The 70652-nt window shown below is 42.8% G+C and overlaps 5 protein-coding genes and 1 long non-coding RNA gene across 11 annotated transcripts; 3 read left to right on the top strand and 3 right to left on the bottom strand.

The window, feature by feature from the left end:
• Positions 1–15012: 15012 nt before the first annotated feature.
• Positions 15013–16125, top strand: LOC308398906 (uncharacterized protein; the record flags this gene model as incomplete). Its single annotated transcript, XM_080885773.1, has 3 exons — positions 15013–15154; positions 15234–15360; positions 16020–16125. The coding sequence occupies exons 1-3, from the start codon at positions 15091–15093 to the stop codon at positions 16123–16125; spliced, it is 297 nt and encodes a 98-aa protein (XP_080741899.1). The 5' UTR covers positions 15013–15090.
• A 3669-nt stretch (positions 16126–19794) lies between these two features.
• Positions 19795–26380, bottom strand: LOC308397939 (interleukin-17C-like). 2 transcript variants are annotated; one of them, XM_080884224.1, is made up of 3 exons: positions 24254–26380; positions 23943–24175; positions 19795–22258 (listed from the first exon to the last, which is right to left on the bottom strand). In XM_080884224.1, the coding sequence occupies exons 1-3, from the start codon at positions 24275–24277 to the stop codon at positions 22024–22026; spliced, it is 492 nt and encodes a 163-aa protein (XP_080740350.1). In that variant the 5' UTR covers positions 24278–26380; the 3' UTR covers positions 19795–22023. The 2 variants fall into 2 exon arrangements, with proteins under 2 accessions (XP_080740350.1, XP_080740349.1); XM_080884223.1 differs by having other exon boundaries at positions 23943–26368.
• Positions 26381–35746: 9366 nt separating this feature from the next.
• Positions 35747–37501, top strand: LOC308398744 (uncharacterized protein). Its single transcript, XM_080885525.1, has 3 exons — positions 35747–36324; positions 36404–36533; positions 37030–37501. Exons 1-3 carry the CDS (start codon positions 36261–36263, stop codon positions 37196–37198), a joined length of 363 nt encoding a protein of 120 aa, XP_080741651.1. The 5' UTR covers positions 35747–36260; the 3' UTR covers positions 37199–37501.
• A 4952-nt stretch (positions 37502–42453) lies between these two features.
• Positions 42454–47546, bottom strand: LOC308398529 (gamma-aminobutyric acid receptor-associated protein-like 2). The gene is made up of 4 exons (XM_080885205.1): positions 47328–47546; positions 44711–44766; positions 44452–44624; positions 42454–42938 (listed from the first exon to the last, which is right to left on the bottom strand). Exons 1-4 carry the CDS (start codon positions 47359–47361, stop codon positions 42848–42850), a joined length of 354 nt encoding a protein of 117 aa, XP_080741331.1. The 5' UTR covers positions 47362–47546; the 3' UTR covers positions 42454–42847.
• Positions 47547–48651: 1105 nt separating this feature from the next.
• nqo1 (NAD(P)H dehydrogenase, quinone 1) lies at positions 48652–57766 on the bottom strand. The gene is made up of 6 exons (XM_080885704.1): positions 57630–57766; positions 55806–55973; positions 54556–54686; positions 52670–52783; positions 52288–52389; positions 48652–49316 (listed from the first exon to the last, which is right to left on the bottom strand). Exons 1-6 carry the CDS (start codon positions 57631–57633, stop codon positions 48957–48959), a joined length of 879 nt encoding a protein of 292 aa, XP_080741830.1. The 5' UTR covers positions 57634–57766; the 3' UTR covers positions 48652–48956.
• LOC308398854 lies at positions 56657–63501 on the top strand. 5 transcript variants are annotated; one of them, XR_013972025.1, is made up of 5 exons: positions 56657–56948; positions 57151–58212; positions 58378–58588; positions 58766–60590; positions 60818–63501. It is a non-coding gene; the product is annotated as an uncharacterized lncRNA (long non-coding RNA). The 5 variants fall into 5 exon arrangements; XR_013972026.1 differs by having other exon boundaries at positions 56693–56948; positions 58766–59906; positions 60446–63501; XR_013972027.1 differs by having other exon boundaries at positions 56694–56948; positions 58766–59906.
• Positions 63502–70652: the final 7151 nt, after the last annotated feature.

Below are 70652 nucleotides of genomic sequence, written 5' to 3'. Positions count from 1 at the left end.
CACATGCAGAAAGGCGAGAGTGATGTAATATCGATGAGAAGAGAAAAAATTTGTAGTAAAACGTAATTAAAGGGGACTTATTTTCATTTTCTGCTCCATATTTTAGTCACGGGACTCTACGGTAGTTTTGCACGATGCAAAGATGAAAATAATCCTCCTTTGTATGATACAAAGAAGGATTATTCAGAGACTACACCCTCCCATTGCCTGAGCCTCCCAAACTGGGAGCGTTTCACACCTATGTTTAGTCTGCACAAGGTCTTTTATTTTGAAAAATGACAGGCTGCTGTGTGCCATCCCCGAGTCTGACTTCCTGCCCTGCTCATCAGCTCTCTGCAGCTCCACATGCCGTCCTTAAGAAATTAACCTGGAGCTAAATTTAGATCCGGGAGCAGAGGGACACCTCACAGGCGCTTCTGAAAACACATACCATAATTATGAGCTATTAAGCTGCAGGCTCACATAGAATCGTTTGTTAAGAAGGTGTAATTAAAGGAAATACTTCATTAAAGTCTGTTATGTTAATAAGGTTTGTGATCAGAGTTTTGGGGTCAGACCTCATCGATGCTTTGAAAGGACCGATCTGTACAACAGGCACAGAGGACGTCGTCACTGGTTGGCTGCAGTTCTTGCGCCATCAGCGAGGTGTGATTTTGGAACCACTGAACGAGTTTTATGAATGATGTTTCAGTCGGTTCACCCTGAACTATCCCTGAGACTCACAGCACGTAGAGGACGAGTGCAGTCACATAACAATAAATCAAAGTGAAGTGATTGGAACAGCGATGCTAACACTGCGTACAGCACTTTGTCTTTTAATCAAAACAGCATCAGCAAAAATGAATTTCAGACTTAGTGTTGGCAGATGAATGAAGGTGAATTAAAGACAGAACAGAAATACTTTCTGTTTTACTTCCACTTCCTCTTTCTGCTCCCATGAATTATTAATTCTTCTAAACATGTCAAATACGTCACAGTGAAGAAGTTGTGGTTTTACGATAAACTTCTGCTGATTAAGATTTATTTTCTTCTATTTACTGAATTCACTAAAGTTATTTTATGTGTGAGGCAGACCACAGAAAAGCCAGAACGCTGGAAGTGAGCATGCCTCTGTGAGACATGAGAAAACCTTTCGAGTACTTCGATGTTTTGGTCAGAAGTCTTGCTGCAGCGTTTTGAACAGTCTGTAGACGCTTCAAGGGTTTTTGTTTAAACATGTAAACAGTGAACAGTAGGCCAGTCTTCATTAAATGAATCCATGAATGACATTTTCCAGTTCAGTACGAGATACAATAGGACTTAGTTTGGAAATGTTTCTTAAGTGATAAAAGCAGGACCGAACCAGAGATTTGACAGCCGGGTCAAAGGTTACCCCGAGGTTCCTGATAGATGATTTCACAAATGTTGAAAGAGGACCGAGAGCATTCATCATCTTAGGTACATTCTGTCAGCAGCACATACAAGGACTTCAGGCTTTCCTTCGTTAAGTTGGGGGAAGTTGTCAGCCATCCAAACTTTAACGGATTCTAAGCACTCATTCAAAATCTGCAGCTTAGAAACATCTTGGGGCTTGAAAGAAATGTATAACTGGATATCGTCTGTGTAGCAGTGCTAGCAGATGTCCTCAAAGGAGCTCCAAACATGCTGGAGGGGAAGTAGATATGTTAGGAGTGATAAAGGCCCCAGCACAGAGCCATGTGGCACACCACAGCACAGGGACGTGGAAGACGACCTGTGCTTAGGCTGCGTTCACTCTGCAGGTCTTGATGCTCAATTCTGATTTTTTTGATCAAATCCGATTTTTTTCTCTGCTTGTTTGCACAACAAATAAAATGCGACAGCAAACGCGCTCTAGTGTGAACGCTCAAAGCGCCGCATGCGCAAAAGAAGACGTCACACACAACGCGCTCAGTTTACACCCAGAGCAACAGTATGTGTGACTGATGGCCTTAATATAAAGACCTCGGACTTTACGTTTCCCAACTTTGCTTTAAGTTATAAAGTTATTGTGTTTTCTACAGTTGGCCTAATAATGATCCTTACTGCTGTTTTAGAGGAGCGCTGCTTCAGAGGATAGCTGCAGATTTCTGTCAGAATCTACAGATTATGCAGTACAAAGAAAATGTTCACGTTTCTCCAACGTTGTCTTCCCAACAGTTTCACTGGATGGACAGGAAGCGTTCATGATGTCTTCTCCAGAGCTCATAATTGGCGTCTGTCTTGTGTCAGTGACGTAAAAGACGGCTGGTAAGAGAAGGGCTAACTTAGGTGGTTTTTAAAGGAGCAAACAGTCAAGTGAGCAGGACGATGCTTTGCGTGAGCTAACTATTGTTACCAGCTCCTGTAATGAACAGGGTAGAAAACGTTCTAAAATAACTTTTTTCTGTTATTTTATTTCACTTCTGAAGTCTGAAGCAGAAACACGTCTGAGTCTAGACACTCGCAGCCTGGGCCGCACTTCCACCAGAAAAAGGACGCTTCTGAGAATCTGTCTTTACACATTTAGGACCTTCAGAAAGAGTTTCACAATAAATGTTTGTCCTTTGGTATTTTTGGCACATCGAGAAAAGGGAAGAAGAGAAAGAAAGCCAGTTTCCTTTTCCTTCCTTTCACCTCTGCTCCTGTTCCTGCAATCCTCGCTGCACACATGCATGTGTTAGCACATGTACTGTATGCACATCAACCCTGATCGAAATTATAACAGCAAACATCCAAAAGAATATAAAGGTATACATTCAACCTTTGACTCAACTGTGACTGAAGTTTGATCTGATCACAGCATCAATTACAGCAGGAAGAAAATTGTGTTATTTACTTTATTTCATTTAAAAAGGCAGAAGTTGCCTGTAAGTTTTAGGTTTCATTTTAAAACATTTTAGTTTGAACCTTTGGGGCCCTACATGGTCAGGCTCCCCAGTACATATGTGACCTGCTGAGACTGCAATCCTCTTCCCGAGCTCTGAGGTCATCAGGTCAGAGAGTGTTGGTGGCCCCACGCGCTCGATTTAAAACTCGTGGTGATCGGGCCTTTCGGGCACCACGGCTGTGCAATTCTCTCCCACTGATTTTACGCTGTACAGACTCCTTTCATTCTTGTAAAAAGCAGCTGAAGACATTTTTATAAAGGCAAGCTTTTAATTAATTTGTTGTTTTTATTTTGTATTTTACTGTTTTACATTGTTATTTGTTGTATTTCCATTATTTTTCATTTTCTTTGTTGTAAAGCACTTTGTGATCTGCAAAAAGCGCTACATAAATAAATTTGACTTACTTACTGAGCTGAGCTTTCAGAAGCCTCAGTGTTTCCTAAACCTGCATCCAGCACAAGGTGTAGTGTCAGGAGGAACATGACGAGTGAAAAGCACACACACACACACACACACACACACACACACACACACACACACACACACACACACACCATTTGATAATACAGAACACCTGTTTGTACTTTTGGACTTTGAGTCAAAGGTAGACAAAGCCGGCATTTAAATTTTTGAATTAGTTGTTGGCAACATATGGACGCCATGTTCAGTTCATACCACTAGGTGGCACCAAATGACCGGTCATTAGCATGATTTTAGTAAGACGACAGCTTTAGGTGAACAGTTACCTCTTTGTGTGCAAGCTTATCCCTGCTGTGTGACGGATATTGTTATTTTCCTCCTGATAACCAGCCTATTAATGTCCTCTTTATTATGGACATTTGTTTGTATCTTTGACTTATTTGAGCTACCTTACTAAGTCCTGATGTACAGAGGACATCCTTTGTTGATTTAGAATAGAATAGAATAGAATAGAATAGAATAATCCTTTAATTGTCCCACAAGGGGAAATTTGGTAACAGCAGCCAGAAAGACACATATACAAACAAACAGGACACAGAACAGAAACATACACAATTTTTATATATTTACATTAAGGACAATGGTTACTATATACAGAGTACTGTACAGTCATTAAATTAAATAAAATTAACTACAGATAAGAGGCAAACCAGGCTGTAGTGCGAATCGGTTGATTAAATTATTGCAGTTACAGCACAGATGTAAACACATACAGGGAGTGCAGAATTATTAGGCAAGTTGTATTTTTGAGGAATAATTTTATTATTGAACAACAACCATGTTCTCAATGAACCCAAAAAACTCATTAATATCAAAGCTGAATGTTTGTGGAAGTAGTTTTTAGTTTGTTTTTAGTTTTAGCTATTTTAGGGGGATATCTGTGTGTGCAGGTGACTATTACTGTGCAGAATTATTAGGCAACTTAACAAAAAACAAATATATACCCATTTCAATTATTTATTTTTACCAGTGAAACCAATATAACATCTCCACATTCACAAATATACATTTCTGACATTCAAAAACAAATCAGCGACCAATATAGCCACCTTTCTTTGCAAGGACACTCAAAAGCCTGCCATCCATGGATTCTGTCAGTGTTTTGATCTGTTCACCATCAACATTGCGTGCAGCAGCAACCACAGCCTCCCAGACACTGTTCAGAGAGGTGTACTGTTTTCCCTCCTTGTAAATCTCACATTTGATGATGGACCACAGGTTCTCAATGGGGTTCAGATCAGGTGAACAAGGAGGCCATGTCATTAGTTTTTCTTCTTTTATACCCTTTCTTGCCAGCCACGCTGTGGAGTACTTGGACGCGTGTGATGGAGCATTGTCCTGCATGAAAATCATGTTTTTCTTGAAGGATGCAGACTTCTTCCTGTACCACTGCTTGAAGAAGGTGTCTTCCAGAAACTGGCAGTAGGACTGGGAGTTGAGCTTGACTCCATCCTCAACCCGAAAAGGCCCCACAAGCTCATCTTTGATGATACCAGCCCAAACCAGTACTCCACCTCCACCTTGCTGGCGTCTGAGTCGGACTGGAGCTCTCTGCCCTTTACCAATCCAGCCACGGGCCCATCCATCTGGCCCATCAAGACTCACTCTCATTTCATCAGTCCATAAAACCTTAGAAAAACCAGTCTTGAGATATTTCTTGGCCCAGTCTTGACGTTTCAGCTTGTGTGTCTTGTTCAGTGGTGGTCGTCTTTCAGCCTTTCTTACCTTGGCCATGTCTCTGAGTATTGCACACCTTGTGCTTTTGGGCACTCCAGTGATGTTGCAGCTCTGAAATATGGCCAAACTGGTGGCAAGTGGCATCTTGGCAGCTGCACGCTTGACTTTTCTCAGTTCATGGGCAGTTATTTGGCGCCTTGGTTTTTCCACACGCTTCTTGCGACCCTGTTGACTATTTTGAATGAAACGCTTGATTGTTCGACGATCACGCTTCAGAAGCTTTGCAATTTTGAGACTGCTGCATCCCTCTGCAAGATATCTCACTATTTTTGACTTTTCTGAGCCTGTCAAGTCCTTCTTTTGACCCATTTTGCCAAAGGAAAGGACGTTGCCTAATAATTATGCACACCTGATATAGGGTGTTGATGTCATCAGACCACACCCCTTCTCATTACAGAGATGCACATCACCTAATATGCTTAATTGGTAGTAGGCTTTTGAGCCTATACAGCTTGGAGTAAGACAACATGCATGAAGAGGATGATGTGGACAAAATACTCATTTGCCTAATAATTCTGCACTCCTTGTATGTTTGTTAGGAGCAGTTCTGATCGTGCAGTCTGACAGCTGCAGGGAGGAAGGACCTGCAGAAACGCTCCTTCATGCATCGAGGATGCAGCGGTCTGTCACTGAAGCAGCTCTGCAGTTCAGCAACATTTACATGCATGGGGTGGGAGACTGTCCATCACAGATGTTATTTTGGCCAGAGTCCTTCTGTCTCCCACCACCTGCACTGGGTTTATCTAACCTCTTCCTCTCAGCTGCTGATAAACTGCTGCTCCAACATACAACACAGTAAAAATGACAGATGCCACCAGAGTCATAGAAGGTCTTTAAAAGCGCTCCCTGGACTCCAAATTGTTAGGGGAACTTACACGGATGGATTTAGTGGCAGAAACACACACGGGCACAAGATAGTAGTGATGCAGATTTATATACAATGATGGGGAAATATTTACAAGGGAAGGGGCTATATACAGTGACAGGTAAAAATGTGCAAGGAGAGCAGAGCTGAAGAGATGAGACAGAGCCGTGGTATGCGGGTGGGCAGATGATGCACCGGAGCTACCTGAAAACGAGGGACAAACAAAGTTTACGGAGTAACGTCGATAGCCGAGAGTTAAACTAAAGTGGACGGAGAGAGTTGGAGAGCTTACTTGAAACACAGAACTACAGCTGTAGCGGTGGTCACAGACTGGTATGAAGTAACTCTCCGTCACGGATCCAAAGAAGCCAACACAAAGAAAACTAGGCAGGCAAGCAGGCAGCGGGACAGGCTAGAACAAAGGAGAAGCAGGCAGGAGATGGATCCTAAAAACATGCAGCTCAATAGCGTGGGATCAACAGATTCAGCTGGCACCAACACGTTACCACTTGTGACAGCGACAATACTCCGACACCAGACGTCCGTGACTCAGCTCCATAAAAGCGCTCACTGATGACGTCCGATGCGCCGCAGGTGTGCCGGAAGGCCATCAAGCCCCGACCCGCCTACCTGTGCCAAAAAGGGAAACAAAACCCAAAAACAACAATACACCTACCCACCACCTCCTAAAACAAATGACCTCAGCCGCCTCAGCAGGTAGCGTCTGCTCTGACCCTTCCTGTAAAGAGCATCAGTGTTGTGGCTCCAGTCCAGTTTATTATTCAGGTGAACACCCAGGTACCTATAAGACCCCACTAACTCAGTGTCCACTCCCTGGATGTTCACCGGTGTCAGTGTGGTGGGTCTGCGTCTCCAGAAGTCCACCACCAACTCCTTGGTTTTCCCGGCGTTGATCAGCAGGTGGTTCTGCTGACACCAGTCCACAAAGTCCAGAGTCCACTGTCTGTCCTCTGAGTCGTCCTCACCTGTGATGAGGCGACTATGGCAGAGTCGTCAGAGAACTTCTGTAGGTGGCAGCGTGGGGAGCTGATGGAGAAGTCTGCAGTGTAGAGGGTGAAGAGGAACGGTGCCAGCACAGTGTGGGGCCCCCGTACTGCAGACCAGTGTGTCAGAGACACAGCCCTGTGTCCTCACATACTGTGGGCGTCCTGTGAGGTAGTCCAGTATCCACTGGGACATGTGGTGGTCCCCTCCTGATAGCTCCAGCTTGTCTCTCAGATGAAAACCATTCATGTTTATGTGTGAGTCCGGAGTTAGCACAGTTAGCCACGACTGAATGTGTGTGAATGTTAGTCAGAAAGCACTTAGAAAAAAATGCTTGTGCGAATGGGTGAATGCACAAGTTGTATAAAGTGTTCAGAAGAGTAGAACCAGTCCACTCTTTGATCACTCGTTCTGCAAATGTCTTGAAAAAGCTCGGTTAATTTTTAAATGGTTTGAGAGAGGTGGGACATTCACATCAGTTTTGGAGAACGCATGTTCCCTCACCAAGAAGTTGGAAAGCATTTAAAACACCTTTTGCCCTCTTATTAGCATATTAACATATTTTTAAATGTTTTTTCAGTGTTTCCCACAAAAGTTTACTGTAATACAGTAAACTTTATACTACGTTCTTTTTACAGTTTTACATACTTTTACTTATAACATGTACATAACATTCCTCTATTGTTTGACATGCCTTTCTCTCCCCTCACGCCAATATACAGCACAATGTGCACCACCCAACACACACACACACACACACACACACACACACACACACACACACACACACACACACACACACACGTCACTGCAATCACTAGTTAGCCCATTCCCCACATGCACAAAGCACACTGCCAACCCCCCTCCACCCGACTGCATCATCAGTAAACCTCCTCCCCACAAATACAGCACAGTGTTGATCATCGAAGTTTGCAGTGATTTATGGTGGTAGACGTCAACAAATAGGGCAAATAGTAAGTAAGTAAGTAAAATTTTATTTATATAGCACATTTCTAGATTTAAAAAAATCACAAAGTGCTTCACAAGGTATAAAACAAAAACAGACAAAAGTTAACAAAATGCAATTCTAAAAAGATTTCAGTAGTAGTTCCCTTTTTCCTTACACTGCAATTATTTTACATTCAGTATTTCAGATTTTTTGCAGACAAGCTAAAGAACAGCTAACCAGAAGTTTCTGTTAATCCTCAACTGAGCGTTTCAGTCATAGACTACATCTTTTTGTATCTAACATGCCTACAAACATCCACTGTCATTCACAACATGTCATGGGTTGCCAGGGCAAGCCGTGTGTGAATTGTTAAAGGACCCAGATGCAGACTGCTTCGGAAGTGAGCGAGCTTCATTACCATGAAGGTGAAACAAACAGGAACGTGGTGGACAAAACCAAAACCTAAGAGTAACCTAAACTGGGAAAAGCTAAGCAAAAACAAACCTGAAACCTTGAGACATGAAACAGAGATGCAGGGAGAACAACGCGGGGAAGACGGAGGGGAACAAAACAGACGAACCAGCAACGAGGACGAGAGAACACACAACATGTCTGTGTGTGCAGACGTGTTGTGAATTACAATTACTCCCTATGCTCTGAACTAACCATCAGCAGGTAGCTGTCACTGACAGAGTTAAGCAGGAGGGATGGCAGATAGCTAAACGATGCTAACACGTGTGACTGTATTGTAGCAAACAGCTACTTAAGTTACAATTCAGTGAAACTGACATTGATCCTAGACAGTCGGCTACATCACTGGCAGCCTCTGGCTTTTCCTCACAGGAGACATACTCCAGGCAACAAATCATCACCTAACTTAACAACACGGGTATTTACCTCCTTTTGGTCACGACTTTTTTACTTTTTGAAAGCAGTTTCTCTGGACCAACAATAACAAAGTGTTGTCTGTTTTAAGAGGTCAGGGTCTGCAGGATAAAAAACACAGTTGCATCTGAGCAGAGCTGGAATCCTTCCTGTCTAACTTTCACTGCCTCTTTCTGCAAGATGTCAAAACGTGAAGAAGTGAAAAAGAAGTTGAGGTTTTAAATAACTTGCGTTTTTTCATCTTCCAGATACAACAATAAAAAAACATAATAACAGCTTTAAGTCTTTAAATCAAAGAAATGTTTAGTTTGTTCAATTTGATTTTTGGGGGGTGATTCCATTCACTGAAGTTGATCTACATTTGAATTCTGGGCAGAAACTTTAGTCCAAGGACATGTCATCAAAATGCGAGAAACCAAAGTTTGGTTAAAGAAAAGGTGAACGTGGTCCGGACGGGATCCCCGGCTGCGTCCTCAAGTCATGCACGGCTCAGCTGGCTGGAGTGTTTACACACATCTTCAGCATTTCCCTCTCTCTGTCTGCAGCTCAGCATTCAATACCATCGATCCCTCGAACCTGGACAGGAAACTGCAGGATCTAGGACCGAGCAGCTCTCTCTGCAGCGGGATCCTTCACTTCCTGTCTGACAGACGCCAAGTGGTCAGACTGTGCAGCATCACCTCATCCCCCCTCATAATGAACACACATGGGTGTGTACTGAGCCCTCTCCTGTACTCACTCTACACCTACGACTGGACAGCCATGAGCAACTCCAACATCATTGTGAAGTTTGCAGACGACACTACAGTGATGAGACGGCTTACAGGAAGGAGGTCAGCGCCCTGACCCACTGGTGCCGAGGAACCATCTCACCCTCAACGTCACAAAGACAAAGGAGCTGATAGTAGACTTCAAGAGGAGCAGAGAAGCACACACCCCCATCACCATCAACAGAGTGAGCAGCTTCCGTTTCCTCACTGGATGCATCACCACCTGGTACGGCCACAGCACCGCCTACAACCGCAAAGCTCTCCAGGGAGTGGTGCGGTGTGCGGGAAGGACAATTGGAGGTGAGCTTCCCTCCCTCCAGGACATCTACAGAAAGCGCTGCCTGAGGAAACCGGAGAGGATCATCAAAGACTCCGGTCACCCCAGCCACAAACTGGTCAGACTACTTCCATCAGGAAGGAAGTCTGCAGTATCAGGAGGTACTGAAGTATCCGGTCCCGAACCAGCAGACTGATGAACACTTCACAGACACCTCACCTTCACTTACCAGAACTGTACATAAATGCCACTTGTTTTGCACAATATCCAACCGCTGACCTCTGTATATTTTATTTTATTTTATATATAAGTACACACACACGTATGTATATATATACATATTCAGTAATGCGCATACATTCTGTATTTGTACATATATTTATTCTTATAATTCTCAGATTCCCATTCTTATATTTCTTATTCTAATGTTATTGTATTGTGCACACCTCTGTTGCTTGTGAAGCTTGCACACAGGAATTTCCCTCCCATGTGCTGTACCAGTGTACCTGCACATGTGTGACAATAAAAGTGATTTGATTTGAAAACCAAAGTGAAGTCTTTAATGGGAAACACACAAAAACAAAGATGCTCAAAATCAAACAAAGTCCAACAGGAAGCACACAAAGCGCTCCGACTCCTCCCCTCAGTGTCATCTTCTTAAAGCTGCTAAAGTTCACATCAGAGCGCGTTCATGACGTGATCTCAGATACTTCAGCCTATTATTTGATGGAAATCATCTCGCCACCGATTTCAGGCCCTCTGGGACCGGAGTCAGAGTTAATCCATCGCTGCCGTGCAGCGACAGACAGAACTGATGCAAACTCAGTGATGGAAACCGCTGCACTCACTTTGATCACATTAATAAAGACACCTGATTTAAAATGAGAAGAAAATATTATATTATTGTATATTATTATCAGGGTTACTTTACACATTTAAAAAAACGTGAACACAAACTGAAAAGATTTCCGTGCATCACATCATCTCTGCATTTATAATGATACAACAAACGTGCCCAAATGTATTAAAATGCACGTTTTCAAACAACTAAACATGCGAGCCAGCAGTGAGCTACAAATTATACAGGGTGGGCCATTTATATGGATACACCGTAACAACATGGGAATGGTTGGTGATATTAAAGTCCTGTTTGTGGCACATTAGTATATGTGAGGGGGCAAACTCCTCAAGATGGGTGGTGACCATGGTGGCCATTTAGAAGTCGGCCATCTTGGATACAACTTTTGTTTTTTCAATAGGAAGAGGGCCATGTGACACATCAGACTTATTGGTAATGTCACAAGAAAAACAATGGTGTGCTTGGTTTCAACGTAACTTTACTCTAAACCAAAACCTGTGTATGAATGTGTTGTAATTGTATGTATGCGTATGTGCTATTATTTTATCCATCTTATGCTTTGTATCAATGATTTATGATGCTGCTATCCCTCTTGGTCAGATCACTTTTGTAGGACAGATTTTCAATTCAGTTCAATTCAATTTTATTTACACAGCACCAAATCACAGTCGCCTCAAAGTGCTTTATACTGTAAGGTCAACCCTACAATAACACATACAGAGAAAAACCCAACAATCATATGACCCCCTATGAGCAGCACTTTGGTGACAGTGGGAAGGAAAAACTCCCTCCCGGCAGAACCAGGCTCAGGGAGGGGCGGGGCCATCTGCTGTGATTGGTTATAAATATTACAAATATTAAAAATATTACACCACATCATAATTTTTGATTAAGATGACAAATATCAGTTATTTACTTGTTTTCATGAACAGAAACATGTTTTAGTGTTTGATGGACTGTGGGATCGACTCATTTCTGACTTGTCGGATGAAATTCGGGTCTAAATGTGTGAATTCAGTTTACTTGCTGAATAAACAACATCATAATTGGTAGTTTTTGACAGATTTCTAAATTAAAACTTTTTTCTGTGGCACATGTCCAGATACGTTTGGCAGTGCAGAGCTGCGACGCTGCGAGATGGTCAGCGTCGCGCAGTTTTCACTTCCTCCAACTGAAAAAAGGTTTCTGAGAATAGCTGGGGACCACGCACACAGCCCGAAGACAGACCATAAATGTTTTTGTTCTTCATTGTTCTGCTTAGAAAAGGATTTAAAGAAGGTGAAATGACATCACTTTCTTTCTCCTTATTTAGGTCCTGTTCTTGTTCCTGTAAAAAACCAGCTTTAACACAGATGCAGGCTCCTTTTCTCCTCTGGTGAAATCAGTAAAGATGAATAAAAACACGATGCAGACCCACAGGTTTGAAATTTGGTGTCGTTTCAGCAGCTGTTATTAATGTTACCGTGAGGTTTACATCTGATTGCGTCATTTATGCCACAAACACAAAATAACATCTGTAGTCGTTCAACAACACACAGCTTTCAGCCAAAGTTGTGCGTGAGTGCTGAGGGGTTTACTTTTGTGCCCCTCACAGGGTTTTGGTTGTGAAGGTGAGCGCGGGGAGGACTCTGATCTCTGACTTCTCTGCTTATCCTGCTGCAGCAGTTTTCATACCACAGATAAATGTTGTCGGTCATTCTCTGTCACTGACCGGTGACATGTCCGTGTTTTCAGGTACAGTCATATGTTGTCTCCTCCCCAGACACTGAGAGCAAACACACACTGCACAGACTCAGCCTTAGAAATGACGTCTGAGACCTCACAGTGAGCAGTAAAGCTTTTTCTTCTGCTGGAGGCTGTTTCAAAGAAGAGGAATCTTTAGACCGAAAGAGAACAGCTGATCAAAACGAGCTGTGAGATCCGGTGTGGCTGGAAGGACGAGTGGGGCTGACTATGAGCGTCTTTTCCTCTTTGACTAAATTTAAAAATTTGGAAATTTTTGAGAGTTTTCCAAGTATTTTTCTGTGAGCTGTGCAGAAATGATGCAGAGGACAGACGAGGAAGCGAAAGCATGAAAAGAAGAGTAGACACACACTTTTACACCAGCTTTGTTTAAGGTTGTGTCACTCGTTGCTTTTTTTTTTTTTTTTGTAAAAAAAAAAAAAAAAAAAAAAAAAAAAAAAGCAACAACTACTGAATGACTGCGGGTAAATTATTTTTAAGAAATCCAGCCCGGTGCCAAGTTGAAAGAGTGTCGGTTAAAACAATAAAACAGCCCTGGTTTAGACAGTTGACATTGCAGATGTCTGTTTTATGGGTGGATCTGAAGCAGAGATCATACAGTGCCGTGCTGCTTAAACTCAGACGTTATAATTAGTGACAGCAGGCTGCAGACTTCGGCTTCTTTCAATGGTTTTATGTCATCCATAACTTGTTCCAATTCCGTTTTCCACTCCATAGTCTTGCAGTCTTTCATGTGTATCTATTTAGTATTATTTATTGTTTACACAGAGTATGCAAAACATTTAAATGCTTACTGGCCTGTAAATCTGCTTGGCTATGTGTAAATATGTGGATGGATGCTAAACAGAATTTCTTAAATAACTTGTTTAATATCAACTTTGATTTGGTTGCTTTTAATCCCCACATGCGTGCAGCCATATGTTTTCCTTCATTATCTGAGATCCACCTAATTAAGCAGACAACTACGTATGTTTTCCTCTGTGCAGTTTGTTCTTCTAGCAATGGTCTCGCCTTTATGTCAAGTTTATGTCACTCCAGCTCCTTTTAAGATTCCGTGCTTTGACAGGAAAAACTCATAAAGTGCATTTATTAACCTGGCGTCTGGGTCAGTTCATTTAGTGGGGTTGGCTTTTAACACAGGAAGCTAAACCACTTCTCTCTTTAACTAATTATCAATCATAAACTGTGTCTGTAGACCTGCATTTAAAGTAGACGTCTCTATTGATATGAACTGGGCTGCAATGAACTGGGTGCTGCCAGGCCAGATTTTTCACTATAAAAACAAGAGAAGAAAAAAAAAAAAAAAAAAAGGTTGTGTCACTCGTGGATTTCAGGGGCTTGTTCTGTTTCCAGGGTGGATAATGGCTTCAAAAAACAAGAATTAGGTGGACAAGATTTAATTTATGTTGGACTCTCTCTAATCCTCACAGTGCCAAAAGGCTCAAATGTATATACAAATACAAAATATATCCAAAGTCCACACCTTCGGGCTATAATGAAATTCGTGGCTTCCCACAGGGGCGAGCCAGTCGCCTTCTGGAGAAAAGTTTTATGGTCAGCTGAGACAAAGACCGAGCTGTTTGGCAACAATAACCAGTTTACGTTAGCAGGAGTAAAGGTGAGACTTTCAAACCTGAGGCGGTGGCGGTAGCATCGTGCTCTGGGCCTTTTTATTTTACTGCCAGTGGTGATGGTATGCTGCACAAAGTGGGAATAATGAAGGAGGACTTCATCACCAGTTTAAATGAACTCTAACCATTCTGCTAACAAGAGCGGTCAAATATTCAGCCAGAATTACGCCAGAAGCTTGTTGATGGTTTCCCAAAGCATCTGGTCGAGGTGCAACTTGCTACAGGACATTTAAGCTCATGTTAGTTTGGCTGTTTGTACATATTTGAGTCTGAAAAAAGTTCAATGAAATCATTACAAGCATAAAATTACAACAATGTTCATGCCCATGATGACTGGATGTGATCCTCTGACCACAGCGGCACATATGTTTTTATTGTGTTAGAAAATAAAAGCATGACATGATTTCTGAAGACCATGAAACCATGAACTGAAGCTCTATCAAGAGCTCACTATCCTGCAGCACCGGCTTCTAGAACCGTCCTTATAAAACAAAAACAGCATCGACTTTTAGGGATTTGCTTACCTGAAACCAAACATCTACATCTATCTGCATTTTGTTATATTTCTGCACCAAGATGCCTTTTCTTCTCTTAGAGAATGTAAAATAGCACCTGAAGAAGCTTTGGTGGACACATGGATCTACAATGCCAGAGGATTGTATAAAGAGGCTGGTAGATAACGTACCCAGAAGTCACTGCTGCACGTTTGTCTCATGAGGCCAACACACTCGTAAAAATAAAGCAATCTATACTTTTATTTCCAAAGCGTTGGCCAATCAGAACTGTTGGGCTTTATGACAGAAAACACTTTATGACTGAAAATGCAGCTCTATCATGCAGCCAGATGTTTTTCTCTGAATCCTGTCAGAAAGGAGAAGAAGTGGAACCAAAGGGGAACCGTGACTTCTTAGAACACACTGAGCCATGAACGTGGCCGTCGGATATAAAGGGAGCAGCGAGCAGGTCGGAGCACATCAGCCCTGCACATTCCAACAGAAGAACATCTGTCTGTGTCGGGAACCATGAAGACTCTGCTGGCTCTCACAGTCCTGACGCTCATCTGCTTCCTGAAGCACAGCTCTGCCAGTGAGTACCGCTGACCTCTGACCTCTGAGCGCCGTGAGTCTGAGCTGCACTCATATTAACTCTGTGTGTGTGTCCACAGTGCCAGTCGCTATAGAAATGGTGATAAACGGTGTCGAATGCTGCCAGGCCGTCACTAATAAAATCCACATACCAGTGACAAAGGTGAAGCATGTGATGAAGAGCAGCTGCAACCTTGAAGCGATCATGTGAGTATCCTCAGGAGGTCAGGAGTGTTATTATCCCGACTGTTTTTGTTCAGTTTTGTAGCAGCTTAAATTCTCACTGTGACCACCTGACTTTGAAATTCTGTTAAATATTTCTCATCCAGCAAACTGTGAGCTGTGACAAAATAATTAATGTTCTTGCTGTAAAACGGTTTTATGAAATAGGGGTGAACCAATCTATGTCATGTAGATTTCTAATTATAAGTGTTAATACGTTTTCCTGTTGCCACGTGTTAAATGCAGCCATTACAACAACAGCATGGTCCGTGAGCTCAGGACTGTAAACTGTAAAACAATAATAATAATGTTGAGGAGAAAATTAGGTGAAGCTAAGTAAATGCAGTGAAATCTGCCTCCAAAAAGATGTTTTTAGTTCTCAGGTCCTGTTCGGATCAGCTTCACTGATCTGTCAGGATCAACTGCCATAAATGAAAACTCAAGTCTTTGCTCTCGTTCGGAGTCACGATTGATCTGAATCAGTTCGACAATAAAGAAGTGCGATTTCTATCAGTGGCTTCTGGTAATGACTAAATGAAATGTTTATTACTTCTAATCAAGTCTTTGCGACGTATATTCCAGTTTCTTCCCGACAGTGAAACTGCACGTGTGTGTTTAAAGTGTGTATCATGTGTTTCTTGCAGAGTCACCACTGTGGCTCGGAGGAAGTTCTGCCTTGATGCTAAATGGAAACATGCACAGATGCATCTGGAAGAATTCAAGAAAAAATCCTCAGCCCGGAAACCCTGAGAGTGATGAAGGAGATCTAAAAACAACAGAAAGTAGTTCCTCTGTGCTTCTGTGCACAAACTGGGCGATAGAACGATAACGATATGTATTGCGAAATAACTTTTTCTCGTTAGGAAAATCAAACTGTTGCGATAGACCTCGCCGCTCTTGTCCTCTTAACAAAAAAAAGAAGAAAAAAAAAGAACAGTCAATCCAAATTAAGTAGCGCAGAGCCGAACCAATCACAGCCGCAGCGTCACGTCACGTGACTTGTGACGTACAGCACAAGTGCCAAGCCGCACATGTGTATTTGTTTGGGAAGCAGCCAGCCGCCGTGCCACCGGGTAATGGAGGAAATGAGTGTGCCGACTAGAGAAACATCAACCGAGCGTGACCGAAGAGAACACAGATGATGGTTCCAACGCCGGAGAGATTGTCGAACGGAAGAGCCATAGAAGTTCCGTAGTGTGAAGGTATTTCTGCTATTTCAAGTCTGACAAAAACAGAGCAGCGCGCACTGTAAATGTGCCGAAAGCAAGTCTGGAAATACAATAAAGCGGTGCAGCTCAGTCTCTGACTGGAAGCGCTAATTCGTCATTCGGCTTTTGTCAGACTAAAGTAACTGTTAAAACTGTTTGAAAAGCTCAGCTATACAACAAGGAGAGATTGAGAATTTCCTTTTAGTTCTCAGTTTATTTGATATTGACAAAAGTTAGTCAGTTTTGTCTGTTCTTCTGTAAAACAAACTAAGATTTATTTTTAGAATTAATATTTTGTTTCTAAGTGGAATTGACAGTTTAGTCTGTTTTGTTTGTTCTATTTTGAAACTTAAACGCTTTAGCGGCTGCCTTTTGTGTAGTTTGCAATATTTGCCTTTATTTATCTGAAAAAGTCTCATGTTCCTTAAGTACATCTACCCTGTTGAACTTATTATGGGAAATAAATATTTAAATAAAAACAAGCTGCTGATTATTTCACATTTTACTTGTGAGCAACGGCACATTTAAATCTTACAAATATAGTTATTTGGCTTATATCGTGATAGATATCATTATCGCCTGAAATGAAAAAAACATATCGTGATATGAAAAAATCTCATATCGCCCAGCTCTAGTTTGACTGTTTGATTGTGTTTGATTGTGTCTGACTGTGTTTTTGTGAGAACACGGTGTACGTGTATGTTTTGATCTGCTGCAGAACTTTATGTGTGGTCGACTGTGATCACACAGAAACGTTTTCAGTTTAAACCTTTGAAAGTTTATTTTTCTCTGATGTCTTGAGCTAAACCAAGTAGTGCGACTGAACTCGTGTCATTGTATTTAAAAGGCTTGATAATTAATGCTTCACCTTAACTTAAAGTATTTTTAAAAGTGCTTTTTTTAAAATAAAACTTTAAAATACTTTTAAAGTACTAAAGAAGGGAATTAGATTTGACATCACTCCATAGTCTCGACTCTTCGCTGCTTTCAGCTTATTTAAGCCATTGTGCAGAAGTCTGGGGCAGTAACTATAAACTACAGTGTCCATCATTTTCAGTGTTATTCATACTAACTCATTGTTCTTAAAATGCTGAGGTTTGCAGATCTAATTGAAATAAAAGTATAACAGAAAGAGTCAGAGCATGTGTTTTTGTTGTGGAGCACTGCACAGACATGAAGCACTTCAAAAAAGAGGCATAAAGATCATAATGAGATCATAAAAATGGTGAATATTAGCGAACGTCTCGGTTTAGTTAGCGACCACTTTGTCCGTATTCACATTGTACAGCAAACGTTCCAACACTGGAGTATTTATTCAGCTTCGATGTGTGCAGGCTGCAAAAACAGGATGATAATAATTTGTATTTTACGTAGAGGCTTATTAGAAAAATGTTCTTATTGAGGTTCATATCAGTAAGGAAGCTGGATAAATGTCAACTGATAATTTTTGGAGAAGAGGTGGAATCAGATCAGCGTGCACGTCCTCCCACTCCTTCTCGAGGGCAAGCCAATCAGAACAGCTGGAGTGAATTTGATTTATTTTTCTCAATGAGCTTTCTTTGTATTGTTTACATGGTCAAAATAAATTAAAGAGAACAAACCAAAAAACTAAAAAATAAAAGTCATCATGCTCAGTGAAATGATCATAGAGGGACCAATGAAATATGATTTTACTGTTACAGTGAAGCTTGGAGAAAATCCACTTGGAAAATCATTGATTGTCCTTCTATATAATAACAACGTTGTTATTGCCCAAAATCCAAACAATGAAGAACTGAAGCAGCAGATGAATGAGCTGGAAATGTAAGTGTCCTGTGTGGGTGCAATAATAAGTCAAATTAAACATATTCTGCCTCGCTGAGATCATTTGTCCTCACTTGTCCACATAATTTTGTCCAGTTGGTGGCGATGTCTGCTTATCTTAGTCTGCCGGGCAGTAACACAAGTTCCCAACAATCCCTGAATGAGGCGCAGCTCTGCAGTAAAAATACTCCAATCCCAAAATACTCCTTGTACTGGAGTATTTTGGGATTTGGACTGGAGACGTATTTTCCCAGTCATCCTGTGCCTCCTCTCTGAACTCTGAGCAACATTTGTCCTTCTGTAACTTCCACCACTTAATCCTTGCCTCTGCCTTCGCTTGCTTCTTCCTTAAAGCCATCCTACAGACTACCATCTGACACCGCCTTGCACCTTCTACACCCATTTCCATGTTTCACAGAAGATGCTGCACATCAGGATTTCTCTCCTTAATGCCATAACCACCCAACACCTCTGCACCACCTTTGTTCCCTACATGTCCACTGCAGTCGTTACATTTAGTCTGTGCTCTTCCACATTCCTTACATTTATCCCTGTCATGACGGAAGGACGGGAAGCATGAAGATGACAGATCATACCATCTTGGATTTCCGAACCAGTTCAGAAGATAGATTCCCCCGGCGTCTTAACGCAAAGAATCCAAAACTGGTCATGCTGAAACTATGCAAAACAGCGCCCCCATGTGACAGATTAAGGAAACTGCTGTATGTAGACACTTGTGAGGACTTACAGAAAAGACACAAAAGGACAAATCATAGAAACAAATTCATTTATTGGCAGTAAAATAGTTACACAATGTTCTTTTAAGGAGATGTTGAACCGTTTTGAGGTGAAACGATCAGCCGCACAGGAGTCAGGGAGGATTTCACAAGTGTAAATGAAATAAACGCGGCTTCATGTCAGCGCACACCCGGTTCGCTTCTAAACTCTCCTGAAATTATAACGTAAAGATTACAGAAATAAAAACAAAGCTTTGACGGTACATTTATAACACAAATTACAGCAAAAAGTCAGTCCTTGTGCTTCTTTGCCAGGGCACTCTCGTAAAAGAAATTTTAATCTCAAGAGTTTTATTTTTCCTGGTTAAATAAATAAAAATACAATTTTAAAGTTCACAGGTGTCTTTATATCAGGGGTGTCAAACAGGAGGCTCGGGGGGCCAAAAGTAGCCCAGCAAAGACTAATTCGGCCGGTGGAACAAGTGAAGGAAGGCATAAATTTTGCCCTTTTAACTGTATTTCCGTAAGTTTGCAGCTTTTCTTACTGATAAAGACGTCCACCATCCACATTCATACTATAACACAGAAATAAAATAACAGAAAATCAGTTTGAGGGCAGAAAATTTCTTTTTTCAATAATGAGACTACAGTAAAAGTTTTCTGTGGAAAAACTGAGCTGTACTGTGCAGACTGCCCTTCTTGGTCTCATATGAACACATGTCAGGGATTAAATATGTACTTAAGCTTCTTTACGCTGACAGAAAGGCCACTTTCACTGGTCCGGGCCTTTTAACACAGGGTGGGCTGTATGTGGCCACAATGCAAACTGAGTCTGACACCCCTGCTTTACACCTTTATCCAGCAGAAACTGACAGTTTGACAAAAACAGCTTTAAAAATCTCTTCAAAGGGATCAAATCTGCATCATTACCTCACATGAAAATACAAATAAATAAAAACATGAACAATATCTCAAAGAAATATAGTGAAACTAAAACATTTCTTCACATTCATTCTCCTCTCTTCATTACTTTTTAGTCTCTTTAAAGCTAATTCATGTGCAGCTTCTTCATATTGTGCATGTGCCCAATACTGTCCTGTTTTGCATAGTTTAACATTTGATTCCTTCACAGCTTGAGGGGGTCGGACCGCTCTCACATCGCTCTGCTAAATGTGGAGCCATGAAGCTGTTTGCTAAGCTGAGCAGAAAAAGGTGCGTCTCTGTAAAGGCTCACAGCGTTTCTGCCAGGATCCAAACCAAGTCAGCTTTAGAGGATTTTCAGCCACTTGTTCCGAGCTCGAGCATCCTGACTTTTACTCTGCTGCAGGTCAGAGACCTCACCAGCTTTTTACTGCTCTGCATCCATCTGACAACAACATTAGTCACATTAAAAACATATTTATTTGAAGTCCCGACAGTAATTATGGACTCTTCCTTAGTAAACTCAGTGCATTTACATGATGCTGTTACTGACCGTGAAACAGTCGATCAGCTGACTGTCTCTCTGCTTCTTCTTTGGTAAATGAAACATACTAAAATCTTTCCTTGGACTCATCGTTGCATTAAAACTCGAGGCTTCGTGCTCAGCTAAGCTAACGTCTCCTGGCCTCAAATTTGCCCAAATGTTGAACTATTCATCTTCTGTTCACGCTTCCAGCCGCTCTGGCATAAAGTGAAGCTACAGCGGCACTCTGCTTTAGTGGCATTTCACATTAATCTGCATGTGCAAACTACTCAAAAAATACAATAAAATACAACAAAATAAATACTAAAGTGTGAAAGCACATCCTCGTGTCTTTGGTGAAGTCTCTGTGCTTCAGAGGTTAAACCTGCAGGTCTCACAGTTTTAACCGTGTGAGGAAAAAGAGACTTTTTAATTTTAAAAAAACATGGGAAGAAATCTCACTTTCTTTGGAGTTTCTGGTCTGTTGGTTGGACGTTTACTGAAAGGTGGAAACAAGCTGCTTTCAGACGAGTTATTCCAAGAAATAATCAAAAAACCTGACTGACTGCAGTCCTGCCTGATTTAAGTCACTCATTAAACTCTACAGAGCAGACTGACGCTCGGACGGATGATGGATCCGTCTTCATCACAACTCAGTTTTACCCTCCTAAGACCCAAACTCTGTCATGGTATGCATTTTTAATTTCTCTTTGCTATTTGGGCTGATTGGGACCTGATGGATGTAAAAACAAAGAATTACCTGTTTTGTTTTTTTTACCTGATTTTTGTCTCTGAGAAAAATTAGATCCACATATGAGGACATTCATTTTAAATTTCGATAGAACAGTGGCAGTATAATGTCCTTGTTAGTGGATATCAGGCCCTTGTAGAGCAAAATTGAGTATTTTGGTCAAGACGACCCAAAATGCGATGTCCACATATGTGGACGCCAGGTCCTAGGAGGTTAAACAAAAAGAAATCACCACCAGTTTTCACTTGCAAGTAACGTCTGAATGACGAAGGAAAGTTACAGGTAGTTGGAGATAAAGTGCTATATTAAATAAGCTTGATATGTATTTGCACAAAGCAGCGCAGCAGCTGTAATAGTTTTCTGTCACACAGCAAAGGTCTGAGGCTCTTTGAGGACGTGAAGCCTCTGAGTCTGTCTGCGCTTTAGTGTTGGTGCTGTTTATGATTAAGACTCCAGAATGACCGATCACGGTTAGTTTCTCTCAACTATCCAGACCAAAACTGGCCTGGATAGTTGCTGACATATTGTGGTGTGGACTGGCAGCTTCAGGACAGAAAATCTTCCCTCTGGCTGACAGAAGGTCCTACTTACAGAAAACATTTTCACGTGCAGGCAGAAAGCTGTGATAAATATTCTTATAGTGTAAGTGAAGGTGCTGCACAGCTATAAATGGCCTTCAGTGTGAGTAAAGCTTAGTTTCTCAGATCACTTAGTAATTTTGGGCCTTACACAAGTGCAGCCCACCGGGACTTCGATAGGCGTCTTCTGGACTCGATATGTGTCTGCGTCCTTACACTTGGTCTTCATCAGGACCACCATCGGAGCCCGAACCTCCACAGAGTTGTAGTCGTTCACCTCGCGCCCGTCGATGATGCATCCCTTACAAAGGCACTCGGCAAAGATGATGTCACGTGGATACCTGCTGTCGTTTCGGTCTATGCTGGAGACACAGACAGACAGAAAAGACCTCAACACGTGCAGGAGACAGTGAACACACAGCAGATTCAGTCAGGACAATACGCGGCTTCTCAAATCAAAGCTCGTTTAATATTAAAGCTGGTAGCTTTCATCTGCTCGCTGGTTCCAGGTTGAACTTCCTGAACCAGCTCAGCAGCCGTCCATCCATTTCTACTCCGCAATAATCCAGCCTGCTCTCTGCACATCCAAACTTTGGATCAGCCACCACCAGAGATGGGCAGTAATGCGTTACTGTAATCTGATTACTTTTTTCAAGTAACTTGACCAACACTGGCCACCACACAGGACGAGAACAGAATACACCGGAAAGTCAGGACTGCACAGAAAGTCACTGCTGCTGCTGACGTGTCCTCCATTCAGGGCTTGTACAAATCTAGAATCAGGAAACAGGCAGGCAACACCACTGCAGACCATCACAGCATGGACCCAACCTGTTCCCACTCCTGCCCTCTAGTAGGCGCTACAGAGCACTGTACGCCAACAGACATCTGTGCAGCTTCCTCCACAGGCCGTCACTCTGATGAAATCTTACTTACTGTCAAAAACATCCACCATACCTGCTGCTGAACCAAAGCATGATGTATATACTCTCAAATGCATCTACATCTCAGCTACAGTCACATTTTCTGGTAACACTGCACCCAGCAATGACATCTGTAGTTAACCTTAAACACTGATTAGAATTAGTTTTTTTAGTCTGCAGCTGACACCTGCAACACACCTGTGTGCTACATGAACACAGACCTGTTTTGTCACATTCTAGTTCACTGAACTCTTACTTCACTAAGCTGCCATCTCATTTTGTTATTTATTTTTTTACCGTTTCTTGATAACATATACATTTTCCAAATCCTCCATATATAAATATATGCAGTAAATTATTTTTTTTATGCTAGTAAAACAGGGCTGTGAGGAGCCTACTTCATGTACATTTGGCTGCAAGTATTTGTTTACAGCACTTGAGTTAATGATAGTGGTGTATGAATCAGGAATTAGTATTAATCTAAAATAACACTTTTAACTCACTGGTGTGCTACATGCAGGTTTATTGCGGACAAAAGTTAAATACTTTTTACTGTACTTTGAATGAATGACTTAATGTGAGCAACAAAACGGTAAAAATTCTGCTTTTAACATAATTATTTACTTTAACTATGTAATTCATTAACCACAGAGCAGCACATGCCATCTAATGAGATAACGTTCATTTATCCACAAAGCTGAGTGACTCCTTTGGTTTTGTTAAATACAGGGGAAAAAAGATGTGAGCTACATATACATATAACCTTACATATGCACACAGAGAGGCAGATATACAGGCATCTGCCAGCTTATTACTAGTATTATTAACACAACATCGTTTCAAATGTACTCAAATAATTTTACAAATATGATCTACACAAATGATTTCTCATTTCCACCATCATCTAAACTGGCTTCAATAAGTAGAATGGTAAAAAAAAAAATCATTAAAATAACATTTTAAACAACTTTTAATAATTTTAAATAAATTACATTTAAAATCAAGTAAAAGTGTGTCGAACCTGCTCCCCAAAGCGCACTTTAAATGCTGACGATGAGGCAAAGAACAGGTTTGTTTGTTTGTTGTCTGAGCATTTTTGTCCCTCTGCGGGTTCCATACTTACTAGTAACGCCACGGAGACAGCGCGCGGCCGTTGAGCTCGTGCATTTGCTGGGCAGCCTGTTCGCAGGTGTGTTCGCAGGTAGTCAGATTCTGGTCCTCGCGGGCGTCGCGCTGAAGGCCGAGCTTCTTCAGGTTCACGTCAAACTTTCGCTCGCGGGCCTCCACCTTCTCGGCGCTGAGACACGTGGAGTTGGAGGCGGCGGCGCAGAGCTCGTGGAGGATCAGCAGAGAGATCTGCAAAGTGGCAGAAACACGCGTGAGAGTCAGAGAGAGCTGTCCGCGAGCCCGGGGCGCTAATGTGATGTGATTTACCAACTGCAGGAAGCTCGCGACCATCTTGACTTCGGACGGCTGAGACTGGCGGACGCTCCATTGAAGCTGCTTTAAATACACAAGCGGAGCTCCTACGGTTGCCTGGTTGCCATGGGGATCTCCTCAAAATCAACATTTCCGCATGAGAAACAGTTCGCTGCGGCCCCGCCCCTCTGCTGGCTGTGCGCTGTGTTTGTGACCGGTCAAAAAACGTCCTAACCAATGTTTCTGCGCTGACGCGGCGCATGCGCATAACACCGAACCCAAATTAACTTTTTCTCTCTGGAATACTTCTTAAGGTTATGGGTAGGGTTAGTCACAAGTCACCGTCAAATTATAATACGAGTAGGACGATTTGTCAGAGTAGGATGGTTTCTCAGAACACCGCGAGCAGACAGCCTCGTACCTCTAATAAACTCCGCCGTGAGCTCTTTTTAAACATTTCACACGTTTCATTGTTGGTTTGTTTTTTTAAAGGTAGAGACAGATGTTTATGTTTTACAGAAAAAGGTTTATCGTCTGAAACGTGAATATTGTCAGGTTTTCTGCAACTGCTGCTGTTCTGATCCTCAACAGTACATCTCAGGGTTTACACATCAGAGTCACAAAAGCTTCTGTCGGCTTCTTTTTCTGAGAGAAGAAGAACTCAAATGAAAAGTTTTCAAAATGTCAACACAGCGCCATGAAACACTGTATTGTATGTATTTAAAAATAAAACGAGGTCATTCCTGACTCTTCACATGGAAAAAAATCCTCTTGGGGTCACCCTGCTCCTGTGAAGTCACTCATCGCTCATATTTTTCTGTAGAAAAATGTGGGAACTTTGTCACGTGGACTGTCAGCATCAGGAACAGCAGGCTACAGAAAAGTGGGAGCGATGAGTTACTTTACAGCAGCGGGGTGACTCATGATGTGTGTTCTCACAATGTGAGTATTTGCATGAATCAGATTGTGATCTTATCTTAATTCACAGTTTTTAGCCGGTGAGCTCTCTATGGTCTCAGCTCTATTTTTTGTGCATGATGACATGATATGACATCAGTTCTCAGGCACTGAGTTTCATCCCTGTAAATCTTCCCACCCCGGCCCATCCTCCTGCTGGACCACCAGCAGGAATATGGAGCCCTCGCAGCTCCCTCATACTTTAATAACAGCACTTGTGTGTGGCGCACCCTGTGGTTACCCTATCACTCCACAGATGTGTCCTGGTGATGCAATGACACACTCGAGCTGACTCAAGCGTCAGACTACATTCACTTCCTGCTGCTGGAGTGAGGTTCTGAGGTCAGCAGAAGTCGAAGGAGGAAATAAACACAAAACATTTAGTGTTTGTTTTTAAATACATTTTAAATATTTATTTTGGAGGGTTGATGAATTTGAAGTCATGTGGAGCAGGATGAGGAAAACTGAAGCAACAAAGGCGAGCCTTTATTTCATCTGATGAAACCTCCATAAAGGTCAGCAGAGTGAACGCCATCCAAAGCTGGTTAGGAGCATGCAGAGACGATTAAAAATGCAGAGACATTAAGCTGACAAGTTAAAACAGGAAGTGAGAGGCAGTAACTAAGCAGGAAAATACAGACACATGAATTACTTTCACTCGGGGAGTTTGTGAGGAAAGGCATAAACTCTTAATACAAAGGAACTAACCTAAAAATGAAGGACTCAGCCGCTGTAGTAATTTTGATATGACAAATGTAGGAAGTATGATCACGCACAGGAAGCAGGGCTACGTACCGGTTCCTCCTGCTGCCCCTCCCCTTGGCCGAGTGAGGAAAACCCTAAGATCGTGACAGCTCAGAATAACTCACGAGAATGTGCTGCGTTCAGGCTGAGAGAAGCCGGGCTGATAACCTGCAGGGCCCCTGCCTCATCACGTAGGTCATATAGCCTTCATATACTTCCTGCAAGTGCTTAGCCAAGTGAAACATGTGCTGCTAAAATACAGAGCTGTTTTTAACTTCTTACCTTTTAAAAATGCATCTCAAACGCAAACTGTAGGCACGTATCATAGGCCACATTCTTCGGAGGCCGCATTTGTAGACCGATTACATCACAGCCAGGTGAGGAAGGCTGTCCTGATTCGAAGGCTGCTCCAAATGCAGCCGACAAATGCGCCCTTCTTTTCCCCGGATTTGAAGGATGGCTCGGGTGTATCCTTCATGGCCCAACCTATCCCAGAATTCATAGCGCTGCCCAGCCGATTCCTGTTTCCAACAATGGCGGCAGCTACTTAGTTATAATTTTACTTAAACTATAATTTTGCTCTTATTACTCTTTCTGTGTTACACAAGAATGTAGCTGTAGAAACTTCAAATATCTGCTCGGTTTATCAAGACATCGCATATTTGCAAAAGTGCTCCAACGTTTTCGGAGACGTCTGTTACCCACCAGCTCGATAGCTGACCGGGGCGAACAGCTGACCGGGGCGAGAACAGCGAACTCCCCCCACATCATTTTCAAACCCCCCGCAGTCTTTCACTACTCAGGTTAAACATGATATATAAGTCACTTAGATAACTTAGATAACTTCGAAGGACCCGGCCCACATAGACCGCGAAGGCCAGGTCCTCAGGAGGATGCGGCCTATGAATTGGGACATAGCTTGTGCCTCTGCGGCGCAGCTAGCATGGGGATAACTTTCATAACTACTGTGAGGCTCCACGATCCACCGCTGCAGTACAACGTAGTCCATTAGAGTGAACTGAGATGATGCGACGCTTCCATTCAGCAGCTCTGAACTCCCGCTGTTACTCGGTAACCATGGATACCACAGAGCGGCCTAAACGTGTGCAGCTCGAGTGTGCTGTTTGTCCAGGACTCTCTGAAAATCTCTAATTAAGACTTTGTTCACTCACATGCAGAACATTACACACACCAAGTCGTTGTGCAATGCATGAATTTTGAGTGTCGCCTCAGATCACACACAGCAAACAAAGACTGCAGGGTTTGGCTGTGCTGGGTGCGCTCACTGCCCCTCACCCCTGAAACTGTAAGTACATGGTAGACTGTAGACAACCTGATGGACACGTGTGACTGACAGTTTGTTGGCTATCCTGGTTTACTGGCCTTTTAAATTAATGCAGCTTGTGGAGTGAGCTAACTGGAGTTAGCTGGTAACTTAGCACGCCAGCCTGTCATCCAAATGTGGTCACTTCTGGCTTTGAAAGTCTAAGGTGGCAGCAGCCACACTGCTAATGTTCATGTGTCTGACTGCAGAGTCCAAAATCAGTTGTTGACTAAAGATGGTGCCTAATTCCATCCTTTACATACATGCTGTGTCCAAATTCAGCATGAGGACCCGGCCTTCGCGGTCTACGTAGGCCGGGTCCTTCGAAGATAGAGAAAGCCGTAAGTGTGAGGCTGTGAAATGGGACGGTCTGGCCTTCAGCGTCACCGCTGTCTCTGTAGAGTTTAATAAACTCGACCATCTCACACTTCTGTTTAATCAGTTTTTTGTTTGACGTTTATGAAAACTAGAACTTTAATCTCAGCCAAACCGATTTACTCAGGAACAAATAAAGCACTGAAAAAAGCCAAACAATAACATGTTTAAGTTATCTAAGTGACTTATGTATCATGTTTAACCTGAGTAGCAAAAGACCGCGAGGGTCTGAAAACAATGTGCCGGGAGTTCGCTGTTCTCGTCGGCTCTAGTGAGCCTTGACCTCATGGTCCGCTCCAAGCTGGTGGGTAACAGACGTCTCAAATATGCGATGTCTTGATAAACCGAGCTGATATTTGAAGTTTACACAGCTACATTCTCGCCTGAAATTATCTTAAAACTTTATTTTGTGACCCAGAAAGAGAAATAAGAGTAATATTAAAATTAAATAGCTGCCGCCAATGTTGGAAGCTGGAATTGGCTGGGCCGCGCTATGAATTATGGGATATGGTGGGCTACGAAGGATACACCCGAGCCATCCTTCAAATCTGGGGAAAAGGAGGACACATTTGTTGGAGTCTTCGAATTTGGACAGCCTTCGTCCCATCGCTGTGACGTAGTCGGTCTACAAATGCAGCCTCTGAAGGATGCAGCCTATGAATTGGGACACGGCTACAGTCTGTGGCAATTGTCCACAGGCTCAGCACCAACGTTTCAGTCAGTTTTTTCTCTAATGTTTAGGTCTGTGTGACGTCAGCTCTGTCACACCAGGATAAGAGCGAGTTATTCACTTCCCACCTGTGTTTTTAACGGTGCATTTGCTTCTGGAAGCTTTTCTGAAGCCCTCAGTGCAGAGAGAGGGAAGCTTGTTTGGTACCTGTGGGGTAAAATTCAGGGCAAACAAAGCTCGCAATCTTTCAGCTTAAAATGTCTTTAAGATCCTTCTGGGATTCTTTATTAAGGTAAACGTTCAGGGTACGGGCCTTCAGCTGAATGATTCAAAGTGAAACTGTAACAGTGCTTTTACAAGTTACTGATTAAATCCAGCCTCTGTTATCACAATAAGTCTTATGCTAGAGTTTCCTTGTTTACTCTGTGTGGAGTTTATGCTCTTTGTGTCTTTGACGGTGCTTTTTGGCACAGAAACCAGTGAGGTGATGCAATGCCGCTGCAGTCTCCTCCCTCTCGCTATAAAGCCTTGCTGCCTGTATTTAGAAGCAGAGCTCGCCTGCCAGATCAGCCTGTGAGACGTCCTAACTTTACGTTTAAAATGAACTTGAAACGAGTTTGTTTGTGCCGTCGTGTTAAGATTCTAAAAGTCTTAAATCTTAAAAAACACAGGCAGTAGCTAATAGTTCACCTCAGCCTGCTGCTAAAGCTTGATGCCTTCACACAAAACCAGTCTAACAATTAACAATTACGCTGAATTAAAAAACAAACAATTTCAGCAGCTTCCTCCACTGATTCTATAAATAACTTGTGTGTCAAACCTGTTCATTGCATCACTGTCCCACAGAGGAAAGAGGATATGTGTCTGATTAGAATTAAAAGGCCGATTCTTCCTGCTTCTTTGAACCCTTTCACTCCCATTGACCGACTTCCTCTCTGCGAGTGACAAGGAAACCAGGGCATGCAATACGGGTTTTCCACACTCACATCATCGTTCGGGCACCTGCAATGATTCAGGATGACGGATTCTCACTGTCATTGTTTTGGGTTTTGAATCTAATCCTCAGATTTTTTTAAATATTCCTTTCAGTTGTTTTCGCAGCTAACATGTCAGAAATGTTGTAATCTCACACTCAGCAGTCCTGCACGTGTACGGCGTTTACACACAGAGACCAACATGAAGCCTTCTGTCTGTCGGTGGGACGTCAGTGCCTCGGAAACCTGACGAGTTTTTATTATAGTGTCATTTTAGTCGGTGTATTTGGCAGCAAGTCTGCAGCTCCTTTGGACTTTTTCATATGTTATCTGTGGCGACCTCGTAAATCCTGATCTGTCTCATGAAAATCATCCTTTGTACATGAAACTCATAGAAAATGCACAAAAAATGAAGAATGCATTTTTTTGTTACCGTGCACACATATATGGAACATAAGTATAACCTTTAAACATTTACAGTGGGGCAAAAAAGTATTTAGTCAGCCACCGATTGTGCACGTTCCCCCACCTAAAATGATGACAGAGGTCAGTAATTTGCACCAGAGGTACACTTCAACTGTGAGAGACAGAATGTGAAAAAAAAAATCCATGAATCCACATGGTAGGATTTGTAAAGAATTTATTGGTAAATCAGGGTGGAAAATAAGTATTTGGTCAATAACAAAAATACAACTCAATACTTTGTAACATAACCTTTGTTGGCAATAACAGAGGTCAAACGTTTACTATAGGTCTTTACCAGGTTTGCACACACAGTAGCTGGTATTTTGGCCCATTCCTCCATGCAGATCTTCTCGAGAGCAGTGATGTTTTGGGGCTGTCGCCGAGCAACACGGACTTTCAACTCCCGCCACAGATTTTCTATGGGGTTGAGGTCTGGAGACTGGCTAGGCCACTCCAGGACTTTCAAATGCTTCTTACGGAGCCACTCCTTTGTTGCCCGGGCGGTGTGTTTTGGATCATTGTCATGTTGGAAGACCCAGCCTCGTTTCATCTTCAAAGTTCTCACTGATGGAAGGAGGTTTTGGCTCAAAATCTCACGATACATGGCCCCATTCATTCTGTCCTTAACACGGATCAGTCGTCCTGTCCCCTTGGCAGAAAAACAGCCCCATAGCATGATGTTTCCACCCCCATGCTTCACAGTAGGTATGGTGTTCTTGGGATGCAACTCAGTATTCTTCTTCCTCCAAACACGACGAGTTGAGTTTATACCAAAAAGTTCTACTTTGGTTTCATCTGACCACATGACATTCTCCCAATCCTCTGCTGTATCATCCATGTGCTCTCTGGCAAACTTCAGACGGGCCTGGACATGCACTGGCTTCAGCAGCGGAACACGTCTGGCACTGCGGGATTTGATTCCCTGCCGTTGTAGTGTGTTACTGATGGTGACCTTTGTTACTGTGGTCCCAGCTCTCTGCAGGTCATTCACCAGGTCCCCCCGTGTGGTTCTGGGATCTTTGCTCACCGTTCTCATGATCATTTTGACCCCACGAGATGAGATCTTGCGTGGAGCCCCCGATCGAGGGAGATTATCAGTGGTCTTGTATGTCTTCCATTTTCTGATGATTGCTCCCACAGTTGATTTTTTCACACCAAGCTGCTTGCCTATTGTAGATTCACTCTTCCCAGTCTGGTGCAGGTCTACAATACTTTTCCTGGTGTCCTTCGAAAGCTCTTTGGTCTTGGCCATGGCGGAGTTTGGAGTCTGACAGTTTGCGGCTGTGGACAGGTGTCTTTTATACAGATGATGAGTTCAAACAGGTGCCATTCATACAGGTAACGAGTGGGGGACAGAAAAGCTTCTTACAGAAGACGTTACAGGTCTGTGAGAGCCAGAGATTTTCCTTGTTTGAGGTGACCAAATACTTATTTTCCACCCTGATTTACCAATAAATTCTTTACAAATCCTACCATGTGGATTCATGGATTTTTTTTTTCACATTCTGTCTCTCACAGTTGAAGTGTACCTCTGGTGCAAATTACTGACCTCTGTCATCATTTTAAGTGGGGGAACTTGCACAATCGGTGGCTGACTAAATACTTTTTTGCCCCACTGTACGTATGCCCCAATGGATACTCGTGAATATCTGAGGCAGGAATTTACTCTTATAAAGCACCTAACCTCCCAGGTGTACTGCTTACCTGGTGTCAGTGGAAAAGGAAGAGGAACAGGCAAAATTTACCGAAATAATGTAACAGTGATGGAAGCTTTAGATGTGTGTAAAAGGCTATTTAGTGTTAGGAATTTTAGGTTTGTCTATAATTCAGCATTTCAGACAAACAGAGTCTAACTGCTATGATTCATGAAAAGCACAAACTGTGGATGAAACCAAGAAGAGCTGTTTGGGATTCTTTGCATATTTACATACTTTAAATATATAATGATATTGAGGCATTTCTGCAGATTTTCCCTCATGTGCATGCAGCATACTGCATGCACACTATGACGCAGTGATGCAAACATGAACAGCCTTCTGTTGTTTCGGTCGGGCTGATGTACGTACAGGAATGTGACGTGGGACTTTCTGCAAAATATCCAGCCAAGGCGGCAGAGTTTCAGGGGCATTCCAGTCGACACCTGCGACACCATCTTCCTGTACTACAGCATCAAAGGGTGAAGTTTGTGAAGAGCGCTGGGAGGTGACATTAAAGTGTCCAAGAAATTAAGAATGACGGGTGAATAATCGAGTAATGCAGACATTTTGTTCATTTTCAGTAATTTACAGAATTAGTGAAATGTAACTGTGCACTGACATAAATCCACTGGAAAATAACCGAATCTGAGGTCACAGATAAAGGAAGCAGCAGGCTCAGTTTCTTATTGACATCCAAATAACACAGGTCTGCAAACAGAACATTGTATATGATTTTTTTTGACTGTTTCTTATAGATTTTTACTCACTGGGAAAAATCCTCTAAAAGTTCCACCTCATCAGGTTTTCTTGCAACACTCATGTTTTTACTGTAATTAACCTTTTTCAACTGAAATCTGGTATCCTATAATTGAATCAAAAAACCATATCCAATAAGGATTCCTTACATTAATTTAATGTTTCTAAGAGCGAGACATACAACTAGAAAATGTGAGGAATTGAGGGGGGTCAGTAGGAGGGGGGAGGGTACGGTGGGTTTGGCGGTGTGAGGAGCTCAGATGGTCGTGTCCCAAAAGGTTTATTTTGTTCATAGCCAAAGCTAAAGAAAAAGTGTGCACAGTTAAATTATTGATACTTTTCATCGCTGTTGTGCTTTTTTTTAATGTAAACTACTCGTGTTTTGCAAAAAACTGAACGTGATGGAGGGAAATGAAATCATTTTTGGGTTCAGCACCCTAAAAAACATACAATTTACCCGAAATATCCCATGCAGCTGAAAATATTTTGTTTTGTTTTGTTTTTTGGAGACCTGTGTAATCTGAGTCTTTGCAGCAGGGGACTCGCCCCCTGCTGGGCATTAGAGAGAATACAGGTTTGAAGACAAGAAGGAAGTTTTTGCATTAGGCCGTCAGGAGTCTGCCTAACCAGGTTATTATAGTTAATTCAAACTACACTAAAAGAACAAATTTAAATAAAATCAAAATAACTGACAATCTAAACTTGTCAATTTAAATAAAATGGAAATATGAATAAAACTCCCCACTCACCCCTGCGGGCGGTCTATCCTTCAAGCTCGGGTCCTGCACAGTATCTGAGCTGCTCCTGTTCCTAGGACTGCGCTCTTCTGCACAGAGGTCTCCGATGTTGTTTCTGGGATCTGCTGGAGCCACTTGCCCAGTTTGGGGGTCCCTACCACTGGGAGCACCGTTACCTTCACCCTCCACATCTTCTCGAGCTCTTCTCTGAGCCCTTGGTCCTTCTCAAGCTTCTCGTGTTCCTTCTTCCTGATGTTGCTGTCATTCAGTATCACTGCATCGATCACTACAGCCGTCTTCCTCTGCTTGTCTTACGCCACTATGTCCGGTTGGTTAGCCATTTGTCCGCCTGTATCTGTCCCACAGGATCTTTGCTTGGTCATTCTCAACCACCCTAGGGGGCGTGTCCCATTTTGACATGAAGTTTGTTATCCTTAAAGTTCTTTCAAAAGACTCCAGCCAATCCAAAATGCAGTGATAGACCTCACAGTACCATATCACCCTATTAGAGCACTTCGCTCTTGCACTGCAGGCCTACTTGTTCTTCCTACAGTATTTAAAAATAGAATGGGAGGGAGAGCCTTCAGCTTCGTCCCCTCTTTAGGAGACAGACACTGTCTCTATTTTGAAGGCTGCAGTACTGCATGTCCTTAAGTTTTGTCTTCTCTCTGTCATAGGGTGTAAGCAGACAGCTTCCCTTCCCTAAGTCTGGTCCTGATGAAGCCTGTTGGAGAAAAGGTGGTGCAGTGTGCCTGCTGTTATGGAAGGGGGAATTATCTTTAGAGACTGAAACAGTTTTTATAGCTGTGTTACGTCCACACATGACATGTTTATTTCTGCTGTAAGTTTGGACATTTGAACACGAGAGTCTGGGGGACTGATTGGCTTCTGGGAAAGTGTTCGGTTTGTTTTTTCCACTTAGACGTTCTTTCAGTTTCACAGCTTCACATTTCTCTGAGTCAGTGAAGCTGAAATAGGCTGATAGCAGCAGGTTAATTTGGGATGTCATGCAGCCTGGTCTGCAGGAATTACACAGAGATGAAAAGTTTCTGTTTCCCGTTAAGGAAAAACGGGACTTGCCAGTTTTCCTAGCAAAGCTGCTGCTTATCTCTTTACAAAGATAAGAATGAAAATTGAATAAATGCAGGAAAATGAACCTGACTGCTTAAACACGCAGATCTGGGTAGTTTTCCTCATGGATCTGACGCACTGACGAGGCGTCTCACTCTATTCTGCTCTGAATTATTTACGTCCTACTTTCCTCGCAGATGCACATCCCTTTAGTCACCACTGGAAGGAAGGAGTTTCCTCTTGTTATGACTTATCATCACAAATGCAAACAGTGAATTCTGGGTGACTCAACACCTTGACGCAACCGGGACACAACTTTTAGGGCTTTGGCTTCAGCGAGCCTGGCTGCGGTCCAATCAAAGCAAGCAACAGTCCCGTGTTTTCAGAAAAAGCTTTCTGACGCACAATGTGAGATGGGCACATTGGAACATTCTTGGTAAATGCTTTCGTCCGTCTTGCGCCGGTCCAAGAATTTCACCTCTAGCAGCACAATACGAATGCCCCCGGCCGTCCCTCTTAATTTAGCGGGACCGGTCCTTTTGTTCTCTTCTGTTGAGTTAGTTGATTGCAGCACTGATAGGCTCAGACTAAAAGAAAGGAATCTGCTTGTTGCACCAAATGCTGGCCTGCAGGTCATGTGTTTGTTTCCCTCACTATGGAGAGACTGTATATCATATTTCAGCAGGTATATTCCAAACATTTCACATAATGTACTGTCCCTGATTTATTAAAAAGCACATTTGAACACAGGTGCAATATTAGCATGTGCATTTTTAAATATATAGAGTCGTGACCCAAAAAGGCACCAGAAACACAAAGACTATCAGACTGGTGTCAAACACCACTGAGGACAAAGTACGTTTTCTAGTTTTAAATAAGTTGATGTGTCACAGCAAACAGAGGTTTATTTAAGTAAATCAATTAATGTATGACACAATAAAAATACCAAAATAAAATGAGATCAAATAAAACATGAAGCACATTATTTTGAAAAGCCAAACACATATAAAATAATGAATAAGACAAATAAAATTCCCTCTGAAGTTAAATGAACACATTTAAGCTCATGATGAAAGTCAACAAGAGGAAATACGCTTGTTTTTCTTCCACTTCTCTCCTTTTGCCTCCTAAACGAGCTCACCACAATGAGGAAGTAGAAACACAAAATTGCACACAGTCACAATAAATGTGCGGGTTTTCTCAAAGTGTGAAAACAGATTCACAGAAACTTTTTTCTGGTGGAAGTGGACGAGGAAGTGAAAACCGCCACACAACTCACAACGTCACCCCACAGCGCTGCAGTCCGGCCTGCGAGTACCTGGACAGGTGTTTGTGTTTCAGACTCAACACGCTGAAAATGAAAGAGAATAACAGAGATCTGTAATCTGTGCTCCGACCTCACAGGTCAGAGGTCGTGCTGACTGGAGCACTGTGACTTTGTCCTGCTAATACTACCAGTATTACTGTTCATTACAACAGTATTACTACCATTACTACTGCACTACAACTTGTACCATATGTGCTTTATAAAGTTAAATTCATATCAAACATATTAAACATAGCTGCTATGATCTTTTCTACTCATTCCTCTGCATCTACCAGCAGTGTCGAGGCTCTGCGGTCAGAGGGTCCCAGAGGAAACCAAGTGACTGTTTTTAATGTTTCTAATGAAGCCGTGGAAGGACTTTATTTTTATTTATTTAAAATGAGAAATCCCAGCCGCTTGTGGCCCCGTCCCTCTCTGAGCCTGGTTCTGCCGGTATTTCTTCCTTTTAAAAGGGAGTTTTTCCTTCCTACTGTCACCAGAGTACTTACTCAAACAGGGTCGTGTCATTGTTGTTGTTTTCAAATCGGATGAGTTCTGCCAATACAGACCGATCAGTTTGTAATTTTCACATAAAGCTCTGCCGAGTTTATTTCTCTGATTTATTGACAACAAATCAGAGAAATAAAAAAAGAGAGAAATAGATCAAATGTGATATTCAAAGACAGATTTTAGTTAAAAGTAAAATGAGATTTCGTTGCATTTTTCTTTGGTGGTTTTAACATCATTTAAAAAAAGAAATCCTCTGTAAGGGGTTTCTCTGAATCCTGTCAGAAAGGAGAAGAAGTGGAACCAAAGGGGAACCGTGACTTCTTAGAACACACTGAGCCATGAACGTGGACGTCGGATATAAAGGGAGCAGCGAGCAGCTCAGAGCACATCAGCCCTGCACATTCCAACAGAAGAACATCTGTCTGTGTCGGGAACCATGAAGACTCTGCTGGCTCTCACAGTCCTGACGCTCATCTGCTTCCTGAAGCACAGCTCTGCCAGTGAGTACCGCTGACCTCTGACCTCTGAGCGCCGTGAGTCTGAGCTGCACTCGTATTAACTCTGTGTGTGTGTCCACAGTGCCAGTCGCTATGGAAATGGTGATAAACGGTGTCGAATGCTGCCAGGCCGTCACTAATAAAATCCACATACCAGTGGACAAGGTGAAGCATGTGATGAAGACCAGCGGCTGCAGTCGTGATGCAATCATGTGAGTACATGAAAGTCAGGTTACAGGTGTTGCAGGTCTCTGTGCAGATGCAGAACTGTAGAGTGCGGCTAACCTGCATTAATATCTTTGATGTTTTAGTTCAATTAGGAGGCATCGAATTTGGAGGAGTTGCAATTAAAGAGGATTTTAGAACATTTTGACTTTGAGATTTTTATTTTGCCTCTAGTCTTCTGATTGAGACAGTTGTAGTATGTTATTGTGAAGTAGGCTTACACAAGTGCAGTTAGAACTGGGAGGCTCTTATTATGAAAAACCAGCGTGCACTCTCTTTTGGCTCCATGTTTGGGCTCCACCAGTCTGAAACTCAGTAAATTTGATCGTCTTCTGTGTGTTCATCATCGACTGGTAAAACTAAGTACTGAGAAAAATGAAACTGGCTGCTGTGTGACTTATTTTTCAGCTTCTTTCCATCAGTGGCCCTGTTTGCGATGTTGTGACGTGTGCATTGACACTACGTGTCGTGTGTTTCTTACAGCGTCACTACTCGGAAGAAGAAGTTCTGCCTTGATCCTGAATGGAAACATGCGCAGATGCATCTGGAAGAATTCAAGAAAAGATCAGCGCCCACCACTCTGGAACCTGAAACCACTAAAGAAATGAAGACAAACGTCTCGTCCACCACTCTGAAGCCCACAACCATCTGAGTCTGGAATCCCAGAAATGATCAAAGAAGCTATTGCTCTCATGTGTTTTGAACTGTTGCAGAACTTTGATCATTAATGATGATCACACAGAAATGTTTCTAGTTTAAAACCTTTAAAGTTTTTCTTTTTGGATGTTTTTTATGAGAGAAACCAAGTACTGTGACTGAAAGTTTCAAATGTCTGTTCGTCATTGCTCCACCTTTCACAATAAAAGCTTTATTTTTGTACGCTTTAAAGCCCACTGAGTCCTTGTCTGAGCTTGTTGGTGTTACCGCGACTGCTTTATTTAGAGCAGCTGTGAGTCATGAAGACATGCACCCATGTTATAATAATGTTATGTTATGACAAACATCACCTTCATAAAGACCCAAAGCTGGAATAAACCAGTGTTTGCTGTATACTTTTGGGACCTTTGCGTCTTCGCCGTCAGCAGCCGCATCTTCTAACATTTATTTTTAATTATAAAAGATGGATTTTATTATTATTTCACCGTTTTTACACATTATTTGTCAAAGTAAAAGATTTGATTTGTCGTTCTAGAGTTTTAACTCAAAGCTGTCGACGCGAGTGATGAAAACAAAGACGAGCAGCGGCGCTTCAGCGGCTCAGAGATCAGATGTTATTTAGAGAAAGAGGAACTGTGGTTTGTTTACACCCGAGTATCCTTAAAATTCAGAGAAAGAACGCAGACATTACAGGAGGAAGTGAAACCAGAAGAATACACACAGAAACACAGTTTTACACAGATTGATCATGAATTAGTTTTAGGTAGTTAAATAAAAGTGTTTTATATCTTTCTGTTGTAGATTTTGTGTGTATTTCACATTTTTTGGAAACGATTACAAAATGTCTTAAATCAGACCTTCCCAAAGGGGGGGGCCGCCCCCTAGGAGGGGCGCAGAGCCATGGCAGGGGGGCGCAGAGCCATGGCAGGGGGGGGCGCGGTATGAAAAGGAAAAAAACTAAACGCTTGGACACTGCGAGCACAGGCGCCCACAGACACGCAAAGCAGGAGATGAAGCATCGCTGAATATGTTTCCAAACCAGCTCCATTCTAAGCCAAAGACGAGAAAATATGGTGCCGCAAATCTTCCCTTTGGCTTCACCTGCACAAGTGCCGAGGTAGCAGTGGCGTGTCTAGAAAATTTTTGTTGGGGGGGCCAGGTAGGGGCACAGATTTGGAGAAGGGTGGCAGATGTAATTGGCAGATAATGTTTAAAAAAAAATTCTACCAACCGTTAACCATAATTCAATAATCCTATAAACCTAATAACCGAATGCGCTTTTAACTCTTATTAGAATGAGATTTTAACCACTACGGTGCAAAGTTTTTAGATACTGCGTTGATAAAGTACAAGAGATACAATCAGTGCTTTGTCAGTGTTTACTCAGCATTCAAGGACAGCAGTATTTGCATAGCATTTTTACTGACATGTAGTGCACATATGTTTTGGGCAAAAACATTTTTGAATATTAAAATACGAACATTTGTAACAAACAATTGACAAATTAGCCAATGCAAAACTTTATCTGCTTATTAAAAAAAGAAGATAATCTTCTCACAAACTGGTGTTTGATTTTGAAACAGGAAAAAAGTGGAGAAACAAATGAAAAGACTAACATTTGAATAAAACCTGAAAGCAAGTAAATACTTTCTCTGCTGCCTTATGGTAAACTTTGGTAATATTGATAAAGAACAGCACTGGCTGATGATGAAATACAGTCAGCTGGCATGGTGACACTGCCAGTATTAACCTGCAGGGCTGGACTGGGACAGAAAATCGGGCATTTTGACTACAGACCGGCCCACCAGGTAGTAAAGCCATAAAGACTTTGAATGAAAACAAACGCTGTTGTGACAGTGATGTACAGTCTTGTTGGTATATGTATGATTTCTATACATTTTACGTCAGATAAAAACTTTGGTTGTAAGATTTAGATAATTATTTAATAAAAGCTAGATATTTTAAATGAGAATAAGAAAGAAAAGTATTTCTTTGTGCTCCACCTTTCCCTGTTAATGCCCTACATGCCCCCCTGGCAAAACTTTGCTAGACCCGCCCCTGCACAGTTACCAGCTGTCAGCTACATAAAAAAGGATCCTGGTGTTATTTGTCTCTCAGAAACAGTTCATAACTTCAACTCATTCATGTCACCTAAAAGGTAAACCTGTTTCTCCATCACCTGTTCAGCTCTGATGATCCAGTAAGGACATCTCCTGGTTTCATCCTCATGTTTCCCTCTCACCACATATCCAAACTGACATCATGACCAGCAGCTTTACAGCTGTGGCTCCAGCAAACATCAGCTGATACTAGAAATTAATATTAAATACATTCTAACAACAGCTGATCAAGCTTAAACGTGCTGCTGTTGTTTAGCGCGACATCTGCTGGTTTCCTCTTTCTGGCACAAAGTGGGTGATAAATAAACAAGAGAGAAAAGCCGATCAGCTGATCACTGATCAGTTTCATGATTGAAGTAGAAACAGGAGAGGCAGGGGAGAGAATGAGAGAATGAGAGAAGAAGAGGCAGCTGTGCAGCGTAAACACACAGAATAAATCCAGCTTTGTCTTTTTCCATCCTAGCTGAAGTTTGGGACAAACTGCATCTCTTCTCAGCTCAATACCAAACGCATAATATTTTCTCTGAATGAGGGACCATTCCATTTTTAAGGAGCCGTTGGCAACTCTACTAACTAACCTTATGAATAAAATAAAGTTCACTATCAGTAACATCATAGCAACTGAACAGCTGTACAGAAACTCCTTCATGCTAGCTCGGGCAGTATGAGTTATTGCAACTGACAGTAAAAAGTCAGCACAACAAAAATAAACTGCACCTAAACTTGGTTTATATCTGACCCAGATAGACTGCAGGTCATAACTTCTTACCTGAAGTTCAGTTCACCTGACACTCGGACTGGCGGCTGCCTCGGGGCTCTCCTCCTGCCTCCCCTTCCCTCATCCACCTGCTGACCTCTGTGGAAGCCCCGCCATAGCCACCACCAAACAACTGAGTTATTTTTACACATCGACCTGCATCTGGCCAATCCACCACCTCTCATTGTTCATGCCCTTACAAAATAAAATAAAAAAAATAAGTCACCGGGCATATGCCCGGTATGCCCGATGGCCAGTCCAGCTATGCAACCAAATCTGCAGCTCCATACAGCAATGTTACGACTTAGATTACATCTTATAACTCATAACTCTTATGTTAGCTCCCCTCAGTAGCATACTGTCTGAAATATTCGAGGGCTGCAATAATTCTTTAAGTGTTATTTTTTTCCTTGGTATTCTAATTTCACCGAAGTTTACTAAACTCAACAAACTTAATATTACTTACCGGGACATTTATTCTGTCCTCATTTTCTTTCACCGAAAAATTGTTTCCAGCGGTGCCGTCTTTCGTGCTTGGCTCTCCTACCTTTGCTAACGTGATGCACATAGCGCAGAAGCCGATGCTGCATTCACTTACACTCGGATATCTGAGCTTCACCGTGAAAACATAATCGGACATTTGATATTTGATTGAATTGTATTGTTTTGCCTTTGGGGTGGCACCTGGGGTGGCCAGTCTGGTTGGGGGGGTGGCCTGTGCCCCCCCAGGCCACCCCGCTGGACACGCCATTGCGAGGTAGGTCTCCCTGCAGGGTTGGTTTCCCCTGTGTCGGGAGCAGCGCTGGGCTGTGTAAATCACGGACAAACAGGATCCCACAGCTGTTTATGTTTTTAAACCCATTTTGCACAGAGAGGCATTTTTTGAAAAATGTATTGATGCAATGTTGAATATTATTACACAGAAAACAACTACACCTAAAATAATGACACCGTGACGCCTCTGCCTTTCTAAATGGAGGGACAGTAACTGCATGTAAACCTGCAGACAGTCAGATTAACAGTATTTTGTCTCCATCTGCGATTCATCTCATGTAAACAATAACGTGGCCACAGCGTGACGTGAAAAAGGCACATACCTTTGACGTTGCATGAAGAACTCTGTATTCCTCGTCCACACATAAACGCAAAAAGGAGTTAAAAAAAAACCTCCGTTCTCGGTGACGCGGACGAAACAGCTGCGTGTTCACAAATACCCGTGTAGGTGTGGACGCAGCGTGAAAGAGTTAGAAGTTTATTTTATTACTGCCTGTGATTTATTGCAGATTACTTGTATTTGCTTAATTGTTTACTAAATGTTTGAGCTGTGAAATAAACCGCAATGGAGCAAAAAATGGGCGCGTGTGGTTGGAGGATGTGTTTGTGCGCGAACATTTTTCTTGTAAAACAAAGGAGCAAAAACAAGTTTGGGAACCGCTGCCTTAAAGTGACATTAAAGAGTTAAAATCTCTGTGAAAAGGTAAAATAATAAATAATAAATGTAGTGAGTGAAGAGGAGTCGCTGAGTTCATTTTCAAACTTTGCTTTCGTAGAAGTCAGTAACCACATTCTCACAACCTCACTCAGATATCGAGTGTCTGGTTCCTGATTCGAGCTGCTAATACCAAGTATGAGAACTCAGCACGCAGACGCGCTTCCACGAACTTTCATGTGTCCCTGGTCGGTTTTACCCAGAAATCACTGCGGCAACTTCATCCCACCGAAGAGCTCGTTGCACTTTGTGCAGCGTAAAATGTCACGATTAGAAACTCTAAACAGGAAGTGAAAACTACTAAATGAATGAATGTTTTGCAATAAAGTGACTGAAAGTATCAAAGGTTAAAATCACAACACAAGTCATAAATGACACCAAACAAAAAGAAACGAGACTTCCTCCTAAAGCGTATACAATCAGATTTCACTAAAACCAAGGAGCAAAGGGTCAAAGTTCAGTGAATCATCACGCCTCAAACAACACGTTTGAAAAGAGATTATTTTGAGCGACGTCAGGATCATCCTCAGTGCTGTGAGAGGTTTTCTGGATATTTGTTCCACGTGCACGCTCCAGACCATCAAACAAATCTTAATATTAGTTAAAGATAACCCGAGTAAATACAAAATACACTTTTAATTGATCATTTCATTCATTCAGGGAAACAAAAGCTATGTGAAATGACACCACTCTGTGCAGAGGATTCTCTGCAGCAACATTTGTAACAATGTTGTAGTTTTTCTTTGTTTTTTGTCGCTGTTGTGTCATCTGTTAACACCTCGACTGGAGGCGACACTCATGGGGATCTTTTGTGCTGAAGAGTCACATGACCCCATTTGCATCAAATAACACACAGTTTGAAGAAATGAGGAAGGTGCCCGGGATTTATTTTTGGCTTTTTATTGGTTAGGTCATCCAGCTACCTTACCGTCAAATAATTCATTTTTTTAAATATCATCTTCAAAGAAGAAAGCACAACTGAAAGCAAAAATCATTCACTCGTCACTTTTAAAAGGTGGAAACAATCAATAATAATAGTAAATCAAGGTTCCTACTAAAACACTCAAATCACAACATCAAACAAAGAGTAACTGAAATGTGACACACTGGATCTGTAAAGAGGAGGTGAGACATGAGCCGGGACAAGCACGCCGGAGTCTCCTGATGCGCATCCGTGTCTGTTCCAGTCTCTGAATTTCCCTCGCTGTCTCCCAGGGGCCAAGTGAGGGCTGTGATTGGATGTGGGTGGGTGTCAGGAGAGGCAGCTTTTATTTTCCTCTAAAAGCCAAAGGTGTTCTCCCCGCTGTAGGCCACGTATAAAAAGCCGTCCTCATCCTTCTCCTTCTCGTAGAGCTGCCCCATCGTGATGCTGAAACATGGAGGGAGACGCAACGTCGTCACTGAACACCAAATAAGAAAACAATCCACCGCAGAAAAGACACCGACAAATCCGCCCGGTTAGCATTTTTTCATAAATAACAACAGAAATCTGTGAACATTTGGAGGAGTAAATGGCCTGTATTTGTATAGCGCTTTACTCGTCCCTAAGGACCTCAAAGCGTTTTACACATCCAGTCATCCACACATTCACACACAGGTGATGGCAGCTACATTGTAGCCACAGCCACACTGACAGAGGCGAGGCTGCCGGACACTGGCGCCACTGGGCCCTCTGACCACCACCAGTAGGCAACGGGTGAAGTGTCTCGCCCAAGGACACAACGACCGAGACTGTCCGAGCCGGGGCTCGAACCAGCAACCTTTTGATTACAAGGCGAACTCCCAACTCTTGAGCCACGATCGCCCAAGTGACGCACACTAGCACATAAAGAGCGGCCGACAGCCTGTAAACAACAGTAGACTTGTGATAGCAAGCAAGCGAATAATGAAGAAAACAGATTTTTAGACGGGAAACTGTGAGAGAGAGAGAGAGAGAGCTGTGCATGAAGTGTGATTTTATCCTGGTGGAAGCAAAACAGCGAAAGTCAGAGTGAGTTCATGACGATGTTTATGTGAAGCGTAGTTTGGATCTTCTTTTGCTGCTGGTTCAGTCAATATTGTTTGGAGAGAGATCAAACTAACAGCTTTAGAATCATCTGCACAAAGACATAAACACAAAGCGCGGAGCCGCCGAAACATCAGAATCAGCAAGCTGTCGGCTTTCAGCCCCGACCGTGTCCGCGCCGGCGGGTGAGAAAGGCGACATCTCACTGATCCTGATGATTCTGATGCGTCGGCGGCTCCGCGCTTTGTGTTTATGTCTCTGTGCAGAATCCGTGTTCCTGCTCTCATTTACTGTTTCAGCTGTTTGGTGGTTGTTGAAATTTTGTGAGGTTTAACCTGAGATTCTGGCGTTTCGGGCAAAATAAATTAATATTAAAAAATCAATTCAGGATTTCAATGAATCGATATCACGTTATCCAAGCTAGAATCGATTTTAATCTATATATCGATAATCAAAACCCAGCCCTAGTGGAAACTGACCCACTAACACTGAAATACTGAGACGTGCAGCATTCTGAATGCTGAGAGACAAAACTGAATGAATACAGTATTAAATGAATGACGGGAAGATTTACAGTTTTCATCTGTTGTGTTTTGCAGTAGAGTAAATATCTTCCTGTCAGGCCTTCTTTTATCATTCGTCCTCCAAAAGCCGAGCAGATTCATGGAAAATTAAAGATATCATAGATATGATGTCTTTTATCTAAAGACCTTTGAAACTGAAACGGTTAATGGTGGCAGCCACCAGTATTCGCTTACAATCAAACATTCAACCCTCACTTGACCTGAAGTTACAGAGCGAGGTCATTTCAGATCTCATTATTTTACTTTATAATATAAAAATCAGACAACGAGGTCCTCTGAAAGGCTGAGCTCACCTGGACTGAGGCACCGTCTTATCCACAAACAGGAAGATGGCCTTCTCCGAGGGCAGCTGGATGCGTTTCCTGATGATCCACATGAACTGGGCCACTGTGATGTCAGAGGGGACCAGGTACTTCCTCTTGTCGATGTCCACTATCTGTGATCCCGACACTTTCTCCACGATCACCTGAACGCAACGACACACACATTTCATCATCAGCGAACTGGCCGACTTGCAGAAGCAGCCGCCCATGCGTCGTCGCGCTCACTCACCGGGACGCGGTCAGGGTACTTGTTGCGGATTTTGGCTGACTCTATGCATCGATGTTCTGCAGGAGACAAAGACACACGCGGGTTAGTCTGACGGGTGTTTCTCAGCACCTCGCGCTGTTTCCAAGTGAAATTTAAAAAAAAAAGGCTAATGAAAGTTAACCAAAATGAAACTATAAAGAAAATTATTATTATTATTTTAACAATAATGAAACAAGAAACTGACTCTGAGTTCTCACTTGATTAAACCACAGAAACAAACATGATTAAAAAGACAGAAAACTACAATAACGATCAAACAGATGCAAATTATAAGCAACAAATAACAAAAAACAGACATTACAAAGAGCTGCTATTCATTGCAATCGAATGTTCAACTTAATTCAACATATTTATATTGCCCAACAGCTTTGCATGATTCACAGTTCAAAATAAGCCTTCTTTATCTCATACAGAGCCTTGTTTCATATGAACATCCACCAGGAGCAGTGGATATATGACAGGGTTTAACAAATGCAGATTTAAGTCCACTTCAATCAGTGAAAAAAGGTTTTCAGTAACTTTCTAAATGCAAAGGCAAGCTTTGGCTCCCTGCAGCGCCCCCTGTGGTGTGGAGGCTAGCTTCAGCAGTTTGTTTACATGTACCAAATATTATCAGCCTTCTTAAATGATCAATAAAAGCTACTTTTCAAAAAGCAGCTGACTTCTTCAGTTTAAGTCTTTAGGTCCCTGGTGGTTATGTGAGGAGTTCTTCAGAGAGGTTTGTTTAGAAAAAACCTTCCTCAGACAGCTCTCAGCACCTCCTGCTGCTGATTATGTACAGAGATCGATATCTGACGGTGGAGTTGTTGTCAGTTAACATCACCTCTGGCCGCCCGAACACCTTCGATCCGCTCACTCAAAAGAAGAACGTGCAGGCACTGAATCTTTAATAAAACATCACCATGTTGCCTCTATGATATCACGCCGCATGCATTCCTGCAAGTATTTATTCTGGCAAATATTTGCACTAAAGTAAAACAATCACTCTCGTTTCTAACAGTTCACCAGCTCCTTTTCCTTCAGATCATTCGTTTTCACTATGTCACATGAATTTAAGATGAATGAGCACAAATGGACAAAAATCCTTATCGCGGTTTGTAGTCAGCCGGCTGAAACAGCGCTCGGCATGAGGCCGCAGGAACCACATCTTATCTTTCACAGGAAGCACTGGGGTTGCCCTGAGCTCCTGTTCAGGTTTCACAGTTGGCTGCCATAGACATGCTAATTGCTGCAGTTGCTTCTAGTTTGCATGGAAGATACTGAATTATCTGCAAACCCTCGCTAACTACTTCCTGAACTGTAGTGAAACACAAAGTGCAACACAACCCAGAAATTCACCTTCCCTGTAAAGGTTTCGACTTTTGTGTTTTGCATTTTTACAGCTAGAAATTAGCGAGCATTTGCAGAAATGTCCGCATCTTCCTTCCAAACAGCGACTGGGGCGACGTGTAGCGACCTAAGCCATCGCAGGAAGGTCCATACAGGTAGCACCGTGTACCGTAAACCTCCAACCAGTCCCCTCACTGATCTAGGACCGTGTGACTCTGTGGGGCCTTGTTCACGCCACCCTACAGCATCACAATGGCAAAATGGTGGACAGGTTAATGGTCATGTGACTACAAACCCTGAATAGTGCTAGCTTGAAAGAAAGAACCATAAATACTTTCTTAAGCTTTTATTATAACAACATTTAATAAATGACACAAAAAAGTTACCACTGATTTTTTTTACCTAAATCAACAGGGGGGGGGGGGGGGGGGTTGGGCCTTCACCAACATGTGCTTGTCTTTCTTAACGGAGACAACATTTGTGCTATTTTAAATCCTACAAATAATATTTCATGGTAAGTTTCAACCACTGGTGGAAGTCAGCTTACACAATATTTATTACAATTGCGTAATTATAGAATAATACAATATTTTTATGTGAAATTAATGGATATAAAACTATTTTACAGTAACACAATCACAGGGAAGGTGCTCCTGCACTCCTCCTGTACTTCACTAAGTGAGTTTTCCTGATTACCTTGATTTACTTTACTGTACTTCAGCTGTAACTGAGCACACTTTAAATGATCCCTCAGCACATTTACATGTCTAAACAGATGTTTCCAGCTGTGTTGCATGCGGCTGGCCCGCAGTGTAGAGCTGTTTGGTCATCCAGCTGCTGATGAACTGCGAGCAGAGGCGAGGCCCGACTAGCTACTTGCTGAGCCAGTATACACGATTAGCCTGAAACTGGGTCGTCGTGTTAACAACAAAGACACGATGGTTTGTCCGCTTCCACGAGCCCAGTACACGGCTTTAACACTACGGGTTTAAAAGTTAACGATAACAGGAGCGGACATCAACATTTACACCTGTATGTCCCCGTTAATGGATCGCTGGCTCCTCTATGGACAAAAGCCTGGAGGACAGGCCCGGCTCCCCGCAGGGCCCGTTTACCAGCGACACCTTACAAACTTTAAAGCCCACATTAACTCCCATACGGAAGAATAAACAGCTAGACTTTTATAACATAATAATAACAACTCATAACTATTTTTCCTCACTAATCAGAACGTCGCCTCCATTCTCACCCAAAGAGTGGTCTTCTTTGAACATCCATTTCATGTTTGCCGTTTCCGGGCTCCTCTCGTCGGGTGCAGCGGGCTGTAAACGCGACTCACGGTTAAATTTGGGGCTCAGCAATCTTCCCGCTCGCTGTCCTCTCAGTTTTAACCACAAACGAACACACGGCTCGGCACCTCCCAGCGCTCCAGCTACACAACAACAACAACAACAGCAACAATCCTCTTCTTCACGATCAGCCTGCTGAGCCCCGCCCAGCCCGTGACGTCACCAAGGCCCCTACCATTCCGCCATGTAAAGGGGGGAGAGAAAGACGGAAACATCGACTCTTTCTCTCTGTAAACGTATTAATAACGAACAAGCAATGGCGAAATGCATCATAACTAGGCTAATAACCACATAAGACCTAAGTAAGATTAAATGTTTCCATTTCACTGTATGCATAAGCCGATATTAACATTTCACATGGTAGTTTATGCACTGTTCCCCCCGTAGTGATGCGCAGTCATACGTATTTCTCCTCGCTACAACGTAAACACAACCAGCATTACAGCATTGTCCCCACAGACATGCGCAGTTTGAATCCCCTAAATGCAACCATTACTTTCGTTAACAAATGCTGAGTATTAAGAATGTTTTATGATGTCGTGGCAGGGCTAAGACTTCTACAATAATTAATTGATATTAAGATAAAATGAATAAATATCTATCTTCCTGTTTTGCTTTGAAAGGAGAGATCCAGAGCACAGCCTCCAACTACAAACCCATGGCCTTGGTAATTCTGCTTCTGGAGGTGTTGCAATCAGAAACGTGTCATTGCTTTTTTTCCTCTCTTCTCATTTTATTCGAGTAACATAGAACTAATCTGTCCTGAACCTTACATAACAGGGGGGTCCAACTCATTTTACATCATGGACATACAGAAAAAGCTCTGGTAGCTTTTTGCCAAGACTGTCCTGAATTTTGGACTAACTAAAAGTTTATATTTAAAGAAGAAAATAATAATTTAAATTTATTTTAAAAAAAAAATTGTTCTGTTTTTCTATCTGTTACTGGCTGTGTGGCAAGGTCTTTGTCAGTAAAATAATTTGTAAAAAACTGAAAATACAAATAAAAGCTCAATAACTTATGCCCTGGGTATGGCGTCTTTTCTATACCCATTCAGCCCACGGACTTTATGTTTGACATTCCTGTTTTACAAAATAAATAAAAACCAAAGGCATGAATACTTCTGGGATTTTTAAAAACCTTTCCAAAAGCTGACTCACTAAAACAATATATTTAAAAAGCTGGCATTAAGTAATTCAGTTGTATAAAAGCAGGTGGGTGCAACTTAAAATGTTACGTTTAATGAAATCTGGTGAAATAAACTTTATTTGATTAGGATACATTCACTTTACATCAAGCATAATTTCTTTGATGTTTTTTTGGAATACATAAAACTTTTATTTCATACATTTCAGTTACACTTTCATCAAATGTATTGCTTCATGTTTATGACGACAGAATTTGTTTTAGAGTAAAAGCTTTTCTTTGTTCAGATATTCTAAAAAGAGAAATGCTCCAGCACCAAAGTAAGTGCTTTAATACAAAGTTTTATTCAAACTTCAGTAAACGTGTCTAAAACCACGCGTGAATTACACTGTACGAATGGAGCCACACGCCTTCTTCCCGTTGCCTCGTTCGTCTTCCGCTGTGGCCGCTCTGGTCTGGTTATCGGGCGGCAGCGGCTTCCCCAGGTGGTGTCCTGTGGAGATGCCGAGAGGCTGCGTCGCTAGTTCCTCCTTCACTTCCGGCCGAAGTAAGAATCCTCCCTGAAAGCTGAGGTCAAAGAGCTCACAGCGGGCAAAGGTCAAAGGATTTTCTGCAAGTAGTCCTTTGAGTCGAGTCCGCCACCCCTCGAGCATCGCGGCTCGTGCAGCTGGGGGACTGTGAGCCGGACTCCAGAAAATCTGAGGAGCCAGAACCTGAAATCCACAGAAGTGCAGAATCCCATTCTGGAAGAAACAAGAGCAGACAGAAGGGAGGAAGATGATTCCACAAGCATTCATCTTTGGGTTTGTTATGTGTTATTTGTGTAGCTTTCCATCTTATGCCCTTCTTTATCAACTTTAATTGTGTTAGGGTTTTGTCTCTGTGCTCAGTCATTTCCTGTTTTATTTTGGTAGCTCTTTATTTCCTTGATTATTTTCACCTGTTTCTTGTTACCTAGCTGTTTTCACTCCAATCATTAACCGTCAGCTGTTGGCTTCCCAGACTTATCATCTGATGTTTGTTCTCATTCACTTCATGGATTTTCTGTTTTCTGGGTTCCTGCTTTGAGTCAGTTTTGTTTATATGTTTACCTTCAGCTTCTGTTATTTGATAAAAAGAGAGAAACAAAAGTCCCAAAAGAACTTTGAACTGCTGGTGGTACAGTGGGGCAAAAAAGTATTTAGTCAGCCACCGATTGTGCAAGTTCCCCCACCTAAAATGATGACAGAGGTCAGTAATTTGCACCAGAGGTACACTTCAACTGTGAGAGACAGAATGTGAAAAAAAAAAATCCATGAATCCACATGGTAGGATTTGTAAAGAATTTATTCGTAAATCAGGGTGGAAAATAAGTATTTGGTCAATAACAAAAATACAACTCAATACTTTGTAACATAACCTTTGTTGGCAATAACAGAGGTCAAACGTTTACTATAGGTCTTTACCAGGTTTGCACACACAGTAGCTGGTATTTTGGCCCATTCCTCCATGCAGATCTTCTCGAGAGCAGTGATGTTTTGGGGCTGTCGCCGAGCAACACGGACTTTCAACTCCCGCCACAGATTTTCTATGGGGTTGAGGTCTGGAGACTGGCTAGGCCACTCCAGGACTTTCAAATGCTTCTTACGGAGCCACTCCTTTGTTGCCCGGGCGGTGTGTTTTGGATCATTGTCATGTTGGAAGACCCAGCCTCGTTTCACCTTCAAAGTTCTCACTGATGGAAGGAGGTTTTGGCTCAAAATCTCACGATACATGGCCCCATTCATTCTGTCCTTAACACGGATCAGTCGTCCTGTCCCCTTGGCAGAAAAACAGCCCCATAGCATGATGTTTCCACCCCCATGCTTCACAGTAGGTATGGTGTTCTTGGGATGCAACTCAGTATTCTTCTTCCTCCAAACACGACGAGTTGAGTTTATACCAAAAAGTTCTACTTTGGTTTCATCTGACCACATGACATTCTCCCAATCCTCTGCTGTATCATCCATGTGCTCTCTGGCAAACTTCAGACGGGCCTGGACATGCACTGGCTTCAGCAGCGGAACACGTCTGGCACTGCGGGATTTGATTCCCTGCCGTTGTAGTGTGTTACTGATGGTGACCTTTGTTACTTTGGTCCCAGCTCTCTGCAGGTCATTCACCAGGTCCCCCCGTGTGGTTCTGGGATCTTTGCTCACCATTCTCATGATCATTTTGACCCCACGAGATGAGATCTTGCGTGGAGCCCCAGATCGAGGGAGATTATCAGTGGTCTTGTATGTCTTCCATTTTCTGATGATTGCTCCCACAGTTGATTTTTTCACACCAAGCTGCTTGCCTATTGTAGATTCACTCTTCCCAGTCTGGTGCAGGTCTACAATACTTTTCCTGGTGTCCTTCGAAAGCTCTTTGGTCTTGGCCATGGCGGAGTTTGGAGTCTGACTGTTTGAGGCTGTGGACAGGTGTCTTTTATACAGATGATGAGTTCAAACAGGTGCCATTCATACAGGTAACGAGTGGGGGACAGAAAAGCTTCTTACAGAAGACGTTACAGGTCTGTGAGAGCCTGAGATTTTCCTTGTTTGAGGTGACCAAATACTTATTTTCCACCCTGATTTACCAATAAATTCTTTACAAATCCTACCATGTGGATTCATGGATTTTTTTTTCACATTCTGTCTCTCACAGTTGAAGTGTACCTCTGGTGCAAATTACTGACCACTGTCATCATTTTAAGTGGGGGAACTTGCACAATCGGTGGCTGACTAAATACTTTTTTGCCCCACTGTACCAGCAGCTCGGTGACTGGCTCTTATCTCCTTTTTATGTAATCACACCCACATCAGCAGTGTTGCTGCTTTTCAAAGACTCCTGATGCTCAGTTAAAGCTTCATATTTTTTTCCTTGGACTTTCCTACTGTAGCTTTGCATGAATTAGAGGCGTTCCTTTATCGTACCCTGGCCCCTCAGCAGTCAACAAATTATTTCTGTTCAGCTCCACGAGCCTGCCTGTCAGAGGAGGAGGGTGCATGTCTGTTTGTATCAGCTGATAACGGCGGTGAATGGGCCAACGGATGAGGACAAAGTCAGCTTTGAAACACTGGAGGAGCTTCAGTGGTTTATCACAGTTTTATCAGCCGAGACACTGAATCACATTTGTGCCTTTGTTTGTGCTGCAGCTTGTTAGGATCAGAATAAGATAATCCTCTGGGATAAAATATGGGCCTTCACTACGATAACCATACACATTGAAAAAAATGAGCTTTGAGGGCCAGGCCCGTCTCCCTGATGCTGTACCACATCCATGTGTGACTGAGAGGCTCCAGTGGATTTGATAAAATTGTGACATTTAATAACTCAGGAATGAAAACAACATCTGTCTCCAACAGGAACATCACAGCTATGATCGATTCCCATTAATCTGCCTCCAACAGGTTTCTGTATGTGAGATTAGGATTACAGTGGATCCTCTGAGTTTTTGTTACTCTTCTGCTGTTTGAAGTTTTGAATTCTTTTGTTTGATTTGTTGCAGCATCACTGAGTCTTTGATTTTCCTCCTAAGAACTTTCTGTTTTGTGTGTTCTGGTTCACGATGTTGCCTTAATGTTTTGACTTCTCATCTTACTGGATCTTACTGCATAGTTGTGCATGCCGATTAATTATATAATTTACTATGCTTGTAGTAAGTTGTGAATTCTTGGTCTTTGTTTTGAGTTTATTTCTCGGGTGTCTCACCTGCAGAGGCCACAGGGTGACGTTGATGTCCCCGTTGATGCCGTCAGGCTGAAACATCGTCGGAGCTGCTGCGGTCGTGAACGACAACATGGCTTTTTTATCCTTAGAGGAAATATAACATACAGTTGGATAACCAGACCAAAACACGTCCACAAAGAAAAGCTCTTTATTTTATCAACATCAAGTTTTCCAATAATTTTCAAACATATGTACAGAAATTCCTTTCTTGTCTTTTGCTTTTCATCTCTGAAACATGAGCGCATCACCTGACTGTCCCACTTAAATGTAGGTTAAATCGATAAATCCAGACTGATATTAATGGAGTTGGTTGTGTTATTTGTTGCATCCTTCTAATGATTTGATGTTCTCTGCTGGAACGTACCTTGAATATCCCGTTATCGTACATCTTTTCCAGGGAGAATGCGAAGCCCTGTGACAGCACTCTGTCTATCCAGCCCTTCATGACGGCGGGAAAACTGAACCAGTACAAAGGAAACTACAGAAGGAAAAAATAATGTTGTTATTAATACCATTCAGAATTTTATTATTCTCAGTCATTTTCTAGTTCAACACTCTTTTACATCAAGCATTTCCAAAGACGCAAACATGCCTGTACTAAAAGCTGCAGTTCCCCTAATGTCCAGCAGAGGCAGAAGTGAGTCAGTCCCCATAGACTTCCAAACTTTACAACAGAAACAAACATGTTTACAGCCTGGTAGCTGGTCTCTGTACATGGAAGAATGTTTCTATAACCAGTGTTGGGAAGGTTACTTTTAAAATGTATTCCACTACAGATTACAGAATACATGCCCCAAAATGTATTTTGTAACGTATTCTGAATACTTTGGATTACTTTGTGGTGGAGGTAAGCATGGACGACACAGAGCTCTCAGTTCTCACTCCTTCTTTATTCCTCTCCAAAATCAACTGAACACATCGCGCCACAAAACACAGCAACACACTTCCTCAACACTGGGTGTGAGTGGAGCCCTCTAGTGGTCCACCACAACTTAATATATTATCAAGCAGTTTACAACTACATGAATGTGATTTATTACTATTACTGAAGGTCCGCGGCACTGAACCGTAGTAAAGGGACCTCTGGCTAATACGTCGGGTTCATGTCGGGCTCGTAGCCGAAAAATAGCTTTACTTTGTTGTCTGGGTCAAGTTTGCTAGCGAGACACAGAGAGAGGCGTTGAAAGGCTGCTGCAACAAAACTTATTGTTTCGGAGGAAAACACGAACACGGTGTACAGTCGAGTCTTAATAGCTTACTTACAACTGGGCTCGTCAGGCACTCTTTTTGGCTGCAGTGGTTATTATTATATTTACATGCTTCCAGCTCCCGTTTCTGCTCCGTGACAGCTCATACTTTTCATTTTTCTCCCTCCTCGCTCACAGACACATAACGTGTATGGCAGTCCATTCTCCCTGCAGCACGGACTACACTGCCCATGATGCTGCATTCTTTAGAGCCTGTAGCATTCTGCCTGTTAGCTTAGCACAACAACAACAACAAGGCCTCTCTCACCCAGGAAACACACAGTGGCAGAGAGAGCGTCACCCTGTAACCATGGCAACCGTAACGCTGCTGCCTGGAACAACAACATAGCTGTCAAACAAAACCCAAACAGTCCTGACCCGCGACAGTGTGAAACAGGAAAATACCGCCGTGTAATCCCTTTATTTCAACAAGGTAAATGTATTCTGAATACCGAATAATTGTTCTGTTGGAGCCTTATGGAGTATTTTCAATGACCTCATGTGACCAAAAATATGGCTGCTGTGAGGTCACTGTACTAACAGACCGTCCGAGAAGGCGGAGCTCCAGGTTTGGAGAATTTTATTTGCAATAGAGATACGACAGCTACTGAGGAAGATGAATTTTATCACCCTGAAAATCTAAATCCTATTTAAATCTAAATTTATTTCTAAAACCACTTTACTTCATGTTGCTCAGATGGTGGTTTTATTAGTCTGTGTTCTGCTTCACTTTAAATATTCTGACCTTTCATGAATCCGCCTCAGGAATAATCTTTCAGAAGAACAACAACATTCCCGATGAGCAGGGCGATTTAAGGAGCTTGTTGAATTTAGAACACAGAAGCTGAACATTACAAACCATTAAAAATGGAACCGATCTCTGTATTCTCAGGATAATCCAGGATGTGGGCTCACTTGTGTTTGTGGGCACGATGGAGAGGTTACTCATCATGAAATGGGAAGTTGTGACACTCAATAACTGCAGCTTTTAGTGACCTCTGACCTGGAAGATGATGAGCTCGGCCTCTGTTACTTTGCGCTGCTCAGCTACGATGTCTTCGCTGAGACGGCCCTCCATCCCGGCGTGCAGGGTCTCTTCTCCGTACTGGAAATGCTCAGAGTTCCTCACATCACCTGAACACAACACGCTCAGTCAGAATCTCACTGGGAGGTTTTATCGGTTCACTTTAATTGGGTGTTTTCAACCCAGAGGCACCCTTTCTATATAAAACAAACCTTTGACTTAAGCTGAGAGTTATTTCACTGATACCCATCAAAGGCCATAATTTATTAACAAGTGTGATGCTTGTGAGGGGAGATAGTCCAGCGTGCAAAAAACTGATCAGCAGCATTTTTTAAAAACTTTCTGTAGAAACTATAACAAAAGCTGTAGCGGCTGGAAAAAGGCAAATCTCACATAGTCCCTGAAACATCCCTTCAGGTCAGCATCTAAGGTCTGAGTGCAAAGCTGAGGCAGCAGAGCTGTTTGTTGGGTAGCTTCAAAGTGTTTGATGAGGTGATGAAGGCAAGGTTAGCAAGAGTCACGTGGCATGCCTTCATCCATCAGTCCAATCATTAAAAGTTCTGATGATAGTTCAGGGCGCACAGGAGCTGTTTTTCACCGGGAGACGTGTCTTAAAGTTTCAGCTTCCTCTTTGGTGTCCACTGCACACAGAAGTTGTGTCACCATGTGGAGCTGAGGGGCATTTCAGCTCAGAGCATGCCCCGTCTGAGCACTACAGCATTAAAGAGCAGACTACAGCAGACAAAGAAATGATTAGCCTGCGAATCAGACCAAGGTATGTTTCATTCACTTTAAATATTTACACAGATTTAAAGGTGAGGATTTAAAGGTGAGGTGATGGACCACAAACTGAGAGACACACAGAGAGCAGCATTAAAGCTCGAGTTGGTGTTTTGCCAGGATTTGCTGACAATGAGAAAGATGAAGCTCGGCTCAAAACGTGCCCAAAGACACAAAACAACAAAGAATAAATATGTCAGATGAATGCAGACGAAGCACAAAAAAGGCCAAAAACTGACTGACAGATGCAACGTGAGCTCAGAGAGACACGCCTGCAGTCATCTCTGTCTCGCAGCATCTGAAGTCATAAAGTTTAAATGTACAAATATGATGAGCTCCTGCACTCTGCTCTGATTTAAAAATAAAACGGTGAAAAAAACTGTAAAGCACTGATGATGAAACAAGCAATAATGTGTGTGTGTGTGTGTTCCCCGTGTGGGGGGGGTCACCGATGATGTCATCCCGCGTGGCACTGGCTTTGAAGTTCATGGCGTACAGGTCAGACACGACGACCTCGTATCCCTGCAGCTTCAGCTCCTGCAGCGCCACGTCTCGAGCCGCCGCGTTGAACGAAGCCGGACTCTGGTGGGCGTAAACGATCAGAGCTGTCTTCTGAGCTGACACACACACACACACACACACACACACACACACACACACACACACACGTACACACACAGAGACACACACACACACACACACGTACACACACACACAGACACACACAGAGACACAGACAGACACACAGACACACAGACACAGACAGACACACACACAGACAGACAGACACACACACACACACACACACACACACACACACACACACAGAGCTGTTAAACCTTGAAATCAAGTTTGATGACTTTCTTTGTCGTGTTGCTCAAAATATGAAAACTGGAACAAACTAGTGAAAAAAATGAAAAGAGTTCAAATTTAAATCTGGATGTTTATCAGAAACATTTCCTCTTTAACAGTAAACACAGACGTACAGCTCGTCCGACACAATCGAGCTTTAAATAGTGTTTCTAAATACAAAAGACAGGAAGCAGAAAATCCTGTAAATAACCTTCAGAAGGTGAAACTAGAAACGTTAAAGTCACAGCAGGCTGACCGCAGGATTTCACAGTGCTTTCTGTTATTATAAATTCCTCCTGGTCCATCTGGATGTAAGAACAAAAACACATTCCTTTGTTTTGTTTTTAGCTTATTTTTTTATTTCATGCACAGCTTCTGTGGCTGCCGTCAGCAGCAGTTATGCAATTTAAGACAATTTTATGGTTCAAGTTACAATGAATAAGTGAAATACTTTATTGTTAATATATGTGTGTGATGTAATGTATGTTGTTGGTGTAAATACATTTACAAGGGTTTACAGAATGTTTCCGGGGTGGAACCAATGTTTAGTCTGTTGTTTGAGGTCGACGGCATATTCTGGTACACGCTACACTCGGTAGAGCGCAGCATGCTTTCGTCTCTCTCTGGTGGTGGTAGAGACGAGACATGTAGACGCATGCAACGGAGTGTCCGACTATGGGAAAGAGTGACACTACAAGAAGCGTTTTCATTAACCCCTGCAAGTTAATGCGGCCAATGAGGTATGCAATTTGTATATGTTGTGATAGAAAATAAGATGTTTGTTTGTGATAGAGCGAGCGAGTTTATGGTAACCACGTGTATATGTTAGCATTTTGTGAAGGTAAATTGTAAGCATTTGTGTTGTTTAATGATGTACCTTATTGTTTATTCTCTATGAGAACAATGTACGGTGGAAATTGATTATTTTATGTTGTTGTACAGTTCTCACGGCATCGTTACGGCATCTCTGGTGGCATCGTTGGTGGCGCCCGTGTGCAATAAATGCCAGTAAATCAAGAACGCCTTGTGTTCGTTTTTCAACTTGGAGGGAGTTACAGCTTCAGAAGTCCGAGAGAATAAAAAAGAAACAGGAAGCCTCCAGTTTAGTTTTTCCTTCCACTTTAACCAATAAGCAAATGTGAGAACACCCAGTGTGGGGTGTATTAATTCATTACGCTATTTTACATTCCTGCAGTGATCCATTATCCAAACCTGAAAATCTTTCTTACTTTGAGGTCACTGTTTTTACAGTTCTGAGAGCAAACTTTATGAAAAAAATTACAAATACTTGGAAATATAAAGAAAGACATAAACCTGAGGTTTGTTTGGGAGCTGTGTGGATGCACACGGTCTGCCCACAGGACGCTCAGCAGTTTATAGATTTATTTCTCAGATTTTTACCAATGAGCGCAGACACTTACCCATGCTGCGTCTGCTGGACCCGTCGGCACAGGAGACCGGCTTCGCGGAGCTTCTTATAGGCCCACGGCTTTGTTAGCGTGACAAACAGGGTTAGATCAGATGTCAGGATAGAACAAACCTGTCTGAGAGTCATAACAGCATACCGTGGGGGGCGGGGCATGTTGTCAGAGTGCAGGGCCGGTTCAGCGGGGTGAACGGACTCTCATGACTGACAGCAGAGTGGACTTTCACATAGTTCACGGATGATTACAAAATCACATAATGGAGACATGATTAAGAATATGAGGCCTTTTTTATTTTGATTTTGATCTCACTCAGTCCACAGGACTAATCTTTAATCAGCCAGCCAAGCAAAAAATAAAACGACAAAAAAAAAGATTAAGTGGAAGCAAAAAATTATAATGATAAAGTCCAAAAACAGGCTGGACATGAAAACAGCCAACGCCAGCCAGGAAACCACAGGAACACCAAGAACAGGAAGACCTCACACAAAGAAAAAGGAAAAGGAAACCTGCAGCGAGCAGCAACGCGACACAGCGTGACAGGAGCAGGCGGGAAATCAGCTGATACTGAGGGACAACGGTGAGGCTTTCTTACTCAGCTAACATCATGCTCGTAAGCTGTCAGTACGAACCACGGCAGTGAGAAACAGGTTCTAATAGCATTATTATCCCTTTGATCTAAAAGGTCAGAGGTCAAAGTCTGATCAGGATCCACTGAAAGCTTTTCCACCTATCATGTTTACAGACACTCAAACGCTACAAAAACCATAATGTCCTTGGCTGAGGTGAGTGGGAATCAACGAAGAAACCCAAAAACCATCGAGATTCACTGCTTAAAGGTGCAGTAGGCACCAAGTTTAAGTCACTTCCATCAGACAGGCACCGGGACCAGGACCGGGACCAGGACCAGGACCGGGACCAGAATGAGGACCGAGACCTGTAAACAGCTTTGTAAAGTGAGACATGTTTAGAGGCAATCCCAAGAAAACATCTTTCACCCCTGAGGTTGTGTGCTGCAGCTAAACTTAGAGACGGTCAGTTTATGTGTGTGTGTGTGTGTGTGTGTGTGTGTGTGTGTGTGTGTGCGTGCGTGTGTGTTTATCTGTGTGTGTGTGTGTGTGTCATGGTACAAGAGAGTGTCTTGAAGCTTCTATCAGACGCTGGTCATACCTGGAAAGCTCATCTGTAACCATCGTTCTCCTCCTGGACTCCCTTGGAACTCTGGATTGGATCTCCTGCTACTCCCACTGCTCTCACCTTGCCCGGACACTCGAGCGTGAATCTGAGTCCTGATTGGATAAGGCACAGACAGGAAGGAAAAAGTGATGATTATTAGTACAAATGGAAGAAGGTGATGGACTTGGATAAGTTTAGCTTCTTCCTACTCCTTTTTGAATATGTTACCATATTAATTATGACTATTCTGTTCTCCTTATGTTTTACTTTGATTTTTTTTTTCATTTTCTTTCTGTATTTTTTTTAAAGAAAAGAAAGGCGTACAATTCCAGCTCCAAATAAATTCAAGATGTATGCGAGTTGTGTTTCTGTAAAATATTCGGCGTGTCTACATTAACCCGTCTTTTCCATATCTATCAGATGTGACCTTTATCTGAATGATCCTGAGGTGGATTCCCGACACGCTACTCGCACGCTACAGTTCAGGCTCAGCAGGCTGCACTATCATAGGAATGCTGCCTGCACACCTGTGTCACCTGCTGTTCACCTGATTAGACCTTCAGATAAGAGTGTGCTTTACATGCTGATGTGCAAACTGTGAATGCAGCTCTTCCAGGAATGAAGCGCAGCAGTGCTGCATGCCTTTCAAACACACAACCAGATGGTGCAGTCTGCTCTTCTGCACCAGTGAAACATCACAGTTTGATCCAGTGTGAACAGCAGCCAGTTGTTCAGCTGGTGCTGAACTTGTTCTCTGGGTTAAAAACATCACCGCTGCTGCTGCTGGATCTCTGAGCACCTCAATGCTTCTGGACTCAAACCTGTAACTCCATCTCATTCACACGGAGTGAGCTCTGGGGCTATGAGGTACACGCTGAAGTGCCAAAACCTGCAGTTCCTCTAACGTCCAGCAGAGGCTTCAGCAGTGACTCCCCCTTCATAGGAACCCTACAGGGCGGGGGGTTTAGATTCACCAGTGTGGGTCAGCTGAAGGGAAATGGCAGTTCTGGTGAAAGTTGAGACGATGAAAGTGTATTCACGCCGTGTCTGTGCTACCTCTGTCAGCCGTGACCTCGAACCGAGCCGGGGCCTTTCAGTGTAAGTTTTGCATGTTCTCCCTGCGCCTGCAGGTTTCCCTCCACAGTCTAAAGACTCACGCGTTAGTTTGATTCTATGCTGGCCATGTGACCTGCTGTATGAGCGTGCGGTCAGAGCGCCACATGCAGTTCAAAGTGCTCCCATTGGTCAGTAAGAGGTCATAAGATTAGAAATGCAGCTGAGCTGTGGATGTTTCTCTGATGAGGCAGAGAAGACCGTGTGTAACTGTGCTAATGTTGTTTTAATAAAATATATTTACATTCATAATAACATACATGTTATTATGTCCTGTGTGTCTAATCGAACACAGGACAAACTCCGCACAGTAAAAAAGTCTGAAGGACTTTCATGCACTTATTTTAGTCCCTGGTGTCTCACCTGAGTTCCATCCACGGTTAATCAGCAGAAGGTTCTTGAGGCCAGCGCTGTCCTCCACTCTCCACCAGTTTGTCAGCTACGTTCTGGTGGTAACTAGGTCTTCATGTACCTTGTTTTTGTGATTTAGTCCTTGTGTTTAATCTTGTTTCCCTGTTCCTTAGTTAGTGGTCACATCTCCAGACCCATCCACTGCTGAAGCTTCTATCGGACGCTGGTCATACCTGGAAAGATGGGGTGGAGCCACCACAGGAACCCACACTGTGCATCACTGCAGTGTTCGTGTGTTCAGCTGCTGATGCAGAAAATGTAGAATTGCTTTAATATTTGAATCCAGGGGCGGGTCCAAACTTTTAGGGGGGCTCAGTTTCCAATCATACTGTCACGCGTGCCTTGTAATTAATATTAATGATTCAACTGGAAAACGTCACAATGTTACGTTCCAAAGCCACCTAATGTGTTGGATGACCTACTGTAGTGTCTAAGAATAATTCAGAGGGAATAATCAGAGATTTCAATCTAATCCACCGTTTTAGGGCGGAGCCTGTAGTTATCGAACCCGAGGCAAAAACTCAGCCCCCGAGGCCTGGAGTTCGACACCTGTGTGCTGGAGGGTGTAGGGAGCCACAGCCCTGTCCCCCAGGGCATGAAGCATGCATGGAGGAGATCCAGGCCCAAGGAGTGCGAGAGCCCAAGGAGGACCACCGGAGGGGCATCTGTGCCACCCACCTGGGAAGCTGAGGAGAGCCCCAGACGAGGAGTCAGCCAGCAGCCACGGAGCAGAAGCCAGACGGGGCTGCAGTGGCGTGCCCGTGGGCTCCGCCAGCTGTGCCAGAGTGTTATTGTAACATGTTATTGTTAATACTATTAATGGTTGTTTTTAGGGGTGCTCTGATGGAACTAGTCTATGTTTGAATCTCGCTCCGCTCCTCAGACCTCAGAGTCCGAAGAGACACTCAAATATTTAGAAAAATCACAGGGCTTTGCTGACAGTGGTGAACAAACACATGGAATCAATTATTCAGGGGGAGGGGCATCCGAATTACAGTCTTATTGCACCACAACAGTTTATAGTTTCAAGCAGGTCCAAAACCAAAAGCCAGATTCTAAGCCAAGCTGACAGCTGAAGTAAGGCCAATATCAGCCCAAAGTCAAGCCTACCTGCAGCCCTACCTGTCCAGGGTGTGCCCCGCCCCTCACTCAGTGATAGCCAGGCAAGCAAACATGGCGATTTTTAGAGGACGCCCAGTATGGTGTCCAGTGTTTGAAGCCAGTGCAGAGCCGAGGTTTGAGCTTTTTGGCTCTTATCATTTTATTTTTTTTCCTGGGATCGTAAAAAGCATTTTAATACTTGGAATAGTTTAACACAGAGAGCTGCCCAGAAGGGCGATTTTATCACAGTGGAAGTAAAACAGCCAAAGCAAAAGGGAATTCATGACGATGTTCTCAAATGTGTTTTGTTGCTGGTTCGGTGAGTTTCGGTTGGAGTGATGAAACCTGCAGCTTCCGAATCTCAGATGTGGGCTTTCAGCACAGACGGCGTGTCCGTGTCCACTTTGTGTTTACATGTTTTAAAGGAATCTGTTTACCTGCTTGCTAATCGTTTGGTGGTTGTTGAAATGGTTTTGTGGGCTTTTAGCTGAGATGCTGATGTTTCTGTGGACAACACACGTATCTGTATTTAAATAGCAGATGTGGCGATACATCCCATTAAACCAGATGTTCTCCCCGGGTACCGGGGCTCTGATTTTCAACAGGTTAGTTGTTTCTTACTTAATTACTTTGTGCTGTATGACTGGCATTAAGGAGGTTTTAATCAGTGGGAAAAGCTGTAAAACTCAATCACAGCTAAACGTCCAAAATTTAAACTCGCGCTTGTTTGTTCTGCTGCTCACCACAAACAAGTGAACTATAAATGGCTTCAAGCGCACATAGGGCAGGGATAGCTCAGTAGGTAGAGTGGTGGCCCCATGATCGGAAGGTCGGGGGTTCAACTCCATTGAACGGCTACCCTGTGGTACCCCTGAGCAAGGTACCGTCCCTACACACTGCTCCCCGGGCGCTGCATTGGTGGCTGCCCACTGCTTCACTGGGTGAATGGGTTAAATGCAGAGGAACTATTTCCCTATGGGGACTAACACATACACATTATTACATTATTATTATGCACACACATGCACGCACACCTCTGCCATTCAAAGACACTTTGTGTATAGTAATAATAATATAGTATATTAATCTTCAACAGCAAACTGAACGTTGATCTCTTCCAAGGAAGTTTTTTTTTCATTCAGCATTTTCATAAAACGCTTATTTTTATAGATCTACTATGCAGTCAGTCATATATTGAGTCTGAAAGTTTCCCCAGCGATGATAGAAATATGCGGATGTGACACATCAAAGAAGCGCTCTGACACTTTTATGAATCGGCTGCTGTGATTGGATCGCAGCCAGCAGCCTGCTCTGAGTTCTGAGACCATCCGTGACACAGCACAGCTTCCACGGCTTCCACGGCTTCCAGCAACAACGCCGCCTCGGCAATTCTACTCAAGATGAGCAATGAGTAGAAACACCAACAAGCCACACAGGTTTGTTCCACTAAAATGAGACAGAAAAGGTCATTTTGCAGTTCCGTTTAAGTTTATTACTCAAAGGAAAACAATGTTTTTATCACGGTCCTGTATGTGATGACTCGGTGTTTTTCTTTTGATTAATATTATCACTCGTGTCTCATGTGACTCCTGTCCCTGCACGCCGTGTTCCCTCTGCTCAGTGTCAGAACTGTGTCTCGGTGCCTGTCGTTATGCTTCCTGTTTTATTTTGATGGTCCCTGTTCTGTGTTCAGTCTCTGTCCCCATGTTTTCTCTGCGCCTGTCCTGATCCCACTTCTCCGTGTCAGTATTGCCGTAGTGTGACCTCAAAATGGACAAAAAAGTAGGATTAAGCAGACAAAACATCCACAACTTCTATGCAGCGTGCACCACATACATACCACGCCCACACACCTGCTGGCAATAGGTCAGCATTTTCAGAACAGGCATGATTATCTATTAGAGCGGGTTTAAATCAGCAGTCGCCAACCTTTCACGGACTGTTTAATTTCAGGCAATATTTTCACTGACCAGCTGTTAAGATGTGGCGGATAAATACAACAAAATAAAATGATACGACCAAGACAAAAAAACCTGGTATTTTGTAAATATAATAATAAACGAGAATTCATTGTGTAACTGTGTAACTTCATCAGCAGCGTCCTCCTGACAACAACATTGAGAGTAACATCCTGCTCTCTGGTCGCTATAACGGGGAAACATTTCTTTCAAAATAAGACTCACAACTACAACACGGGAAAGACCCAGAGGAACCGAGTTAACGATAAAAACCCTGAAAACCATACATTTCACACCCGAGTCTCAACTCTCACGGCATAAATCATCCTGCTATATTATCATAACAGGAGGAAACTGTGGGAGTTTTCCACTGAATCACTCCACCAACTCACCTGCCTGCCCTCAGTCACCGTCATTGCATCCCGCCGATTCCTCGCTCTCGGAACCCAGCCGCCTCACCCCACCTCCCCTGTTGCCACTTCTCCACCTGCAAACCTCTATTGAGACTCCCGGTTGCGCTCCCTGAAGCCTGCGCCTTTCCTTCGTGCTCCTGAGCTTCTATTCTAGTGAATTTCTCTCATTTTCACTGCCATACTTTTAATTAATGTATTTTGTTTTATACTACGCATATTTTATATGTCATTAGGTCATTTATTGTGGAAATTCTCATACATGAACTATTGTACTGCATGTTGGTTCTGCTGGTGCACCTGAGTGAGATGCATGCCCATGTGGATGTATGAGCAAGGCAAGTTGAAGCAGTAGAGGCCAATTTAAGTCAGAGCAAGTTCAAATGTTCTTAAAAGTATCTGTAAAGTGCTCATTTCTGCCTCAAAGCGGAGGTCAGCCAGCGAGGTATGTTTTGTATGTTACATAGATCATTGTATGTCTCTATTTCACCCGTCGCACTATTTATTGAAGTTTGTGTTGTTTTAGTTCGACGGGGGTGTAGTTTGTGATCAAAGTGATACTGTAACAATATCAACACAAAGACCTTTCAACTCACATTACAGCCAACTTCATGCCATCACATAAAAAAGCTCTTAATTGACTATAAGAAGAGGTGGAAGTGATAGTCGAACTCAGAACTGCATAATTCCCGCCCCCTGGTGGCGAAATCGTGTCATTGCACCAAGGACCAAGCTGCTGCAAATGTTATTGGGCACAATGATTCACCAGTTGCTTCTTCATAAAGACCAGGGCCGGCCCGTGGCATGGGCCGTATAGGCAAATGCTAAGGGCGCCGTCCATCAGGGGGCGCCACGCCAGTGCCACAAATGTTGAAAAAAAAAAAAAAGTTGGTACTATTATTTCTAAATACAAAAAATAATCCCACGTTAATTAAAATGCAAAGTAAAGATTATTTAATAGAAATATTATTTGTTACAACATTACACTACACTGCTGATGTAGGGGGGCGCCACCTAAAATCTTGCCTAGGGCGCCAGATTGGTTAGGGCCGTTTCTGATAAAGACGTCCAGAAGCCAGATATTGAAGTTCATGTTTGGAAACGAGACACAAGGATGAAGAAACAATAAGAAACTGTGTTTAAGTCTGACAACAACAGCACCACAAGTTAGCCAGAAGCCTCAATTTTATCCCACAACTTAGACATTCACATTACTCACACTCTCATTACACATACATATAGGATCTTGGGGGTGGGCACGCTACACGGAATCCAAAGTACCATCAGGGTGTATACCCCACCCCTGGCGTCGTTGCCCACCTCTCAATTTTAAATACACGTAGACATTGAGGGCTAGCAGGAGGGACTATGCGCTTACCTGCTGCTCTCTGGCAGGTAGCTCCATGCCCTCCTGGGTTTTAAAGGCACCTTAGAACACACATGCATCAACACTACAATGAGCGGGTGGAGGGAGGTTTGGAGTCTTCTCTCACCCCCATTCTCTGCGACCTGCTGGAGCGGGAGGGCTAGTAGGAGGAGTTGGCCGTCCGACTGCGGTCTGGAGTGTGGAGCCTTCCTGCTGCTGCTGAGTCGGGGCGGTCTGCCTCTCCCCACCGCAGGGAAAAGGGGAACACCACCTGGGTCTGGGTGCAGTTCCCCCCTCCAGGGGCAAGGGCACCTAGACCCGGTTCGTAGAGTACGCTTGGGGAGTGTGATCGTGTGTACAGCGTCTCTTTATGTCTGTCTCCACGTTGGTTGAGTGTGGAGTAAGTGCATATGAGAGCATGAGGGTGGGAATGGATGTTTGTATCTGTGTGTGCCTGTATGTCTGTGTCTATATGTCAGGTTGGGTGTCAGGCGCCACCTCTCTGGGGACATCTCAGGCCCTCCAAGGTTTGGAGGCCTATCTCCCCCTACCACCACTTCCCCTGCCAGTGGCGGACTCCCTCAGACATTGGTGCGTTGGTGGTTCTTTGTTGGTTCTCCTTGGCGGCCGCTTATCGGGGCCTGGAGCCTGGGGCTCGCTCGGGCCACTTCGGAGGTGGAGTGCCCCCGGCCTCGGGGCCTGGGGCTCGGTCACTCAGGCACGGCTGGCTGCCGGCGGAGCTCACGGGCGCGTCACTGCAACTCCCCCTGGCTTCTCCTCCGCGGCTGCTGAGTGAGCCCTCATCTGGGACTCTCCTCAGCTCTTTCTGGGACAGTGGTGCAGCTGCCCCTCTGTTGGTCTTCCTTGGTCTCTTGTGTTCTGGGGGCCTCTGGATGTCTGGAGTTTTGATCTCCTCCATACCTGCTTCATGCCCTGGAGGACGGGGCTGTGGCCCCCCCACACCCTCTAGCAGATCATTACATGAAGGAACCTTTTAAAAAAACAAGTGCGTCCATGCTCACAGGTGTACACACGGGTGATCACACCCACAAACTACACCCTTTTTGGCTCCTACCTCAAAGCACACTGTGTTCTGTTGATCTTATGTGCTGCACAATGATGTTTAATATTTAGTATTTACTGTCATATTCACATATATGTTGCTCTTTTTTTTCTTCTGCTTGTTTTCTCTTTTTTTCTTTCTCAACAGGTGATTGATATTTGTATTTTTTGTCTGTTTGCTTTTTTTGGTTTTTGCCCTTTATCCCCGTCCCTCTTCTCCGCTGTTTTTCTTTCCCTCTTTCTTTTCCCCACTCAAGTCTGTCCTGTATTCATTACTCAAGTCAAGTTAAAAGGAAATTTTGCATCAAGAAATAAGCACATTTCATTGCCTTTCATTGCTGAAAGGCAAGTGGATGAAAGTTGTTAACCTGAAAGGCCTCGCATGCTCACATGACACTGTCTGTGTGCTGTCGGTGAGAAAGCCGACAGCTCACAGATTGTGATGCGTCGGTTCTGCGCTCTGCATCTTTGTGCTGAATCCATTTACCTGCTCTCATTTACTGTCTTAGCTGTTTGGTGGTCGTTACATCTGCGTAACCAAGGCAGCATTTCACAAGAAGATGTCAGCTTTATAACAAAGCTACAAGAAGGAATAAAGCAAAAGCTCGATGGACGTCCCAATAACATGCCAGGTGCAATGGGGCATACCACTCATGTTCAGTCTAATTATGTTTGTTTCTTTCTTTTTCTTTTCTTTGCTTGTCCCATCCCATAATTTTGTATTTTTGTCTGAGGCCCAAGAAAGATGCCCAATGTACTTATTTTTTTGGCATTATGATCATTAACATAAATTTGTGCTTGTTTGTGAGCAGCAGAACAGATAAGTGAACTATAAATGGCTTCAAGTGCACATTCTCACTCATTTAGACACTGAGCCACACGCACACCTCTGCCATTGAAAGACACTGTGTGTATAGTTTATTTTATGTCATGTTCAATAGTGAAGCATAACTTTGGTCTTTTCCAAGGCCGCTGTTTTTTTAATTCAGTGTTTTCATAAAACTCTTATTTATTATAGAATATGTAGTCTTATTATTTATTAAGACCACATATTCAGGCTTATCTCAAGTCTGAAAGTTTCCTCAGCGGAAGGGTGCAGCATGTGTGAATATGTCTAAGAGTGATTCAGTACTTTCACTGTTCTCATGATATCCAGGGGCAAAAAAAATGTGGCCAACAAAAGCCCCACATTGGGAATTCCACTTAAGGAAATGAGTAGAAACACCAATAAGGTGCACAGGTTTCCACAGAAGACATGATTGCACAGTTCAGTTTAAATTTACTACTCAAAGGAATGCAATGTTTTAAAGCTACACCGTCAATCATGCCGGGCAAGAGGGTTCAGGACCAAGGCTCACCAGCAGGTCAGGATGGTCGGCACACCCTCCACAATCCCAGTGAACAAACCAAAAATAAAACTTTAACACCACAGCCAGAAATGAACAAAAAATAAAGAACAAAAAAGACAAAACAAAGGACAAAACAGAACATCCACATGTACACACACTTTGTCATTGGAGGAGGGTTGAGCTTTTGATGATTGATTGAGTGATTTTATTTGGCTGACATCCTGCTCAGCTTTAGAAGGCCGGCACCACCTCGAGATAACAGTGCAAGAATAACACTCTGCCTCCCCATCCATTCCAGAATGTCTTTTATCTGCTTGACTACATGAGTCACGTTTCCCACTGTGAAATATGCCCAAATCCATGTGCAGTAAACTGTGATAAGACATCCTGGTTGACATTATAGCAACCAGAAAATATGTTTTTGGTGGGATTCGGGTGGGAACCAAAATCCAAGGGTTGAACACAGGTCCTAGGAGCATAAACATCATTTTGTAGTGAAATGCTGTTTTGCAAAGTACTGAAATTAGGCCCCTGTGTGGGGCAACTGCATCGCTGCTGCTTTGATGATTCTGGCTTTACAAGCTGTTGGAGCCTTTGATGCAAAGTCTTTTTAAAATAGTTGTTCTAATGATAATCTGCATCCATTTGCCTCAGAAACACATGAACCCATTTCTGCTTGTGTCAAATCCTCAAAATTAAAGGTTTAACAGCTTGTGATCTTCCCCAAGCAGCTTCGTACTTGGATGCACAAACCTTTTATTCCAGGTATGTCTACCACAGAATCCCTGACTAACGCCCAGTTTATGTTAATCTAAGTCCCCAAACCAGACTCTACCCACAGGTTCTCAGTGAGAAGCCTTATTTATTTACGGTAGTCAATAAAATAGTCAAAGTACCTAAAGTAAATACACCCATTGTGCAGAGTCATCCATATGTGATGACCCATTAACACGTGTCACTTTGATGTTGCAGTTGGTGATAATTATTTAATTAAATGCTCCTGAGTAGCTTTATCTTTAATAAAACCATCAGATATAAGGAGCTTTGCATTATGAAGCCTTTGTGTCATAATCCCCGTGTTCGTTTTAAGACTATCGGCTCCATTCTGAATGTGCCTCAGTCTACCACCCTGAAAAGCTCTGCTGGTATATGTCATCAGTTCCTTTCTTTCTTTTTAAACAGGTTGAGTCTATCAGCTCAGCAATAGTACCTCCTACACATGAACCATGCATGTTTATTCCCTGCTCAGCTGTTTTTTCACCAGTTTGAGCCAGTTTCAATTACCGTTCTCACTGAGGTGTTTAGGCAAATGAAACGCTCTGGCTTTCCCGTGGATGTGATCCCTGCATGGCTTTTTAAAGAGGATTTTCCCTCGACTGGAACCTCAGTCCTTGCTATTACAATTAGCAGTATTACTTCCAGTGTGGCTCCTGATGGTTTTAAACATGCAATCGTATTATAAAAAACAACCTGGGCCTAACCCCTCAGTTTGCACATCCTTTCCAAAGTTGCTTTTGTGGGTGGCTGTAGCTCAGGTAGAGCAGGTCATCTAGAAGGTGATCGGAAGGTTAGTGCCCTGGCTTCTCTAGTCTGCATGCCGAGTATGGTTAACCCCAAGTTGCTCTATGAGTATGAATGTTAGTTGGGAAGCACTAAGAAGCTTAGAAGAAAGTGCTTGGGTGAATATGGCATGTTGGATAAAGTGCTTTGAGTACTCTGGGAGAGTAGAAACATGCTATATATGAATCAGTCCATTTACCTTTCAAAGTTATTCACATTTCTTTTTTACCCACTCAAATACATTTTTGGATACTAATGCTTTTATGGAGGTTTCTCAGTCTGGTTCCAGGCACTGAAGCAGCACTTTTATTGGTTTTTAATGACATCCTTACAGCAAATGATTCTGGAAGCTCTGTGATTCTGGTGCTTTTGGATCTTACTGCAGTGCTTGATACTGCGGACCACAGTATTCTTATCTCTCGTTTGGAACACTTGGCTGGCGTTAAAGGTGCAGCACTCACACCTCAGCCACCTTTTTTGTGTTTTTTTATTTTATTTAGTACAGTGCATGTTAATGAACATACATGTAAAAACATTACATGAATGTAAACATACCAGATTATAGCCAAGAGCAAATGTCCATCTGCCGTCCATAAAACATAAAAAATAGACATAATTCATAAAAAAAATCATAATTCATTCATAATAAAAACTCCATCACCAAACTCACACATACACACCATTCTGTTCCCAAATAAAACATTAAAACTATACAACTTCTACATGATCACACACTTGATCTTAGGAAACATGAGACATCCTTTCACTGCTACGCAGACGACTGCCAAATTTATCTGCCACCTAATAATCACAAGCATGAACATATCTCACCTGTCCTGTCCTCTCTTCAGTGACTTCCTGTTTATCACAGAATTCATTTCAAAGTCCCAATGTCAGCTTATAAATGCCTGGCCTTGTACCGCCGTACCTTTCTGAGGTACTTCAGCCTTATATTCCCTCGGGGGTCCTTGGATCAGCCAACCAGGTGCTTGTGGTTGTCCAGAAAAATCGAGGCTAAAACTTAGAGGAGAACCAACTTCTTTCAACTGTAGCTCAGAAACTTTGGAACAGGTTTCCTTTAAATATCACGCAGGCATCTTCGCTTCCTGTTTCTTAAGTCTCTTTTGAAAACTTGAAAACACACATTTTTTGTCAACAGCGTTTGGACCGCTGGGATTTGTTATGCCTTTTATGCTTTTATGTGAGTGTTTTGATGTGAACGGCTTTATTTCTTATTTCGTTTTTGTACAGCACTTTGGGCTGTTTTTTTGTGGTTTTTTGTTTTTTTAAACGTGCTATATAAATAAACTGGATTTGGAGTTAAATTCACAACAAACTTAAAATGTCACAAATGCAACAAAAAATGCAGCACAAAACAGCATGCCACCTTAACCATTTTCTCTGAGGCCTTGTGTTTAGGATCTTTCTGCAAAGTTTCCCGCAGACAGAGTACAGTAAGTAAATGCAGGTCAAAGTCAAACGAACACTGCGGCATCACTGAGAGGGAGCCGGTG

The sequence above is a fragment of the Rhamphochromis sp. 'chilingali' genome, assembly GCF_963969265.1.
Source record: "Rhamphochromis sp. 'chilingali' genome assembly, chromosome: 6".
Classification (NCBI taxonomy): domain Eukaryota; kingdom Metazoa; phylum Chordata; class Actinopteri; order Cichliformes; family Cichlidae; genus Rhamphochromis; species Rhamphochromis sp. 'chilingali'.
The sequence above is the reverse complement of the archived record's forward strand: the minus strand, read 5'-3'. Positions and strand labels throughout refer to the sequence as shown.

Excerpts from the sequence above, each read along its gene's own strand:
- LOC308398529 (XM_080885205.1), bottom strand. The coding sequence starts at position 47,361 with ATGAAATGGATGTTCAAAGAAGACCACTCTTTGG. Across the intron at positions 44,767-47,327 it reads CAAAGAAGACCACTCTTTGG|AACATCGATGCATAGAGTCA; the intron begins GTGAGAATGGAG and ends TGTCTCCTGCAG. Across the intron at positions 44,625-44,710 it reads AGTACCCTGACCGCGTCCCG|GTGATCGTGGAGAAAGTGTC; the intron begins GTGAGTGAGCGC and ends CGTTGCGTTCAG.
- LOC308397939 (XM_080884223.1), bottom strand. The coding sequence starts at position 24,277 with ATGGTCGCGAGCTTCCTGCAGTTGGTAAATCACATCACATTAGCGCCC. Across the intron at positions 22,259-23,942 it reads CTGTCTCCGTGGCGTTACTA|CATAGACCGAAACGACAGCA; the intron begins GTAAGTATGGAA and ends CTGTGTCTCCAG.
- nqo1 (XM_080885704.1), bottom strand. Across the intron at positions 52,390-52,669 it reads ACGATAACGGGATATTCAAG|GATAAAAAAGCCATGTTGTC; the intron begins GTACGTTCCAGC and ends ATTTCCTCTAAG. Across the intron at positions 49,317-52,287 it reads TCACCCTGTGGCCTCTGCAG|AATGGGATTCTGCACTTCTG; the intron begins GTGAGACACCCG and ends TGTTTCTTCCAG.
- LOC308398744 (XM_080885525.1), top strand. The coding sequence starts at position 36,261 with ATGAAGACTCTGCTGGCTCTCACAGTCCTGACGCTCATCTGCTTCCTG. Across the intron at positions 36,325-36,403 it reads CCTGAAGCACAGCTCTGCCA|TGCCAGTCGCTATGGAAATG; the intron begins GTGAGTACCGCT and ends GTGTGTCCACAG. Across the intron at positions 36,534-37,029 it reads TGCAGTCGTGATGCAATCAT|CGTCACTACTCGGAAGAAGA; the intron begins GTGAGTACATGA and ends TGTTTCTTACAG.